This window comes from Prosopis cineraria, unplaced genomic scaffold (genome assembly GCF_029017545.1).
Source record: "Prosopis cineraria cultivar Desert tree isolate PC_DT_omini unplaced genomic scaffold, ASM2901754v1 PC8, whole genome shotgun sequence".
Classification (NCBI taxonomy): domain Eukaryota; kingdom Viridiplantae; phylum Streptophyta; class Magnoliopsida; order Fabales; family Fabaceae; genus Prosopis; species Prosopis cineraria.
In genome coordinates, this window is record NW_026555339.1 from 30143018 (window position 1) to 30215106 (window position 72089).

General features: G+C 32.2%; 2 long non-coding RNA genes across 2 annotated transcripts; both read right to left on the bottom strand.

Annotated features, from left to right (window-relative positions):
- Positions 1 to 32973: 32973 nt before the first annotated feature.
- Positions 32974 to 33522, bottom strand: LOC129317900 (uncharacterized). The gene is made up of 3 exons (XR_008595085.1): positions 33405 to 33522; positions 33148 to 33315; positions 32974 to 33079 (listed from the first exon to the last, which is right to left on the bottom strand). It is a non-coding gene; the product is annotated as an uncharacterized LOC129317900 (long non-coding RNA).
- Positions 33523 to 70406: 36884 nt separating this feature from the next.
- LOC129317664 (uncharacterized) lies at positions 70407 to 72035 on the bottom strand. The gene is made up of 3 exons (XR_008595014.1): positions 71596 to 72035; positions 70634 to 70729; positions 70407 to 70561 (listed from the first exon to the last, which is right to left on the bottom strand). It is a non-coding gene; the product is annotated as an uncharacterized LOC129317664 (long non-coding RNA).
- Positions 72036 to 72089: the final 54 nt, after the last annotated feature.

Genomic DNA, 72089 nt, shown 5'->3' on the forward strand with positions numbered 1-72089 from the left:
CAGTGGCTAGTGCAAGGCGTAAGTTTCTATCTTCAACCCCAAACTCAGGGTATATAAGATCAAACTTTTTCCATTGAGGAGAATCTGCAGGGTGCCGTAGCTTGCCATCCTTAATTCTCTCATCAGCATACCATGTTAAGTGTTTAGCATCTTCTGCAATGCTATATAGGCGTCTAAATCTTGGTATGATTGGAAAATACCACAATGCCCTCACTGGGCTACATCCATTTCTGTTGTACCATGATGCATCACATTTTGGACAATTATCTAAGGTTGAATACTCTTTCTGAAAGAGGACACAATCATTTGGACATGCATGTATCTTCTCATAGCTCATCCCAATAGAACAGAGCACTTTTTTAGCTTCATAAGTATTAGGTGGAAGCTCATTGTACTCAGGTAACATTTCATATAAGAGTTCAAGCAAATCCATGAAACTCTTATCGCTCCATCCATTCACTGCTTTTAGGTTGTATATTTTCAAAATAACTGATAGTTTTGTGAATTTTTTACAACCAGGGTATAATGGTTTATCAGCATCACTCTTCAATCTCTCAAACATCTCAGGATAGTCTCTAAGATCCTCTTCAATCACATCAATCATTTCATCAAGACGGTCAACATCATATATCTCACTATCACGATCAAATGTTGAGTAGCTCGCACTATCCCTCCAATCACTTGCATTATTCCTTCTCTCCCCATGCATGGTCCAACAAGTATAAGTTGGATCAATCCCATTACATATTAAATGATCTTTCAATTCTATTGGCTTTACTCTTTTTCTATAGCAACATTTCAAACAAGGACATATGACTCCACGGGGGTCTTGATCACGACAAAATGCAAATTCAATAAATTCATCTATACCATCCCAATATTCTCTAGATAGTCGATTAGCCAACATCCACTTACGATCCATGTCACTAATATGATTACCAAAATTCAATAAACAAAAGACTTAGATTTCTATAAAAAAAATTCAACAGCATCTTCCTTAAAAGAACAATCTCTCAAATGATCAAACAATCAAATTTCACAACACAATATATCTAAACTAAATAAATCAATTCATCCAAATAAAAATTTAGTACCATAATGTATCTAAATTCTGTCAATCAATTATAACTTAATTAATAACAATAATCTCCCATAAAAAGTATATTTCATAAATAAAATAAAAATGTTCAAGTAGTTTCCTCAACTTTAATCTAAATTATCAACTACAAATACTCCATAATTTTAATATAAATAACTTCAATTCATATATTTTCTATAATATTTATTATTAAAAAAATATTTAAAATTTATTCTCAAATATATATAAATTAATTATTAAAAAAATACCTTCAAAGTGTAGTCTTCACGGCAGCAGCGACATCGATTCCTCTGCTGTACAGCAGCGACGCACAGCGGCAACGGAGGTCTTCACGGCGTCCCTTCCTCCGGTGTACAGCAGCAGCACAAATCTGCAATAGCAATACAGATCTGAAACAGAGATGCAAATCTGGAACAGCAAATAGCAGACAGCAGAATAGATGGATGGTGATCTGCAACAGCAATATAGATCTGGAACAGAGATGCAGATCTGGAACAGCAGAACAGATGGAGGCGCAGCAACGGCGATACAGAGACCAGACAGCGACGGCACGGCAACGGTGATGCAGAGACTAGACAGCGATGCGACTCAGAGATCGGACAGCGACGGCGGTGGCGACTCGGATACGGATGGCGACGGCGACGGCGACGCAGGGGAGGACGGCGACAGCGACGGCAATGCGGCACAGAAACAAAGAGAGATGCACGACACAGAGAAGGAATGAGAGGCAACAAAAGAGAGAGAGGTATAAAAGAAACTAAATGGAGAAAAGAAAACTGACGGATGGATATAAGAGTGGGAAGACTCTTCCAGAGCGCTCATTATGGAGCGCTCCGGAAGAGCTTCTTCTGGAGCGCTCATCGTAGAGCGCTCCGGAAGAGCGATCAATCTTCCGGAGCGCTCGTCAAAGAGCGCTCCGGAAGGTTTTCTTGTGGAGCGCTCTTCAGCGAGCACTCCCGAAGAGCTATCTTCCAGAGCGCTTAAGTACGAGCACTCCCGAAGGTATTTTTAAATTTTTTGTCATATTTTATATATATTAATTAGGTGCGTTATCTTATTGTGAAGCCTGACATACAAGAGTGCTTATTTAGAAAAGCGCTCTGGTAAATTCCGCATTTACATTTTGGAGCACTTTTTAAATAAGCGCTCCTAAATACCCGCTCCTAAAGATATATTCTGTAGTAGTGGACCACTTCAACAATCTAAGGTAGTATAACACTCATAATTCATTCCTTAAGTGGTTCCTTAACCTATCTAAGGTAACAAATCTAGTTGCACTACCTAAGTGTAACTTCTTATTTTTATGACCACAATGCATGTTAATCTTATTTCTATAAATAGCATCATTATTAAATAGATAGTAAATATAGATGCATTATTATTAAAATAATGCCCCATAAACCCTTCTAAAATACACTTTATTTGCATTCAATTGTTTAAAACATGTAATGCATGCTAAATAATATTATCTACTCAAAAATAGTCAAACAAAGCAATATAAATTCCCTTATTACCTCAACCTTTTTATACCAAAAGGGTTCTCCTTGTACAAAAATAATACTTGGTTTGTCTTTTAACTTCCAAACAAATTTCACCAACAATCCCTACAACATATAAGTGATCCACATCACTTATCATGGCAAATAGTATAAAAGAAGACTATAACTCATACCACACAACTTGGATCAATGAGCTATATAATCCATACCAATGGTCCATATATTAAACAACCAATCACATAGTATCATTTAACTACTAAAACCATTTATTATCTACCACTATACCAATTTTCAAATCATACAATTTTTAATCAACCAAAAACTTTTATTTAGTGTTATCAATGTTCACAGTTGGCTCTTGTAATGAAAACTAAAGCTTAAATTAAATCTTATTGGATTTAAATAGTATGATTATAACCCAATCAATAGGTTTAAATCATTGAAGAGAAAAACCCAATCCCTTGGGGTTTAATTTTTGCTCAAAACTCCCTTCTTTTATCCAATTACCCACTTAAAATATTAGAGCATTATATAAAAACTCAAAACAACCTTCCAAGGACCTAAGGAAAACTAAAGTTTACAAGAATAAAGCCTTTGGGATCAAAATTTAAAATTTACCTCTTCCAAAAACTTAAGAAAACTAAGAGGGAAGGAAGAGAATTAAAATTGAGAGTTTACCTATCGTACAGCTAAGATCACAATGACCGCAAAACCTTACAAATTTGAGCCTAAGTCCCTCTCTTCCTCCTCTTCTTCCTGTGTCTCTCATTTCTTATTCTTCTTTGTGTGTTTTCTTCTTCATTTCGTTTCTTTGTATTCATTTTCTGTGTACGATGTCTTAAAAAAAACGAACTTAATACTTTGGGGAAAGTCACAACAAAGGGCCCAAATTTTTTTGTTATAACACAAAAGCCTAGGGCAATGTTGGTAATTTTTTCCATAATTAAAAATCAAATAAAATTAAACTTTTGTTAAGTAAAATTTGAAGTCTGGACCTTTATCAAATTAGTCTTAATTTTAGTTTAATTATAAATATTTTATTTTAAATTAAATTTCAGTCTTAAAATTTTTAGGTTGTTATAGTTAGGACCAGAGACTTGCAAAAATACTTTATTTTTAAAGTCGAATAAAATGAAAAATATATAATATGCCGCATTGCAAAAGTTTTAAGCAGGATCAACAATATATTTCACATTTTCTATTAGATTTTGTCACCACTCTATGCTAGCTACCATGATATAACTATAATATTTGGCTTTGCTTCTAGTTTTAACTTCCATTAATTGTTCAATCTAAATTCATCGATTAATGTTTTTCGAAATATTATTATTGTTAGAATTCTAGGTGTGAGGCAGTGTTTAAAATGTGTTCATATTTTATATCAAAGATGTCAAGTAAAATTTAAATGACACATTATATTTTTCTGTATCAAAATTTACCCATATATACTATATATTGTATAAAAAGCCAATATGATGTATTTGGCTTGTTAATTGTGTTATGATTCAATATATTTAATTTATATTGAACTGCATGTTTCGTTATTTTGTAATATAATATTTATTTGTTTCTGTTGAATTTATGAAAGGGGTTTTTAGTTTTCACAAATTTAATTTAAGCATATGTAAAATGATTTTGGATAAGCTTGTTAACTCCTTCACTTACGACACTAGCTTCTCACCAGATACATTCAACAAGTTAGTGGTCTTGTTTTAATTTTAATTTTTTTATATTCTCAATCATCTCATAAAGTTATATTGTATAATTTTAACACGTTTCATGGTAGTTCAAAATTACAAAAAAAAAAAATCATGTTACTCTATTTTTCTTTCCTCTCCATTTTCTCTCTCATCTATTTTCTTGTAACAACCAAGTATTGCGTTAACCCGCAAAACTCGTTTATCTTTCTAACTTTTATTTTTCTCATATTTTTTATTTAATTTTGTAACTCCTATATAGTTTAAAACATTAACATTTTAAAGTGCATATCAAATATTTTAAAGTTCAAAAAGATATGCGCATGTGCCAAATGATCAGAGTGAGAGGAAGTATTGAGTGCGGTGTACTGTGAGTGAGGAAGGCGCTACTGTGGGGCGAGAGCTCATGAGGATGCGACAAGAGGAGATGAAGTGAGTGGGTGAAAGCGCTTTTAGTGAAAAAAAAAATAAGAAATAAAAAGAGCAATAGTGTTTCAGTGCAAAGGATCACGTGAAGGATTGAGAAAAAGTGATAAACAGAAAAGTTTATATTAAATCCTTTTTTCCTTGTCAAAATTATTTAGGGGTTTCCATTCAACTTCCAACAATTTATATTCTTATTTTTTATTTAAAATTAAGATTTATTTTTGTCATTGAACTTTTTGCATAGAGTCTACAAGTATCCTAAACTCAATTTTGAATTAATTTTGTCTCTAAATAGTTAAAATTTAACTCCTTATTGCCCTACTATTCACATGCTACTTGTTGATTCTTATCTATTTAGGTAGACACATTTTGCTGACTTTTTTTTTTTAAGTAATTTGCATTCAAGTAGATATGTTTCAGGATATGTCTAGTTAGGTTTTTAAGAAGTAAGGAAGAAAATGACTCGAAAAATCAAGTTCAGGACACCAGATGTTAACTACAGAAGACTAAAAATAATAACAAAAATATAAACAAGCAACAATAAAATTTTAAAGAAAGTAACTGAATGAAAATAAGAAGGGGTAGTATAGTATTAATAAAGTTAATATTATTAATTACAAATTCAAGAACATAATATTAACAAGCATGTCATTTTCTTAAACAAATTTTTACTTTACATGGGGAAGGCAAAACATTTTTATTTGATTATTTTTGTGTGTGTGTGTAATTTTTTATTCTAGATATTTTTGTGAGTTTTGATATATATATTGTTAGAAACTTTTCATATTATATATGATTCAAAATCACAATAACTTAAAAAAATTGCATTCATAAAATTATGTTTGTTACTTATTTTTCTGTTATCATAATCTTCTTATACATGAGAACTCATAATAATGTGGCTTTTTTATTATCATGTTGCAGGAAATATTCCTCAAACAATTGGTTATCTCACAAACTTCGAAAGTATATATCTAGCTTCTAACAAGTTGTCTGGCCAGATACCAAAAAATATTGGAAACTTCACAAAACTTCAAGAGCTAGACCTTGGTGAAAATAACATTGAAGGTGCACTTTCAACTAATGATAATGTGTAACTTTTCATCATATTTGTATTATTTTTGGGAAGGTTCATTTAGGAGCTATGTCATATAAATATATATGTCAGCACACTGAAAGTAAGGGTTTGATCTCCAAGTTGTTCTTTAACGAGTTTATAGAAAAAAAACGATGATCCCAGAACATTTCTTCTAAAATTCAAAAGTTAGATTTGTTAAAAATGATTTACCATACATATACACTTGGAGCATTAAACAACTATTCTCATATCTTTTTTAATATAATTTCTGTGTGACAAATTTAAATTATATATTTTTAAGCGTTATTTTTTTCAAGCTATATATTAGTCAATTTTTCATCAAATTATGATCTAGCTATTATATTTTTTTCTCACTTTAGTTGCTTTCTCAGTGTGATTATTCATTTAAGTCAAATAAACTTGTCATTGATTTTCTTAATTCAATTGCACTACAACATAACTTTTTTCTTTTAATACATTGCATGGTTCAATCTATTTGTAAAACTAAAAATTGCAACAGGTATATCTTAAAAGATATGTTGACTTATTAAGTATTTTTAGTTTAGAAAGACATTAATAAAATGTCCTTTAAATCTTTTATAGATAGTCTTTTGGTTGTTATATATTCCTGAAAAATTGTTCGACGACATTGAATACAGTGATAAAGTTCAATATACGTTAAATTTAAATGACATATTATATTTTTTTATAAAAAATTTATCCATATATAATATATAGTGTATAAAAGCCAATATGATATATTTGGCTTGTTAATTGTGTTATGATTCAATATATTTAATTTATATTGAACTGCATATTTTGTTATTTTTTAATATAATATTTATTTTTTTCTGTTGAATTTATGAAAGGGGCTTTTAGTTTTCACAGATTTAATTGAAGCACATTTAAAATGATTTTGGATGTGCAAGTTAATTCCTTTACTTATAACACTATCTTCTCATGGGATACATTCCAAAAGTTAGTGGTCTTGTTTTTATTTTAAATTTTTATATATCTCAATCATCTCATAAAGTTTTATTTCATCATTTTAACATGTTTTATGAAACTTTAAAATTACTAAATCTGTTTCTTAGTATCAATAAAGATTTTTGTCTATCCCCCACACTTGCACTGTTGCATTCCCAGAGAAAAGCTATCAAAAAATTAATTTAGAAATTAAGGAAGATTAGGTTTCAAACCTGTATCTTTATGCCTTTTCAACAATTAATGTCATACCAAGTACATTTGCTACAAAAGAGTCTTCAAAAATAAAAATAATACACCCATCAACTAAGGTAAAAGAATAAATACAAGGATAAGTGTTTCTCTTTCTCATAAGTATATGGTTATAATTTCACTCATCACCACATGTAAAATGACCCCACCATAGACTTGCGATCTCCCTATCTCTCCACAACTCAAAAGAGTGTGCAAGTTAGAATCATTAAGACTTTTAAGGTATGTAGTGTATGGAATAATATGAATGATAAATGTAAGACTCAAATAGATGCATTTATCCTTTTCAAGTAGAAACAAATGGACAAGTAAATTTCTATTTGCAGATGCTCAAGTACTTATAGCATGAAAATAAAACCAAAATATAAAATGAATGAATACTTGGAACCATTTTATTCCTTCTTTCTTTTTGAAATTTTTTTCTTCAATTCTCTTCTTTTGTTTCTTGGTTCCCAAATACCAATAAGTAAATATGAGAAATATAAGACAAATATTTATCAAGAATGAACAAAAGTGCTCAAAATAATGAAGAGGCCAAGACACATCATGCATTTCTTTCATGTTTTCAATTCTTGCATTCACAATTAGAACCACAAATTGCATTTGAGTCACTTTAGGGATGATGAGGGATGCATCTTGAAACATGCAAATGAGATGAATTTTTTTAGAAAATAAAGGCTCAAATGGGTAGCAAAATAGGTCAATTTGTAATAGGTAAGCCTTTTAAGAAAAGAAGTGCAAGGAATGGGTTGCCAAGTAGAAGGCCTAAATTATGTTCCACTAGCACACTTGTGTAGCCTTGATTAAGAGGAAAGATAAGTTCTAGGGGAATAAATATAGATATGGGAACACACAATAAAAATGAAATAGGCATGGAGGCTCAAAGTGTTTTCCAACAAGGTTATGTTATCTCTCACACATAGAGATAGGTACAAAATCTAATCCAATCCTACTTATAGTCAAAAACTTTTGGGTTCACATGTCAAGTCAAAAAGGAAATATTTTCCAAGCTTTCCTCCCAATTACTTCCAAAACAAAACATTTTATTGATTTTAAAACCAAAGCTCAAGCATTTTTGAAAATTTTCACCAAAAAGCACCCTTTATGCAAATGCAATTGCAAATGAATGCAATCCTAATTCCTTCCCCCACACTTAAAACTTGCACTGTACTTAATGCCATCAGGAATAATGATATGGCAACATAGATCAATCATGAATGCAAGTGAAAGTGAAGAACAAGTAATGCAACTAAATATGCAATGCATCATGATATGGAACCTAGAAAGAAAAAGAAAAGTTTATTTCTATTTTTTCTAACCTAATGAAGTTGATCTCCTCCATACTTGAACCACAAAATAATAATCACAAAACACAATCACAAGAAAAGCAGTGAACCACATGTGTGCCCTAGTGAAGTGCTCCAATTGTGTGCAGAAGTGTTCAAGATTCAAGCATACGAAAGTGTTCCACATGTGTGCTTTGTGAACAATTCAACCAAGTAAAGTGTAAAAGAGGAGAGATACAACCTTGAGGATCTTATGGAAGGTCTTTGCAATAGAGGGCCTCAAGTTGAGAAGAAGAACTTCCCTTGTGATCCTTTTAGTGGTAGCCCTCAATTGTTGAATAAAATATTACAATCAAGTCATGGAAATGCGATAAGGAAGTGTCTAAGTACCTAGCACAACTAATGGAGTCTAGTAAACTCAAATCATCATATAATAAGTAAGGTACACTAGGTGGGCATAAAGGCACACTATCACATACAAACAAGTTAATTTGAAGATTTTCTAATTGAAATGAGAATGCTCTAACGAAGAAATCAAATTCTCCATCCAGAACATCATGTGTACAAGATAGACCATGGAGATGTATGTCACTATGTGAAACATCAAGTGGTACTCAACTCTATCATGTAGGGGAGGAGTAAAATCATGCAAGATATCTAATTCAATTGGTGTGTGAATGTGTCTTAATGACCATCAAGACTAGGTGATAGTGATTAAAACCTAGTAACTATTTAGAATCTAATGCACAAACCACTAAAGATAGATACACCAATATGTGATTCAATCCTTGAAACTAGTCCTAGCTCTTGCCTTGATCATGTTTAATACCTTAAACCAATCAACATTATGATATTAACTAGAGTTTAAGACCTAAATAATAGCTAATGCATGTCCAAATAGCAAGAGATTGAAATGAAAATATGTACTCATTCATCAAAACCTTGAGATATAAACACAAACACTTAGAGTGCACAACTAATTCAAGAATCAAATACGCATCCTCTCCACTTTGGAACATGAATTTTAGCCATAATGATTAATCTAAGAGTTAGAATAAATCATCAACAGCATGAATTATAGAATTAAAGAAGGAGAAGAGAAGAAATCATAGAAATTGAAAGCAAGAGAAAAGGTTTTGGAAAACTCAAGATGTGGCTTCATCTTCCTTGGAAAGCTTTGAGAACCTAGCCTCTCATGGTAAATTCTCCTTGAATCCTCCTTGAAATGACTTCCATGGCTCCAATACTTGCTTGAGATGAAGGAACATAGTTAGCAAAGCATGGCAAAATGGAGGAAAATGAGAGAAAATTTAGATGGAATTTTAGAAAAGTGAGATAGAACAATTGTGAATTATGATGTGAAAAATCAATGAATGAGTATGTGCGCGACCCAAAACCCCTATATTTAGCTTTTGATGGTGTAAAATGAGTAGAATAGGATGGGTTTTAGTAAAATATCAAAAACTACTTAACAAACTTAGATAGAAGGTTCAAGAGTGAATGTGGCCACCATTCAAGCTAGGTTAACTTGGATGCACATGTACCTCTTATAGGATGCTTTATACTTGATTAAAACTCACTAAACACTTATAAAAAGATGATAAAAGGGTGATTAAGAGTTGCTTGGTCAAAATCCTTAATGCTTGGAGTCATTAGAAGCTCTTTGAATGAACTCTTGCACATGTGTCACCCTTGGGTCTTCTTGCTTTGTAGTTTGTCTTGTAATTGCATCTCTTGGCCATTTATCTTCATTCAAATCCTTGTTTGCACCTGCAATTATACCCAAATGAGTGATCAAAGCATCTGTGGAAAATTTCAAATGAAAACTCAAAACCAATTACAAGATACAATGCCATTTAAAGCTCATAGGTTATAAAACATGACAACATATTAGTAATTGTCTTGGAACATCCTATAACTTATGTCTTTTGATATTTCTTTACAACTTAGAATGAGTTTGAATTTGAAACTTGTTCCATTGATCGTAGGAAGACAAAAGACATAAACTAAGCAAGTGTCCCAAAATTGCCCAAAAAATTGTCAAAATGACCAAAAGGCCCTTAGGCTATGAATTAACCCTAATTGATTCCAAAGGCCTATAAATGCCTAAATATGTAAGAAATGAGTTTCCAAGGATGCAATGATGCAAGAAAATCATCATAAAATGTATGTAAATAATGAAATATGTCAATCTAGTACCATTTGCTTAGTGTATTATGCTTTTTTCATTTTCACTTTTAATATGACTTCATTTTTGGGTATTAATTAATTGTTTGGCAACATAAAGACGCATTAGAAACTTGATATACCGTTAGTAAATGATAGTTTGGTATTATCGATCATTTTATTCCCTTTTGTTCTTCTTTTGTACCTATTGGAAAACATAATCACTTGTATGACAATGTTAATATATACATCAATATTAAAATATAAAATCTCCATATCAGTTGTTTCTCTTAAACTATAAACAAGAATTGAAAAATTGGAAGCTAGAAAACTTTAGTCCCTATAAACCAGAATTAACATCTCTGTTTTATGTACTAACAAACAGAGGTAAGCATATTCCACAATACACAGTGCCAAGATTTGTTTATATTTGACGTGTAGGGCAAAGGCATTGGAATGATAAAGAGACTTCAAAATTTGGCTATTGATTTTGCTTTTTTTTTTTCCTAGTAATGCATAATAATTAATCACATAACATAATACATTATGTAAGAATTCATTTGTAACATTACCAGGTATTGGAAACTTGACTAATTCAAATACAAATAAAAGTTATTTAGCACCTCCAAAATAAAAATTAGAGAATTTGGATAACTCTTTATGCTTCACAACTCATTTGTAATATGCATTGGAAACTTGACTATGCTTGAAGGCTTGGATCTTTCTTCTAATAAATTACAAGGTAGTCTTTCAGCAAATGATATAAGTACTACTCTTCATTTTTGTCTTTAATCAAATATTTTATGCATAAGGAAACATATAACAATGTTCGTACATTTTTTCTTATAAAAAAAGTGTTTGTACTTTTTGTTGTTGTTATTTGCAAGATGAATTCCTAAAGTTAACTTGCAGCTATTTTTTTTTTATACATAGGCAGTATTTGTCAAAATGCATGTTGAAGTGCAATATTGTAAACATATACAAAGAAATATTAAAAAAAAGTAAAATAATTGTGAGAAAACTGTGTGAACCATCACTTCACGTATAATATAAAATGTTTTTTTAAGTTATGCGAAGCTCAACTAAATATTTATGAAAAATTAATAAATAAAAGAGAATATATAAAAACAAAAAAGCCATACTTATTTTTTAGTTAGATTTAAATGTTTTAAGAATGAAGTATAATTTTTTTAATTTAGTGTCTAATAACTTGTACATGATATTTAAAACGTATATAATTTTTTTGCCATATATCTAGTTATATTTTTTTTTCGTCATGTGTCTATCTAGCTTGTTGGGAAAAAAATGACAAGACTATGTTCCAATTTTTATGTTCAAATTTATGGAACTTTAATCTATCTCATGATATTATGCATGCTTTGGGATATAATTCTTGCTAAGATAAAATGGGAAACCATTTTCTTATTTTCATTGAATCAAAGCTCTTCTTTAACAAAATATGTAAGTGCTACTCATTTTTGTTTTTACGTCTTATCATGCATCAGTACTAAAGTGAGCTCTCTCTCTGTCTCTCTGTCTCTCTCTCTTTTTTTTTTTTTTTTCAATTACTGCACACACTTGTCAAGAAATTATATTTGCAGGAAAAATCATGTGTAAGAATAATGCCTTGACAATCATTCCATTAACTCATACTAATTAGAACATGCCTCACGAAGGATTTTACATATTTGGAAAACCAATTTGTGAAAAACAAATATAAGAAAAATAGTGCAATGAAGCTGCGTTAGTAAAATTTCTCTCATTTTTTCAGTTTAAATCTATTTCAGTTTAAATCTCATTTTTTCAGTTTAAATCTCATTTTTTCCTTCAAACATAACTACGATTTTAATGCCTAGACATGCATGAGAATTTCTTTTTATTTTGCAATATGGTTTTTTAAATTGCTATATGTTGCCAGAGATATTGCAAGAAGTATTGGAAATTTGACTCTGGTTAGATTTACACTTAGACCAAAACAAATTTCCCGACTAATTCTTACATTTAAAGACTAGAGGAAGTATATAAAAAGGCAATTGCCATGTTTTGATTCAAGTGTTACTACATAAGCAATATGTTTCAAATAGCCAATGCAAATTTCCTATTAGATTATGTAACCACTTGTTGTCACAAGCACAACTATAATATGTTACTTTGCATACAGTTTTGAGTTCCGGATTTGTGTGTGTTTTGTGTGTATGCGTTTGTGTCTGTGTTTTTTCCCCCCTTGTGCTGAAAGTATTTTGGCTTCCATTGGTCAATATATGTCATTCTTCATAAGATATTGGCAATTTCAGATGATATTAAGGATTTTATCCTTTCCCCCATTTTTTGTTTACGTTCTTAATAGCTTTACACACACACAGACACAATGTTTGATAGCTTTTATGGTTATGAGCTTTTATTTTCACCATCACATTAAATGGTATTATTATAAATTAAATTGGTGCTGTGAGTAATTTTTTATATAATCATTTTGTATGGACATTTTACTAGTATTTGTTCTGGAAATCTGCTTCTAGGGAAAAATATAAGAAAGAATAATTTGCAATTTAAAATCTATTGAAAAGGTTCCGCAGAAAGGAAAATTTTCAATTACTTTCAATAATATGATTTATCATACATTGAGACTTTTAGAATTATGTGATTTTTCTATATATATAACCCAAAAAGCCATAATTTTTTTTTTAGTTAGATTATTATACGCATTGAAAAAATAAGTATCATATTTTAAAAAAAAATTAATTTAACATTCAAGTTATATTGAAAAAATATCTATATTGTTGGCAATCTTTATAGTTATATCATGATATTATATTAAGAGCGTGTAATGTTGAATGCATATACATAAAACCCAAAAAAACAAAAGAAAAGAAAAATTGCTTGGGTTATATTTTTATTTTTTTCAACAAATTAGACAGTCTAAAAATTATAAATAATATTACTATTTTTCCTTTTCACATTGTCTTTTGTGAAGAATTACAAACATGGTATTTATTCTTAGCACATTCCATGAAATATATTTTATAAGTGAAGCATTTTTGGAAAAAATTATAAAATATTTCCTTATAACTATAATGAAACAAAATGTTAACAGAGGATTCAAATGCGATATTTTAACATATCAACGCTCATAAAAATTTTCTGTGTCATGAGTTGCTTTTGACAACTCGTAATGCATCAGTTTTTTTAGATTTTGTTCCTATCATCTGGGATTTTTTTTTAACCATAACACCAATAAATATTCTGAAAGAAATTAGTGATATTTGAGATTTCAAAATTAGGAGCTTTTAAATGCCAGTATGCTCTCTCATTGCAGATAGAGACAATTAACTATAACAATTTATTGGAGTAGAAACGTACTACTTCAAATAACAATAATTTGTGATTTCAGTTTTAACTTACATAATTTGTTTAAAGGTAAAGTTATTACTATGTGTATGTTTAGAACTTTAGATACATGCTACACATTGTTCTTCTTCGACATTCATTTACCCCATTTTATTTATTATATACTAAACACAAGTATATCCTTAACATTTATTTAAATTATAAACAAGAATGCAAATGAAAATAATAATTGTGATATGGCTGACAGGTGTTTTTTAATTTATGAAAGTTAAATATATAAATTGTTTGAAAACAAATATACTATATTGATTGATTTGCCAAAAGTTATGATATTATTATTGGTGATTGCTCCATAATATCCCCTTAACTCTACATAAGCCTATTTTTATTATCATAATGGAAGAGATTCTGTAGGAGATATTCTAAAAAATCAATCATCTTACAAATATAAAAATTATATACTTAATTACATGTGTCATTAACTTGACTTACCACATCATCGAAGAAGCATTGAAAACTTAATTATACTTTCAACAAATCATAATGCTTTATTGTCATATTATTCAAATGGTTTTCATAGCAACACTTTATTAGACTAGTTATCTTATATGACAGAAAGGCAACTTAGTTAAACATTATGCATTCGTTGTACTTCAGTTAGAAGTCTGTTAGCACTGTTAGTGTTTACAAGTCACTATATATATTGTACCCTCTGCAACAGTAATGACTTCTTTCTCTCTCTAGTCTATACATTTACACATTGCTTAATAACTTCTCTAAATGACATGTTGTGATACTTTCTCTAAGCATATTTATAAGAAACAAATGATATTTTAATACTTTAAAGTTACGTGAACTTTCAAGTCATAGGAAGCATGACTATGTTTCAACAATTATATCTTGATACAAAAAATTTCCATATTTTAATACTTTAAGATATTTTAATTGCCCTTTAATGATTTGGAATTTGTCAAGACAATAGAGAAAGAAATTATGTTTATTTATTTTTATTTAAATTAAATTATTCTCACAAATTAACCATATTTTATAATTTGTGATACTTTGATGTTCATTGAATATAGAGGTGTTACTTTGTTTACCTCTATTTTTTTTTTTGGCTACAAAATAAATGTAAGCATATAATACTGTTCTTGATTCCATAAAGATTTGTTCCAACTCCATGTTTTTTTTCTGAGTCTCTCAATAGTTTCTTATTCTTATATTTATTTGTCCTCATTAAGTAACTCCCTTTTTGTTTTCCACATCATCACTTTTTTTAGCATCACTAGGAATTCTCTTTCTATAGTTGCTTGTCTAGCAAGCTAACTTTTGGGGAAAAAAATTTAAAAAAAAGAATTGTATCATAATGTTGAATGTATATTTAAAAAAAAAATTGTCAAAACTTAAAGTTTTTATTTGATTTATATAATCTTTTTTCTTTGCCACAAATATCATTACAATTTTAACTAGGACTCGTTAAAATGAGTCTATGCCTATGCCTTACAAATCATTCCTTCAACTTGTTTACTAAATTTATGATTTCGAATCTTTTTTTTCAGATATAAATTTAAATAGGCGAATTTGTTGAAAATTATGTTTTACATAATATTATTTAGACCCTCATTAGAATTTCATATTAGAGTATAATAGTCGAACGTAATATACGCACAAATGCATGTTGAAGTCTGTTAGTGTCGCTAATCATTACCATAGTTGTTTAATTGAGATGCAAAAAAAGAATTTTTCTTGGCCGGACATAAAAACATGTTTAAGTTTACCAGTTAACCCCACCGTTTGTCCAATGAATAATACCATCTTGATAGATTCCTTTCATTCAAAATTGAATGTGATTTCACAAAAAAATACTGAATATGCCATGGACTTCCAAATTTACAAATGTTACGTCATTAAAAGAATGAATTATACATCTAGAGTTCTCTCATCTAAATGGATACAATGCAAAGAGCTCAAAAGATTACACTTTGAATACAACTTCTTTACAGGAGTGTACTACCCTACTTTGTCAAATCTTCACTTAAATTATGACAATCTTTCTCTTTATGCAAGATAAGTTTTTGGTCCAATATAAAGCATTTGTTTCATAAAAATTTCACAGAATCATTTTTTTGTTTCAAGTAAAGTTATACCCATTTTTATATTAAAATGATGTTTTGAAACGACATCATGCAATCATGTTTGTTTTATTGTCTTGCCCAAGTATTATGTGTCTAAAAATCATATTCTGGGATGCTAATAATCTATTTGGCCACATACCCAAGTATTACTACACAAGCAATATATTTCAAATAGTGCCCATGCAAATTTCCAATTATATTATGTAACCACTCCTTACTGCCACTACACAAATATACAATGTCTTCCTTTATGCGTGCAATTTTGGGTTCTTTTATTTTTTATTTTTTGGCTGAAAGTGTTTTTTGGCTTCCATTGGCCAATATAAGTGATACTTCATAGAATATTGGCCATCTATGATTCGCAGCCTTTAATTTCTTAACTTATATGGACCAACTATATGGAGGCATTTATCTTTGCCACCACATTTATTCATTTACGCATATATATTATATGAGTTTCTATTTTTATTGTCACATTATAGGGTCCAAGAGCGTTATAATTTTTTCTACTCTTATTTGCAACTTTAAAAGCTATATTTTGATTCAAAGCTTTCTTTCACTTTAGTGCAATTAACTCCACTAATTCACTATGCAGCTGTAAATTGGCTTCAAAATTGTAAATTGGGTTGGAGTAAGTCTTTCATATATTGGTAGCGAAAACTTTGATTGGTCTTGTTGTTATCATGTTGCAGGAGATATTTCCAAAAAGATTGGTAATCTTAAAAGCCTAAGAATATTATATTTAGGCCTCAATCAATTTTCTGGCCAAATACCATCAACAATATTCAATATATCCGAGTTGCAAAATATTGATATGAGTTCAAATAATTTGTGAGGAGGCATTCCTTCTAATATATGTCACAGACTTTCAAAATTACAACTCTTGAATCTTGGATTCAACAAGTTATTTGGAGCTATACCATCTAATTGGACACAATGCAAGGAGCTCAAAATATTTGGACTAGAAGAAAACATTTTCACAGGTAAATATCACCCAATATGTCAAATATCTAAATTTAATCATAGCATATATATTTTGATTGCATTTTTGTGCATTGGTATTGATGAAGAAATAGAACATATTAGAATTTTGTATCTCTTATTTTCATTAAAATGAAAATCCTCCATAACAAAATAAATTATATTTATAAAAATAAAAAAATTTAGGAGTATGTACTAAAGATGCTTTGGAAAAAAAAAATGGCTATAATATTATTTTCGTTCTCTAATTTTATATAAAATTTTAATTTAGTCTTTTAATTTTATAAAGTATTTTTTTAATCCGCTAACCTTACTGCTGTTAGTTTCAAATGATTATTTTTTGGGCCAATCATTATTATTTTTAAAAAATAAACTTAATATCTTAATATTTGAGAATGTTTCTTCAATATTAAAAAAATTGATGTACCTCAATAATGTACTCGGTCTAGAATTATTTTTAGTATATTTAATTTATTGTTCTATTTTTTATTTTCATTTTACTTTCCAGTCTTATGGAAAATTAAACTCTTTGATACATATTATTTTGGGAAAATATCATCTAAAGACCTCTATAACTTCTTAATATCAAAGAGGGCTCCTAAAAACATGTAATAGCACTCCACCCCTTTGGACATATTTTAAAATAAGATTTTGGGAGAAAAGACCTAATTATCCATGTAGCATTTTACAAGTCTTGCTCTAGTATAAATTAAACAACAAAGTATTTCACTATTTACAAATTACCATACAAAATTAACAAGCGGACATTCATATAAGAACAAGTTACAAAAACTTATAGGCTTAGTTTATTATTTATAATTGAATGGTAACTTGTGAATAGATAAATGCTTTGTTGTTTATACTAGAGCAAGACTTGCAAAATTGAACCTGGCCCATCGGTTTTTTATAATTTGTTCATGAATGCATGTCCGCTTATTAATTACATAGATAACTTGTTAATAGTCTAATATTTTGTTGTTTATACTAGAGCAAGACTTGTAAAATTAAACTAAGCCTATTAGTTTTGGTAACCAGTTCATGAATGATTGTCCATTAGTTAATTATGTTTGATAACTTGTCAATAGGTGAATGCTTTGTTATTTATATTAGAGCAAGACTTGTAAAACTAAATCAGGCCTATCTATTTTTGCAAGTTGTTCATGAATGAATTATGTCTACATGTTAATTACATTTGCTAACTCATCAATAGCCATTTTCTTTTTTTGTTTATATCAAAGTAAGACATGTAAAATTAAACCAGGCGTATCAATTTTTGTAACTTGTTTATGAACAAATGTCTGCTTATTTAATTATGTATGATAACTTGTGAATAGCCAAATGCTTTGTTGTTTATACTAGAGTAATACTTGTAAAACACCACAAGGGTAATTAGGTCTCCCCAACAGAATCTTATTTTCATATAGATCTCGGGGGGTGCAGTGATATTTCAAATTTTTAGGGTCCTTCTTGGCTATTAAAACACTAACAGGGTCTTTAGATAATATTTTCCCTATTTTTTCTCTATTTTCTCCACATTATTAAGTAGCGTTAACTAGTAGGTGTACAAGAGAAGCCTTACTGAAGTCAAGCTAGATTTCTGGGCCGTATGGGCACCACGTGTCATGCATTTATCTTTTAGGAAATAAATATGATTCTCAAACACCCCTTTCTCTTCTAACTTAAACTGTTGAATTTTTGGATAGGAACTATCATATTATCAATGGTGATTGTACTCCTCTTAGAGGATACCCTAAAATAGCCATTGGTTATATTTTAATTTTGACAATTTTTGGATATATATATATATATAGTCAATCATCTCCACAAAGTTCCACATGCCATCACTTTTATCCATTTCATGAAATTCTAGGATCACAAATATATGTCGACTTGCAATGTTATCTACCCTCACTTTTATTATATCTTATTAACTTTTAAATTTACAAAATAACTTTCAAATAACATAAAAAGTATCCACAAACTTGCGATTCGTTTTTAATATAATATTTAATTTCATGTATTAACCCTCATAGCATTATGACTTTTTTTTAATTGTTGTTGCAGGAGATCTACCAGGAGACATTGGAAACTTAATTATGCTTCAAGAGCTAACTCTTGGTTACAATAACTTAAAAGGTAGTGTTTCATTAAATTATAAGTGCTAATCATTTTTCTTTTAATAAGATATTTTACGCATAAACTATCACATAGTGAATGTTAATTTTGGTTTCCCTAGTTGCCATATTTAAATTTTAATGAGCTTTCTAGCTGCATTGAGGCAATAGAAACTTCACTACACTTTAATTTTAATATTTAGCTTATAGTTACTTTCAATTTTATAGAATGATATACTAATAACTATATCAAATCTCCAAGTTTAATTTCTTAGAAAAGATAATTTAATTGCACTTTATGCTTGGGATTGATCAAAACCATAGGACAAGTAGAAATTCTCTATCTTTTATTTTCATTTAAACAAAATTCATTTTTCATTATACATGATGTGCCCATCCTCCACCATCAACATATATATGAACTGAAACTTATCAAGGCGGTTGCACAAACTTATATTTTTCATTATTTTTTGTGTTAACTTCAAATATCTTTACCAAAACTCTGGTTGCTTTTTTGCTTCTAGATTTAGTACACATGTGGAAATAACAAATCTTGGTAAGCTTGACGTGATATTCTTGTCACAGGACAAATTCAGTAAAGATCTATACTTGAAAACTTTTTTAGCATATCAACTTTGAAAAGTTAAGTTATGATCTTGTTAACAATTTTTTATCAGGTAGTTTTCTATCAAATTATGGGAATCTCACTAATTTGTATAAACTATCTTTAGAAGAAAACGTTTTGACCAGAACAATTCCAACAACAATTAGTAGCTTACAAGATCTTCAATATTTGAGTCTTGAAGGCAATAAGCTACATAGAGCAATCATTGAAGAGCTTTGTGGAATCCCAAGACTTGCTTATTTATATCTAAGTGGAAACAAGTTTTCTGGATCAATACCGTATTGCATAGGAAATGTTACCTCCTTACAAGAACTTCACTTGGATACTAATATGTTAACTTTAGAGATACCCTCTTCTTTTTGAAATTTGAAGGACATATTGATCATAAACTTGTCTACCAATAGTTTAGTTGGAAATCTTTCATTCAATATCGGCAACTTACAAGCTCTTATGTCATTTGACTTGTCAAGAAATCATATTTCAGGTATCATTCCTTCAACCATGGGTGGTTTGCCGACTTTGCAAAATCTCTCTTTAGCACATAACAGTTTGCAAGGAAATATTCTTGAATCATTTGGAAATATTAAAACTTTAACAAATTTGGACCTTTCCCAAAATAATTAGTTTGGTGAGATTCCTTTATCTTTGGAGTCACTTGTTGATCTAAAGTATATCAATCTCTCATTTAACAAACTACAAGGAGAGATTCCAAGTGGAGGTGTTTTCAAAAATTTGGCTGCTGAATCTTTTATGATGAATGAAGCTCTTTGTGGTAAACAAGAATTAGAAGTACCTCCTTGTAGAAGAGGAAAAACATCATTGGCAAAATCATTTTTATTGAAGTGCACATTACCCATATTTGTGTCAATAATTTTGATTGTTTTAGGCATGCTCCTTTTAAGACAAAGACAGCCAAATTCAAGGGATCCTTTAGAAAGGGATTCATCAATTTTAGGACTGCCAAGAAGGATTTCTTATTTTGATATTCTACAGGCAATGAATGGATTTGATGAGAGTAAACTTTCTTGGAAAGGGGAGTTATGGTGATGTGTTCAAAGGAAAGCTTTTGAATGGGATGATGGTTGCAATTAAAGCATTTAATTTTGATTCTGAAAAAATGTCAAGAAGCTTTGAAGTGGGTGCAACACAATGCATAATGTGCGCCCTTATAATTTGGTGAAGATCATAAGTAGCTATTCCAATGTTGATTTCAAATGTTTAATAATGGAGTTCATGCCTAAAGAGAGCTTTGAAAAATGGTTATATTCTCATAACTACTATTTAAATTTTCTACAAAGGCTGAATGTAATGATAAATGTAGCATCTACTTTGGAGTATCTCCATCATGGCTTATTAGCCCCAGTAGTCTATTGTGATTTAAAGCCAAGTAACATTTTGTTAGATGATGATATGGTTGGTCGTGTGAGTGACTTTGGAATTGCCAAACTTTTAGATAAAGGGCAATCTAAAACTCATACAGAGACAATACCTACAATTGGATATATTGCTCCTGATATTTATTCTAAACTCGGCTTCATCATGTTCTTTTTGCATTTGTATTTTGAGAATGCTTTCCTTTCTTAATTTATTTTTAGATTACATTGGAATTACCATAATAAATGAAAGATATGAAATCTTTCATACCCTATCACTTATTATTTAAATTAACAATATCATAGAAAATTAATATATAAAATATTCATTACTTTCTATAAGCAATACTACAATTATGTCCACAAAACATTAGATCTTCTTAATCTAGTTTCTATATATAAGAAGTTTAATTGATGATTCACGTGGCATTGTCACATGTCAAATAAATACTTGAAACCATTTCTCCCAAATTCTTCTATAGAGAAAAGTGCTGTCAATATATACATATTTTTTTATTTTTTTTTATTTGAGGAAGGTTCTTGTATACAATAGGCAACCAAAAGATATTTCTAATTTTTAATTATTTTTTTGTGTATGTATATGATATGTGAGAGGGGGATGCAAATCATGTACTATGGCATGTATTTTACTCTAACATGCACACATAAATTCATAAAAAAAAAACCCAATTTCATTTGTGGAAGTTTTTTATTTAATTTTTTGTTGGATCTAAAAACAAATCTTTCAAGTATTGCCTTATTGTAATGATTTATAAAAAATAATAGTGTAATGATTACGACAAGAAACACCAATATAAATTATTGGTTTTTGAACCATTTATCTTAATTGACAAATTAAAATGTGTATTTTTAATTTGTTCTAGTTTGTAAATTTTGATAGAGTGAAATAGATTTTTTGGTACTTGAATCCAATTCTATGCAGAATATGGATCTGCTAGAGTTGTTTCAATAAAAATAGATGTGTATAGCTTTGGAATTATATTAATAGAAGTGTTTACAAGAAAAAAAACCAATAGAAGACATGTTCACCTTATGATCGAATTTGAAGTGTTGGGTGAGTGATTCAATGCCACATGAAATAATTAATGTCATAGATTCCAATTTATTGTAGGGAGATGAACAATATATTGGTGATATATTGACTTTTAAATCCTACATTTTGGAATTGGCCTGAAATTGTTGCACTAATTTTCCTGAAATGTGAAGCAATATGACAGATGTTGTTGTATCATTAAACAAGATCAAGAACTTGATTATGCAAAGGCATCATTGTCAACATTGTTAATTAAGTATTACTCTATTTTCAATTTATGTTGTATGTTTCCCTTCAAAAACATGCTAGGCACATTACTTGTATGATGAGTGCAATTTGTAATAATTATTATTTGACATGGTTGATGAGCTTTTCTGAGCAATGAAGGAGTGCATACATTTGTTAAATTTTTTATTTACTAAATGCAATGTTATAATAGCAAGTGTTTATCAAAATATCATGCATTTTGAACCATTTACGTGCAAACCTCTTGTTCTCACACGTGGTTTGGCTTGCAGAAATCTAACACCAGTTCTGTGTGACAAATCATATGTGTAGACAACTTGTCATCATGCTTAATTTTGCTTGCATAAAGCTAAGCCCAAATCTGTGTGACAAAAATTATGTGAAACCTCTATGCTCTCATGTGTGAAATGGCTGGTAGAATGCCAAAGCCAATTCTTGTGAACAAAGCTCGTGTGGAAGCAAAAAGCCATCACAAGTAAAATTACCAGATCTAAACTTATTCCTTTCGGGAGAATGAATCATGCATGAATTACAACTTTATTCACAAGTGAAATTGTAGGCATTAAGACTTAAACTAGTCTAGGCACAAATCATGCATGGAAATGCAATGGATTCAAGCAGAATTTTGCATGATCAAGAAATATGGATGTGTGAATCATAGATCATACTAGTGAGTAGATTGAACTTGGCTTAAGATAACTTAAGACTCAATATGGAAATATGTGTTCAAGGAACAAGTGACAAATCATGTGTGACTACTATCAGTCCTCATGCGTGAAATGGCCTATTACACAATGTAATGAAACATAATTGCTAAAACTTGTGTGTAGACTAATGGCTTACTTGCGTGATTTTGAACACAGAAGTAAAGTTAAGGTATTACATAACACAAGTGATAAATCATGCGTGAATCACTCCCTAACTCTTGCGTGAAACATTAGTTAGTGTGTCCAATATGCTAGATCTGGTGAGTGACCGTGCAGAATCATGTGTGATTCTATAGCCCATACTGAATTCAGTTTCTATGATTCTCAACATGCTAGAATGACATATCTTACAAGCTTAGATATACTTAGATGAGTCTTAATGTATATAAATGAGACTTATGATGCATTCATTTTAATGATTATGAAAAGTGATTAAGCTCTCAAAGTTTTCACATTGAATCTAAAAGAATTTTAATGACTTATCCTAAAGTTCTTCATTTTCTCTTGATTCTTCATGCTCTTGAGGTATTGTCTTCATCCATGATTCTTTATATATCTACATATATAACAAATATTTCTTCTCTTGGTTTTGTAATCATCGAAACATATGATCTAATACATGCTAGTTATTAAATTTAATTTATTATATAAATCTAAATTTAAACTAACATAATAATATAATATAATATATATTAGATATGTATATACACATTATATATATACATATTTCAAAGAAAAACACACACCTACATATATGTGTATATATATTATATTTTGAATTATATATTTTCTACACACACACACACATATACAAATATTTATCAAATAAATATTCAAATAACGAGATTAATGAGAATGACTTTCTATATATGCATATGATATTGCTTTTATTGATACACATGCTACTTTATCACTTGTTTATGATTTTGCTTACTAACCGGTAATTAGAGTTATCTCCAAGTTACTGGGACATATATTTCACTCCGTTACTTTTGAACATAGGTGAAAAGAGAACGAGAAGGCCAGGAAAAGAAGCAAGGAAAGAGCAGTTTCAATTGGTAGTAGTATGACTACTATTGAATGAAATGAATGTATAAATTTATTTATAGAGTTTGAGTTACCAACTAGGATGCATAAGTGATTGTATATTGAATTATAATGTGAATCTTGCTTGTATATATATATATATATATGGTGTTGCATTATGCCAAGGGTGTCTAGTGGAGAGTATGTCGGTAGGCCTAAATGCGAAACAAGCAAGCATATGTCGTGTTGTAACTTGTTTCACTTGTGTTTATATGTGATGATTATGTGTTGATTGTGAATTGTGTTGTTATGTGAGAACTTAACAAAAATGGTGAGAACTTGACATAAATGGTGAGGCGAAGCCTAATTTAGAAGAGTGAGTACATTTGTGATTTTTGACCATATGGTGAGGCGGAGCCTTATATGTAAGAGTCAGAGGGTTGAAAGTGGAACAAGTTTAGTTGTATATTTGAATATGTGTTGCATATGTGTATTCCTCATATAAGTCCACAATTGTGTGATGTGGCTTTGAGAGGCCAAAATGTGCAAATGATGTGATATTTGTGATTTGTAGTGTCAATTAGGTATATGTAGTCCTTTTGGACTTAGTTCAAGGCTCAAAGTGGTCTAATGAGATAAGAAATGAGAATTAAGCATTTAGGGTATAAGTTTTTGAAAGAAAAAGTGATTTTTTACACCCAAATGTCTAATTTTATATCATACTGTCAAATCAAGTCCAAACTTATTCTATTAGCTATAAGCTTTGTGTAAGCACTTGAATCACTCTAATCGAAAGTCGGATGTAGAAATGGCGCATGCAGGAAGTTTGTCATTTTTACTGATAAATGATAGTAAAAATTTTAGACTAGCACACTACGGTGCATGATGTCTCATGTTGCGACACATGACACAGAAAAGTCAGGCGTGTGGCTTTGTGCCATATGCCACAGCATATGGCCCTTTTTTAGTGTTGAAATTTTATGCCTCTTTTAGTCATATGAATGTGTTTGCACTTCCGCTAGTCCTCTTATTTAAATATATATTTTAAGAAGTCGGGATCTCGTAATTTGAAAACAAATAAGGGCTATTAGTCTGATATTTTATTGTCCTTATGTTAGTTGATTGTGTGATGGGAATGGTAAAGCCCAGATTGAGTCGGGACTTTACATTATTTCTCTGTTCGATATCTATTCGAAGTGATTCTAAAGCCAACATGAAGCTTATAAAAATTTTTACTTGTAATCCGAATTTTAAAGAAATTTAATGGTTGGATTGAGGTTTGGGCATCTAAATGCAAAAGTGCAGCTTTTTATTAAAAAACTATTTTTAAAATTGTCTAAATCTCATCCTATTGGTCACAAACTTATGGGAATACTTTGAACACGCCAAATAGAACTAGGAGTACTTGATATAATATTTAATTGATAAAAAAACCCTCATATATCAAATTTAACCACCTGAGTGCCATTTCTCAAAATGGACCCTAACCCCTCAAAATGTACAAATCACACAAGAGTGATAAAAAACCATTTTAAACACCATATACTCATATTAAGTATTTACACTTGGCTCAAAGATCCTTGTGGAGCCCACATACTAACTCTCTCTATTCAAGGTGTATGTTTGCCCATAGCACACAATTCACAATGCAACTACTTCATATTAGCTTATAGAATCACATATATTCATATATACACACACACACACACACCAAATTAAATATTTTCTTGTAGTACAAACTTGGTTTACCAAATGAATCCATCGAAACCACATGCCATAACTGAGTTTCCTAGTTACAAGTTTACAAGCAAATAAAAATTCATACAAAGGCATACAATCCACACATATCCCATTAGCACCCTAATCCTAAATACATTACAATGTACTTGCTCAAAAGATAGGGGTTGTAATTCTTTACAATTTACAAGCAAATCCCTAGCTCGGCTCTTTTCCCCGTCCACCACTAGATCCTTCGCCTGAACCTGTAAATATTGTAAAAAAAGGGGTGAAATAACCACAATTTTAATCATAGAGAAATATATAATCCCTATTACAAAGAAAGTCATAGTCAAGTAAATAAATAATAAATTCAAAATAACATATAATTAAAATAATTAAAATGTTTGAATGCATGACATAGGCTAATATGGCCTTTTTTGACCAATAGAATGCCCCCTAGCACTCATTAGCTTGCAAGTAAACCACGTACCCACTTATAGCTTCATAAGCACAAAGTATAATTTAGGGCATGATTTGATCTATTGAATTGCTTGTGCCCCTTGAACATGGATCTTAAGAATTCGAAACTAACTCCCTCCTAAAGTCAACTCGACTTACCCTTCATGTGAGGGATACCTTGGCCTAGACGCTCAACCTCACACTTCTTATGTCAAATCCCCTCCCCTACTGAAAGGTGTCAAATACTCAATCCACTAATCCCTTTAGTGAACTAAGCCCACAAATAGGTAAGGCAACACTAAGTACTGACAGTGAGTTATAAAATATCACAAAACCACATCTCCCTATTGATGAATTCCTACTAAGATCATGCTCCCAACTTTTTTCTACCTTCCCCAAGTATTGACCACTTTAACACTCTAAAGTAGTATAACACTTATAATTCCTCCTTTAAGCGGTTCCTTAGCCTATCTAAGGTACCTAACCTAGTTGTAGTTCCTTAAGTACAACTCCTCGTCTCTATGATCATAATGCATGATAATAATCTCATTTTCATAAATAATATCATTATTAAATAGATAATAAATATTGATGCATTATTATTAAAGTAATACCCTATAAACCCTTCTAAAACATATTTATTTGCATTTAATTGTTTAAAACATGTATGCATGCTAGATAATATTATCCACTCAAAAATAGCTAAATAAAGCAATAGAACTATAAGTTCCCTTATTACCTCAACCCTTTTATACCAAAAGTGTTTCTCCTTATACAAAAATATGACTTGGCTTGTTCCTTATCCTTCAATTGCTTCCCACCAACAATTTTCTGCAACATATAAGTGACCCACATTACTTATCATAGCGAATAGCATAAAAGAAGACTATAACTTATATCACATAACTAAGGTCAATAGGCCATAATCCATTCTAATGGTCTATATATTAAACCAACCATTCACATAGTACTACTTAACCACCAAAATCATTTATCAGCTATCATTAGGCCAATTTCTAAACCATACAACATTTAATCAACCAAAAACCTTTGCTTGGCATTACCAACTTTCACAATGAGCCATTATAATGAAAACCAAAGATTAATTTAAATATTATTGGATTAAAATAGCACAATTATAACTAAATAAATAAGCTCAACCATTAAAGCACAAAACTCAATCTCTTAGGGTTTAATTTGTGCCCAAAACACCCTTTTTTCATCCAATTGCCCACTCAAAACATTAGAGTACCATATAAAATGTAACACTTGCCCTGAGTGTTATTCAAAAATCACATAATTCAAATAAATTAAGTGTGATTAAGGAGTTGATCCTCTAACCAACTTAAGAAATAAATCATTTAAAAACCTTAAAAAATTTATAGGTTCTACCTATAGCACACGGAAGCAAGCTAGATGAAAGTGGAATAAAAAGATGCTGTCATGACAGCATTAAATTATTGTCATGACAGCCCTCCTGGGCTAACTTTTAGGAGGCACCATTCTATCATTCGACCTCCAATCAAAGTAATTTTAAAACTCACACGTCAAATTTAAAAGGTACTATAAGTGTACCAAATTTCAAAAAAATCCAATGATTGGATTAAAAATTAGACACGTTAAAAGATTGGCTATTTTTGTTGTCATGACAGCTATTTTAGCTGTCATGACAGTACCTCCGAACTAACTTCTGGGGTGCACCATTTCATCATCCGACGTCCGATCGGAGAGATTCTAAAGCCCACATGTCACTTTTAAATGGTGCTATTAACATACCAAATTTTGGAAAGATCCAACGGACGGATTGAATTTCGTGCATGTTGAAACATTATTAATTATTGCTGTCATGACAGCTCCTCTGGACCAACTTCTAGAGCGTGCCATTTCTCCGTCCGATATCCGATTGATGTGATTCCAAAGCCCACATGAAGCTTATGAAAGTTTTTATTTGTGATCTAAATTTTAGAGAAATCTAACGGTCGGATTAAGATTTGGACACCCAGATGTAAAAGTGTAAGTTTTTGGTAAAAACCATTTTCAAAATTGTCCAAATCTCATCCTAATGGTCACAAACTTTTGGGAACACTTTGGACACATCAAATAGGGCTAAAAACACCTGATAGAACATTTAAATGGTAGAAAAACCTTTTATACTAAAATTTGGCCACTCAAGTACCATTTCCCAAAATGGACCCTAAACCCTCAAAATGCACAAATCGCACAAGAGTGGCCAAAAAGTATTCCAAATATCATATACACATATGAATACACACGCTAAACATTTTCACTTGGGTCAGAGATCTCTGTGAGGCCCACGCACCCACTCTCTCTATCCAAAGTATATGTTTGCCCATAACACACCATTTGCAATGCAACTACTTTGCATTTGCTCGTGGAATGACATATATATCAAAATAAATATTTGCTTGTAGTGGAAACTTGGTCTACTAAATAAATCCATCAAAATTACATACCATAGCCAAGTTTCCTAGCCACAAGTTTACAAGCAAACAAAAATTCATACACAAGCCATACAATCCACACATACTCATACACATATACATAATCATATCCTACTGGCACTCTAATCCTAAATACATTACAATAGATTTGCTCAAAAGAAAGGGGTTGTAGTTCTTTACAATTCACAAATAACCCCTAGCTCTGCTCCTTTCCCCGTCCTCCACTGGTTCCTTCGCTTGGACCTAAAATATTAAAAAGAAAGGGGTGAGACAACCACAATCTCAATAGGAGAAATCTACATTGATTATTATAAAGTAAGCTATAATCGAATAAACGAATAATAAATTCAACATAGTATAAAATTTAGCCATTTAAAATGCATGAATGCATGACGTAGGCCGGTATGGCCTTTCATGACCAACAGAATGCCCCCTGGCACTCTTTAACTCGCAGGTAAACCTTAGACCTACTTATACCTCCACAGGCACAAAACATAATCTAAGGCATGATCTAATCCATCGAACCGCCTATGCCCCTTCGACGTGAATCCTGAGCAGTCAAAGCTAACTCCCTGCCAGAACTAGCCCGACTTACTCTCCATGTGAGGGCTGCCTTGGCCTAGGCACTCAACCTCACACTTTATATGTCAGATTCCCTCTCCCACTGAGAGGTGTCGAACACTCAATACACTAACCACTTTAGTGCACTAAGCCCACAATACATAAGGCAACACTGAGTACTGGCAGTGTGCCATAGAATATCAAAAGTCCACTCCTTCTCATTGGTGAACTTCCACTAAGATCATGCCTTTTATAAATTTCCCTTAAATGGTTCCTTAGCCTATCTAAGGTACCTTACTTAGTTACCCTTCCTTAAGTGCAACTTCTATTCTTTATGATTACAATACATGCAAACAAATCTCGTTTCCATAAAAACATTGTCGTTAAACAATTAGAAAACATATTTGCACGATAATCAAAGTAGTACCCCATAACCCCTTATAAAGCACAATTAATCTTTTAAAACACGTAATGTATGATAGCTAGTAATATTTATTCAAAAATAGCTAAAATAAAGTAATAAGAAATATAAATTCCCTTGTTACCTCAACCCTTTGGTACTAAAAGGGTTCTTTTTGTACAAAATAGGACTCAACTTGTTCCTTAACTTTTAAACAAATTCTACCAACAATTCCTACAACATATAAGTGATCCACATCACTTATCATGTCAAATAGCATTAATGAAGACTATAACTCATACTACACAACTTGGGTCAATGAGTCATAATCCATCCTAATGGTCTATATATTAAACCAACCATTCACATAGTATCACTTAACCACCAAAACCATTTATTAGCCATCACTAGGCTAATTTCCAATTTATATAATTTTTAATTAATTAAAAACCTTCACTTAGTGTCACCAACTTTCACTATTAGCCCTTATAATGAAAACCAAACCTTAATTTAAATCTTATAGGGTTCAAATAGCAAAATTATAACTAAATCAATAAGTTTAAACCATTGAGGAGAAAAACCCAATCTCTCAGGGTTTAATTTGCGCCCAAAACACCTTTTTTCATCTAATTATCCACTCAAAACATTAGATCACTATATAGAAACTCAAAACATCCTCCCTAGGATTCAAAGAAACAAAAGCTTACAAGAATGAAGCCTTTGGGATCAAAACCTACAAATTTCCTCTTCCAAAAATTGAAGAAATTATGAGGAAGGGAAAAGGATTAAAGTAGGGAGTTTATCTATCATATAGCCGAGCTCGCAACGGTTGCAAAGCTTCCTAGATCCAAGCCTAACTCCCTCTCTTTCTCTTCTTTTCTTCCTCTCTCCCTCTTGTGCGTTTCCTTTCTTTCCTTGTTCTGCATTTTCTGCGTCCATATGGCTCTTTAAAATGCTGATCTAATGCCTTCGGGAAAATTACAAGAAAGGGCCCAACATTTTTTATTATAGCACAAAAGCCCGAGTCAACTTTGGTAATTTTTCCCATAGTTAAAAATCAAATAAAACCAAACTTTTGCTAAGAAAAATTCAAACTCTGGACCTCTATCAAATTATTCTAAATTTTAATTTAATTATAGATATTTTATTTTATTTTTTTAAAATAAATTCGAGTCTTAAAATTTTTGGGATGTTACATAAAAACTCAAAACAGCCTCATTAGGACCTAAGGAAACCAAAGTTTACAAGAACAAGGCCTATGGGATTAAATCAAGAATTTTTGTCCTCCAAAATTTTAAGAAAACCAAGAGGGAAAGGAAAGGATTGAAATAGGGAGCTTACTTGATGCGTAGCTGAGCTCACAACCACCGCAAAGTCTAACCTCTCCCAATATCTATCCAACATTTAGAATGTTTAACTCAATCACCACACACTCAGAAAAACCAAACTGTATTAAAACTTTTGTTTGAAAAGCTTGGGATCCGAGACTTGTATTTGAAAATCATCAAAAGCATTTGAATTCTAAATCATAATAATTATTGCACAGCGAAAGACAAACGATTGCATTCACCACATCCAATGCATGCATTTAAATCAAAGAAACAAAGTCTGAACAAGAGGGTGCACCGCGGCATGCACCACATGCATTACAGCCTGTGGCATAGAGCCACGAGCTCCCATCCTTATGTCATGTGCCACAACATAACACACCATGTGCTGCGACGCACATGACAGCAATTTTTGCTATCACGTGATAGTTCATAGGGTAAACTTCTGGCGTGCGTCGTTTCCACATACAATGTTCGATCGAAGTGATTCAAGCACCTATACGAAGCTTATTTTATAAGCTAACTAATGAGATAGGTTTGAACATGATCCAATAGTTTTATCAAATTTTAGACACTTGGGTGCAAAATGCTACTTTTATTAAAATTTTCACACACCCAGTGCTCAAATCACACCTTTTGTCCCATTAAAATGTTCTAGGCCTTGAACTAAATCCAAAAGAACCTAACACACCTGATTGACCACAATTTATATCATACACTAGTACAAAAATGACTTTTTACAGTGGTTAAAAATGACTTTTTACAGCGGTTAAAGAGACGTGTTGTTCCAGGGGATGTAGAAAGTCCCTCTTTTTACATCGGTTATAAACCCGATGTAAAAATTAAGTTTTTTATATCGGTTATAGAGCCGATGTTGAAAATTATATACAAGAAAATTAAAAAAAATTTACTTAACTTTTTACACCGGTTCAGATTCCAACCGGTGTAAAAAGTGTACTTTTTACACCGGTTATTATACAACCGTTGTAGAATATAATATTTTTTACACCGGTTATTGTAATAACCGGTGTAAATAACCGGTGTAAAAAATATTATATTCTACAATGGTTGTGGTAATAACCGATGTAAAAAGTATTTTATTTTTTTATACTGTATTTATTTTATTGATTTTACCCATTCCTGTGCATAGAAATTGCCAAATCAGACAGCCCAATTAATTTACAATTGTTTATCGAGTATCTATCAACTATACAAAGCTATTTAACTATTAAAAAAACTAACAATTGTCTAAATTGTCAAAATTGCCATTCATGTGCATAAAAATTGCCAAATCAGACAGCTCAATTCATTTACAATTGTTTATCAAGTATTTATCAACTATACAAAACTATTTAACTATTAGGAAAACTAATAATTATCTAAATTGTGTCAACTATCAAAATTAAAACATGTCTAAAAGTAACAAAAAACCTCACAAGTTCTCCACAAAATAGGTTGCCCAACGTATGCGGATATCTTCAATTTCAGCTTCAGAAAATGCATCCGAATTATCGAACATCTAAAATTTGATTCATAAAGTAGGCATATTAATCAATCTCAAATAACATAATAAAATAAAATTTTTTTTTTAAAAATATATATATATATATATATATATTTACCTCTTTTGTAAATTCGGTCATGCCTAATGTGATAATATTGAGCATGTGCCTCATGACATATAGACCGCACAAGTTCGTCCTTACCAGTTGTCTATGACTCTATATAAGAACAAATCATAAAAAATTAGTAAGAAATCTTAATAATTGAACATATTAATAAAGTATAGCATCACCTTTGGCTCAATCCATGTGGGTCCTTTAGCTCATGTCCATGCTTTTGTAAGACTACAATTTGATATGCTCTCATTGCCCTATGATCAAGATCACCAAGTTAGTAAAAATATTCAAAAAAAATTAAATTAAATAGTTTAGTAAAAGTATTCTTACAAGTCTATCGTCTTCTTCATTTCTTTCCCAAGTTTGTAATGGAGGGAGCATAAAAAGACGACAGTGTTGCTCTTCATTGAAAGAACAAATAACTGCCAATGGTCCCTGCTAAATATGATACAAGTTAAAGTAAATCCATATTAAAAAACTATTAATTATAAATTGATCCTTACGAGTGCACATATGGAGCCATAAAAACGTCCTTTTTGACTTCACATATTCTCTATTGGAGGTACGCGGCCCTTAACTCTGGAGTATTACCTTTCTCTGTCATGTGATGAGGGCAAAGGAATCCAAACTTATCACCTTTGCCCGATGTAATGCACAAATGATGAAGATACCTAAAACAATGCAATTATATTAGTTTACTAAACTTGATGATTAAGTTTACTTACAATAATGCAATTATATTAAAGAAAAATATACTTACATCATAAATAGTTCAATGTGTGGTGTGGTAAGCTGATTATTCGACAGAAGTCGAACCAAATCTTCCCGTTCAATTGTCACTATCATGTCTTTCTTGCCCACAACCTCCGGATCCATTTCTAAACCTTGAATTCGAATGATAAATCATACGCCATTAAGATCATTCGCTGATGCGGAGTCAACGAGGGTTGTGGAAGCTTTAGGAGATTCGGCAAGGAAAGCTTATACATAATAAAAAGACAAGAAATAGTTAATAAAAAACATATATTAGGAAGTTGCTACATAATAAAAATTCATGAAATTTCGTACCACAGCTTGAACCAGATTCACAAGTCTCTTGGGCCACAGGATAAAATTGCCAACAGCTTCAACCACAGTCTTCACCTCATTAGTTTTAAACCAAATAAATGATCACATACAACAACCTGAGGCTTTATGAAGCCACTAACAGTACTTCCAACAACAATCAATATCATTAAAAACTAAATTTAAGAAAATTAGAGGAAAGAATAAATTCAAAAAAAAAATTGACAGAGTCTTCCCTAAATATTGGACTTCCTAAAAGTTTTAGAAAATTTTACACGAGAAAATTAACAATTTTAAACCAAATAAATGATCACATGCAACAACCTGAGGCCTTATGAAGCCACTAACAGTACTCCCAGCAACAATCAATATCATTAAAAACTAAATTTAAACATTATAAAATTTAAAAATTTATATTCAACACATACCTGGGTGGCAGCAGCTGCAGCAACGACTCAACACTGAGAGGGAGGGAGAAGGAGTAATGGAGGGGGGCAAGAGGGAGGGAGAAGGGGAGGGGGACGGCCGAGGAAGGGGGAGGGGGCGGCGAGACGAGGGGGAGGGGGAGGGGGGCGGCGGGACGAGGGGGAGAGGGAGGGGGTTGGGTGGACCTAGTGGGAGGGGGTTGGGCAGCGAGGGAAGGAAGGGGAGGGGGCGGCGGGACGAGGGGGAGGGGGCTGGACGAACTGAGGGGGAGGGGGAGTAGGCGGCGAGGGGAGGAGCTGGAGGGGGAGGCGGGACGAGGGGAAGGGGCTCCGGCGAGGGAGAAGACGAGGGGGAGGGGGAGTGGGCGGACAAAGGGGAGACGAGAGGGAGGGCGCGAGAAGGAGGAGAGGGAACTGATGAATGGAGGAAGGAAGAGAGGATTTTAAAAAATACCTTTTACACCGGGTGCCTAGACACTCGGTGTAAAAAGATAACTATTTACACCGGGTGTCCCAGAACCCGATGTAAAAAGTTCTCTTTTTACAACAGGTGGGTGTAAAAAGTTATCTTTTTACACCGGGTGTCGAGGCATCCGATGTAAAAAGTATCACATAATTCAACATAATTACAAAAATGCCACCGCCTTTATTTTTTACATTGTTTGCCTTCCAACCAATGTAAAAAGTACCCCATAAATTTTATATTTTGTACTAGTGATATATACATATAAATCAAGACATGGCTACTCAACAGACCAAATTCACATTAGATAACTTTTCACAACTTTTCTCAATACACTAATTTGACCACATTCTCCATAAATTTCACCACTAATCTACTTGTTACCACATTTACAATTCATTCACAAAACCACATATTCATAAATATGGACTAAGATTTACAAAACCACCATCATTCAACAATTCACAACTATACACATGCATGCAAATCCTATAGCAACTTCTTATACACATGATACAAAAGAAAAGTTCATTACACAAACTTCACGTTTACATGGCTTTCGCAACTTTAAGCTAGCCTAGTATCTTTCTCTTTACTCAGCTCACTATTGTGTCTTGCAAAAATGTAACCATGGGGGCTGAGGTAAATATCTCAGTAACAGAATAACTCACTACTACTGATTATCACATACAACCATAAGCAAGTATTGCATAATATATAGGTAAACATAGTCTATAATATAGTTTTCACTTCAAATCACATCATCATAGTATTTCACCACTTTCACAAACTATATTCACCATAATTCACCACTTATAGTGATAGTATGATCACTATTAACTAAACCTTCAAATCACCCTAACTCAAAACTATATGCTCACCTTAGACTAAGATACATACTCATTAGCCTTGAGCTCACCTTTAATAATAGAATCACTTGGCCAAAGGATTTCTAATTCACTTCAACATCGCATCATAAATGTTAAGGGGCCTAAATCTCCAATACCGTAACTCAATAAGCACTAAAGAGATAATCTCGAACATCGTATCTTGAAAGGCACTAAGGAGATACAATTCTCCAATACTACACCTCGTCAAGTACTAGGGATAATAATGCCATATGGTCTTTCACTACTCCTCTCCCACACCTATGATCATGTTTTCGTATAGTCACATTTCCATACGTATATAAAACTATATATATATATAATACATATATTTATAAAACATGTAATTCATAAAAATCAATTCTTTAGAAATCAATTTCATGCAGTAATGCTTATTTAGCAAACATTCTTATTCTAAAACATTTTCATGCATTAATACTCATACTTTCAAATAGTTATAACAGATAATTGAATAAAGAAAGTTATTCAGTTACTTTAACCATTCTGTCATAACAAAGGTTACCCTTGGATTTTTCACATGCCTATAGTCACCATACTAGCTCTCTACCTTAAGTCACATGTATAATATGCCAATCTCCATACAATTGGCATAATTTTTCAATTAACTATTTTGACCAAAGTACTAAACTATTGCTTAAAGCCATTTTTAGCCCTTCATTCACTTCCACTAAATCACACTAGGCCCATCACCACTCATTTCCACTTTGTATCACTTCTACAAGTTCCAATTCATTTCCTTCTTCATTCCACCTATGTTTCCTCTAGGTTTAGGGAAAAATTAAGCTTACAGTTTTAAAGATTTACCGTTTAAACCCAAATCAGTCATAAAACCCTATTTGGAACTTTGAGAATCTTTTTATTATAGAGGGATAAAAAACAAACCCCTTTAACTTTCCTAATTTTATTTCTCCATAAACTATTTTAAGAGAAATTACAAGAGAATAGAAGCTTACGATGGTATAAAGCTTACCCAATAAGACACCGATTAAAATTCCTTCCTTGGCTTTAGAAATTCAAGCCCTATGCATAACCTCTTTTCCTTCTCCTTTTCATGTTTTCCTTAGTTTCCCTTCTATTTTCTTAAGTTCTCTTTAAACTTATTAACCAAGTTTTTAATCCATGTGCCATGTCATGTAATGCCCTCACTGACATTACCGTGCACTCTACTACAATCTTACCAATCAAATTAAAATCATTTACTTTGAAAATATTGAAAGCCATGGGATCCCAATAAAAACTTTCAGAAATCATTTTATAACTTACTCAAGAAAAAATCTATGTACACACAGCGGAAGCAATAAACCTATGCGCATCAAGGATTTAGAAAACACATGCATCACTGAAAAACAAAGTGAAATTTAGCACCGTGTGCCACGACTCGTACCATATGTGCGACGGCATATGGTATCGAGGCCACAGTCGCTCACTCTATGTCGCTCTACGGCATGCGAGTACATACGCCATGGCGCAAACACCTGAATTTGCTATCAAATGGCAGTTTCTAATATGAAATTTAGATGCCTGCCATTTCCATATATGATATTTGATTGGGATAGTTCAAGTGCCTACATGAAGCTTGTTTTGAAATCTAACTAATGACACCAGTTTCATCTCAATCAGATATCTCTATCAAAAATTGGACACCCAAGTGCATTTTGATCAGTTTCTGCTAAAAATTTGCCACTCAAGTATCTCAATTCAAAACCAAGTGTCATTAGCCACTTTTTGGGCCTTGCCCAAGTCCAAATGAATAATACACACCTAATTGACAATACACACACACAGTATAACACACATACACAAATTTGGCCTATAAATTACCCATTTCACCATTTAGGCCAAATTCACATTTCCATTTCTTTGATCTCATATATGGCTAAATTACTACATATAATCTCCACCCATCTCCTATTCACACATAATTACATCCATCTGCTAGCCCATCCAAACATTTCATCAATCACATATATATACAAGGGCAAGGGAGCTCAAAATCACAAAACATACCACAATTATATCTGTATGCACACGTATAAATCCTATGACAACTTATACATATACAAGAATAATAACAACCAAATTCATTACACCAAAACCTTACAAAGGCTTAGTGAAAGATCTCAACTCAGCCAATGTCTTTCCCCTTCAAGTCACTAGCACCCGAGCCTAAAAAATGTAAATAACCATGGGTGAGATAAAAATCTCAATAATCAATATAGTTCATTAAATGCTTATTTACACAAATAAATATATCAAAGTAATAAAATAAAGTAATATCACACACACACACACACATCAAAATATGAAACAATTCCTCCTTTTCAAAACAGTTCCACACCAATATACACTAGCATGATCATTTAGCCACTGAACCTCCAATGCCTTCTAACATGAAACCATAAGCTGTCTTGGATTAACTACTTATTAACCCGAGCACACTTTCGATAGAAGAAACACCCGGCCAAAGATAATCTAACCCACCTATGGACTATGGTTTTTTCTTATTCACACACTTATGATAAAGGCTTCGTTAACTCCTAACTGCACCCTATCAGGCATTAGGGAGTTGCCAAATTTCTCGAATGTCTCATAGTGACAGTCCCATAATATGCTGTACCGGATTATCTATGGTAACAACCAGTATAATGCTGCACCGGATGTCCCATAGTGTCAGCCGACCATATGGATTTTTCACTCACATATCTCCACACACACACATCCCCACATATCTGGGGGAACTCCTAACCTCTATGATCATGCTCTTTCATAATTTTTACTATTTTCTTTCATATTACCACAACGTGTAATGTCATAACACACACACACACATATCATTTGAAATCAATTAACCTTACAAATCTCATTTCACAAACCATTGTTCATGTTAAAAACATTTCAATAACAAATCATGCACAAAACTCTTAAAACAACAAATTCATCAATTTGTATTTACTTTTACATAGTTATAATAGTTAATAAGCACAATAAACTATATAATTACTTCAACCTTTCTGTTCGATAGAAAGAGTTACCCATACAATTTTAACCCCGTTTAAGCTTTTTTCTCGCAATTCATGCGTCACACACTAGAATCTATATAGAATTGGCATTAAGAGTAAATTCCTTTATTGACCAAAAGTGCCAATTATCACATTTAAACACTTAATAGTTATCAAATCTATGTTTCACACTTGATTACACACATTACTACTGATTATCTGTCATTCCAAGCTTTAACACTTTTAGCAATTTTTTCTCACTACTCTCTTTCTAGATTGAGGAAATTTCTTGCTTACATCTCCAAAGCTTTATAGTTTCAACTCCAACTAGTCACAAAGCACTAGTTTAGTTTTAAAGAACCTTTTTTATTACTATAGGGTAAGAAATCACCCCTTAAAACTCTCGAATTCACTTTCTCACTGGTTAAAACTAAGAGAAAATAGGGTAGATTCAAAGGTTAAGGTAGTGCATGACTTACTCAATAAGTAACAAGTCAGAGATACCATCCTTGCTCTTGATTTAGCTTGCCCTAACATAGCCTTAGCTCTTCTCCACCCTAGACCTCTCCTCCCACTTTTCTCCCTTCTGTTTTTCAAGCTGGACACATTCCTATTAATCTAAGTTTTGCTCCACGTGCTATAATGCATCTATCACTCGCCATGGCGTATGGTATAGTAAGGGAAATCCTCACTATGCTCACACGCTTTGCTTTGGGACTCCGATCTTCTACTCATATCTATTTATATAACATTCCAATGAGTCAAAATAACACTTCACTACTCAGAATCCTATTCTCACATTAAATCATTAATCCATTCTTAATCAATCATTAATATAGGATTTAGAAATTCAAGATGTTACACAGCACATGCATCATTAGCTATAGCACGTGGCACAGTGAAGGAAATCCTTACCACGAGCACACATTTCAATTCAAAACGTGGTTCTTTCTCCCATATTTGATCATTTAACATTCTAATGAGCTAAAATATCAAATTACCATTCAAAATCCTAGTCACTTCTTAATTACTAATTTGCCCTCAATTAATAAGTAATTCTAGGATTAATAAATTCAGATGTTATACAAAGCCTCTCAAATTCAAGCTCTAGCTTCCCTCTTTTCCTCCTCTTACTCTCTTATTTCTTGCTCTTCTTTGTGCATTGCTTCTTTGTTTCATTTCTTTCCTTTTATTTTATTTCATTTTTACTTTCTTTTCCTCTTAGAAAAACTGAACCAAACACATTAAGGAAATTACAAGGAAGGGCCCAAAACTTTTTGTTATAACACAAAAGCCTAAGGCAACTTTGATAATTTTTCCCATAATTAAAAATAAAATAAAATAAAACTTTTACTTAGTAAAATTTGACTCTTGACCTTTATCAAATTATTCTAAATTTTAATTTAATTATATATATATATATATATAATCTTAAATTTGGGTCTTACAAAATTTTCAGGATGTTATATTAAGCTATTCTTTCCTTGCTTCCTTTCCCAGCTTTCTTGTACTCTCTTCACCTGTATACAAAGGTAACGAAGTGAGACATACTTCCCAGTAACTTAGATAAACCCCAATTATTGATTAGTAAGCAAAATCAAATATAATAGATGAAGTAGCATCGATTTCAATAAAGAGCAATATAAATAGATATACACAATGGCACGCTTATTCGTCCATTATGCTCATGTACTCTTGGTTCCTACTAGTGGAGCAAGCTCAATACTTGGACTAGAACTTCTAGCCTTACATAAAACAAGGCCTACCAAACCACTATCTCAGACTAGGTATCACAAATATAGGTAGTCTCCTGAGTCCTTACTAGCAAAGCATGCTCAATGCTTGGACTAACAAGACTTCCTAGCCTTACACAGAGTAGCACCACGACCCCCTATCCTAGTCTAGGGTATACTCGTGGGTGCATATATACGATTGGGTTCTCCTTAATGGATCATCATCAATGCTTAGGATACTCTAGGACTTCCTAACCTTACATAGAGTAGGGTCGTAACCCCCTGCCTTAGTCTAAGGTAAACTCATAAATGCAAATGCACATGCCTCTTCACAGATATTGTAAGCATTACCTATACACACGCATGCATTACTCTTTCACAATACTGCTACTCTATCATTTCATAAAACACAATGCATATAATCTACATAAAATACTTGTAAATAATTTTACAAACTAGTAGACAAAAGGATTACTCCAATTACCTTTTACCCTTATTACTAAGGGTTACCATTTCTATAAAAGGTGTCCTAAATTAGGACTTAGATCATCACACTATGGTGAATCAAGAACTAACCCAAAGCAATTATCCTATAAGAGATTAACCTAAACAAATCTTTAACATGTATTTTCACAAACTATATAAAATAAAGGGATCCCAAGTATTTAAAATATTTAAAGAATTCATATCATTCAATTAAATATATGTAAAAGCATGATTAAGAAACACATCTCAAGATGGGAGGAAAACTTTCCCTTTATTTTCTCTCTATGCCCTACTCCACATGATATATATCTTCACTAACATAACACTTGACCATCCAAATCCTTCCATAGCTAGCAGCGGGTGGCCAAGATTTCAATCACATTTATCGCAATGATTATCAACAAGTCATCATATTATATGTATATATATATATATATATCATCTATTCATCAAATACCTCATCACATGCATGAATTTCCCTTTTCATTCATATATAATTAATATCAACCACTCACCTTTGGATATCAAAATATAAGGGGAGACCATAACAACATTCCAATTCTTAAATCATGCATATAATAACTATTTCCACTTGTATAAATATTTTGGCCTACTAATATAAGCATAAGCGCCAAATCACATTTGCAAGGGCCCAAAATACATTTTCACCCAATACAAAACCCATAATGCAAGTGAATTAAGAATATATTATCCTAGTTGGCATCATCATAAAGTAATGACACATATCAAAATAAAAAGAGAAAGGCCTACATAAGTGATTATTGTCACTTGGCCTAATACTCCTTTCCTTTATTCTTTCCAGATGAGCTAGCTCTTATAATATGTTAAAGAGATAGGTAAGTACAACCACTCAGTAACTAAGATATATCTAAGTTATACAAATGCATGATAATTAACTATGAATGCAAGTAGCTAATAAATTCATAAAGATAACCATGTAAATAATCATACCAAAAACATGTTAATCATATTAACATCTAACTCATGTGCATAATCTCAAGAATAAAGTCAAGTACAAAATTGGCATGATTGCCTACAAGTACTGAATATTAGTACAAAATTGGCACAAGTAGCCACATATACATTGTTCACATATTTACCACATGTTCTTATTTCCACAATTACAATTATAGTCTCAAACATAGCCATCAATCACTTAAATGGAATGATAATAATAATATGCATGATCAATCTCTTCCTTATATCCACCTTTATGTTCTCTGACATGAAATCTATGGGCCAATAATCAAAAGGGATCGTCCATGTGGTGAGACTACTTAAGGCCTTAATCATATCATGAGGGGCTACCAGGCCAGAGTTGCTTTACTCACTTATGAATATGGTTTTCCCTAAATCACACACTATGAGGTATCATACCTAAGATTAGCTCTACCCAAAACTCTAGGTAGGCTAGTAGGGCTAAGTCCCTTAATAGGAACAATGCTATAGTACCCTACAAGGTAAGTAGCAGCTATAACTCCTAGAATTATTGATCAATAGCCAAGTACCATATGAATTTTGCACAACCACTAACTCCTTCACTAAGGAGAACTCCCACCATATGATCATGATCATAAGAAAATGCATTTCAATAATTGTTATATATGTATTTCACAATTATCTCACATGCTCATCAACTTTCTTCCTTATCAAACATCAAGAATCATCATATTTCAATCATGTCTCATGCATCAATTTTCATGTTACTACATAAATCACATTGGCATCATATGAAAAACTCAACATGATCATATACAATTCATCACCATACATAATCCACAATTTGCAATCAAGAATATGCACATCATCATCAACCCTCAATCTCATCAATCAAATCATGTCAAAATTAAATTGGTCATAAATAATAGGATATCAACAAAGCCACATATGCATTACCAACAACCATTTCAAGATTTGGATATATATATATATATACATACATATTCATTTATTTTACAACATAAATAATTAATTTACACATAAATGCATAAAATAGATTTTCTCTGATTACCTTAACCTTTGAGAGGTCAAAGTTTACCCCTCAAATTACAACACTTCCAAAGCTTTTTAAAGCTTGAATGGTGCCAAAAGAAAATTAATCTACAATTAATCATATCCAAATGTGTTAATAATATTATTAACACAATTTTCACTCATATTCCAATACTTAGGCATTTATTTGATATTATTTTATTTTTTTAAGACCCTAGTCTTAGCCTCTTGAGTCCTAAAATTTAATTTCATTGATGTTTGGTTAAAATCATCATTCAAATAATTTTTTAATACCAAAATTTCCCTTTTTATTCCAAAAATTCGCACCTATAAATACCCAAAAATTGCAAACTTACTCTCAAACCTAGAATCATTATTCTATAGTCATAATAATTTATTTCTCATCCCAAATAATCATCTAAACATCAACAAATCAATTTATATTTTCAAATTTAACCAAAAATCTACCCATAAAAGTCTAGGGTTTAACCCAAAAGCCTCAAATTCAAATTTCATCAACAAAATAATACTCTAGAATATTTATTATACTACTAACAACCTTAATAATTATATTTATTCATCAAATATTCATCCCTCTTTGAAATCCTAGATTTTTCATAATCCCAAAATATAAAACTAAAGATGAAATGTGACTAAGAAAAATATTTAGAACACTTATCTAGTCTTAGAATACTTAAAAAATCTCATCCAAAATATCCTATTATAGAGCTCTACCTTCTAAATTAGTCAGCCTCTCCATCGAGTAGGGTTGTTCTTGCTCTCTCTATTCGTACTCGAGGCAATGAAGAAAGAAAGAAGAGAAATGAAAATGAAAAATGAGCATGAATGGTTTAAAAAAAAAATGTGGGTCCCGTGTGTTTTTTCCTCCTTCATCCTTATTTATTTATCTTCATTTTATACCTTACACATACATGGATTGTACAATCCATTTTCCCCACCTTTCTTATTTTTTTATTCCTTTTCCTTCTTTTTTCCCTGTTCTTTTATATAATAATAATGTTATTATTATTATTATTATTTCTATTTCCAAAAAAATCATAATTTAGGATTCAGATTTCATTCTAAATTAAATTCAATAATAATCCCCTAACTAAAATTATTTATCTTTAAATATTCTTCCAAAATCACTCATTTGTCCTTGATTAACTTAATTAATCTTAGGTTAGTTTTTTGGCATGTTACAACTCTCCCCTCCTAATAAGAGTTTTGTCCCCAAAATTCAAGTGTTCATAAGGAACATACCTTATTGAAACAAATGGGGATAGGAACGTTTCATCTTCTCTTTGGTTTTTCATGTTGCATTACCAAGAGCCATTACTTTCCAAAACACCTTCACAAGGAAAATTGTCTTATTTTTCAATTGCTTCTCCTTTACATCCATAATTCTTTCCAGTTCCTGTTGATAGGTCATATTTTTCCTTAGCTCAACCTCTTTAGGTTCTATAATATGAGACAGATTGGGATGGCATTTGTAACATCCTAAAGTTTTTATGACTCAAATTTATTTTAAAATAAAATATCTATAATTAAATTAAAATTAAGAATAATTTGATAGAGGTCCAAATTTGAAATTTTACTAACCAAAAGTTTGGTTTTATTTTATTTTTAACTATAGAAAAAATTACCAAAGTTAACTTGGGCTTTTGTGCAATAATAAAGAAATGTTAGGCCCTTTCTTGTAATTTTTCCCAAAATATTTTAAGATCAGTTTTAAAAGGGAAAGTCACGCAGAATTAAAACTGAAACAAGAAACTAAAGGAAAGAAACATGAGACAAAAGAGAGGAAGAAGAGAGGAGGAAGAGAAGGAGTTAAGCTTGGATCTATGAAGCTTTACGGCCATTGTGAGCTCGACTATATGATAGGTAAACTTCCTACTTTAATTTCTCTCTTGGTTTTCTTCAATTTTTGGAAGAGAAAATTTCTAAAATTTGATCCCAAAGGCTCTATTCTTGTAAGCTTTAGTTTCCTTGGTCCTCAGGAGGTTGTTTTGAGTTTCTATATGATGCCCTAATGTTTTGAGTGAGTAATTGGATGAAAAATGGAGTTTTAGGGCAAAAGTCAAACACTAAGAGGTTAGGTTTTGCTCCTCAATGGTTTAAGCCTATTGATTTAGTTATAATTATGCTATTTGAATCCAATAAGATTTAAATTAAAGTTTGGTTTTTATTATAAGGGCTAATGGTGAAAATTAGTGACACTAAGTGAAGGTTTTTAATTAATTAAAAATTATATGAATTGAAAAATTAGCCTAATGGTGGCTAATAAATGATTTTGATGGTTAAGTAATACTATGTGGATGGTTGGTTTAATATATAAACCATTAGGATGGATTATAACTCATTGACCCCAGTTGTGTGATATAAGTTATAGTCTTCATTAATGCTATTTGTAATAAAAAGTGATATGGATCACTTATATGTTGTAGGGAATTATTAGTGGAACTTAATTAGAGGATAAAGAACAAGCCAAGTTTCATTTTGTATAAAAGGGAAATCCTTTTGGAATAAAGGGTTAAGGTAACAAGGGAATTTATATTTCTTATTGCTTTATTTAGCTATTTTTGAATAAATACTACTAGCTATTATGCATTACATGTTTTAAATGATTAAATGCAATTAATTGTGTTTTATAAAGACTTATAGGGTATTACTTGGATAATAGTGTATATACGTTTTCTATTCATTTAACAATAATGTTTTTATAGAAATGAGGTTGTTTGCATGCATTGTAATTATAGAGAATGAAAGTTGCATTTAAGGAAGTGTAATTAGGTTAGGTACCTTAGAGAGACTAAGGAACTGCTTAAAGGAGGAGTGATATTTGTTATAATATCTTAGAGTGTTGAAGTGGTCAATACTCGAGAAAGGTAGGCAAGATTGAAAGGCATGATCTCGGAGGAAGTTTACCCACGGGGAGATGTAAACTTGTGATATTCTATGGTGCACTGCCAGTACTCAGTGTTGCCTTTTGTATTGTGGGCTCAGTGCACTAAAGTGATTAGTGGATTGAGTGTTCAACACCTCTTAGTAGGGGAGCGAATCTGACATATGAAGTGTGAGGTTGAGTGCCTAAGCCAAGGTAGTCCTTACAAAGAGAGCAAGTCAGGTTGGCTCTGAAAAGGGGTTAGCTTTGACTATTCAGGGTTCACGTTAAAGGAGTACAGGCAGTTAGGTGGATTTGATCATGCCTTAAATTATGTTTTATGCTTGTGGAGTTACAAGTGAGTATAAAGTTTACTTGTGAGCTAAAGAGTGCCAAGTGGCATTATGTCAGTTAGGAAAGGTTATACTGGCCTATGTTATGCATTCATGCATTTTAAATGATTAAATTATATGTTATGTTTAATCTATTATTATTTATTCAACTATAGCTTACTTTGTAATAATAAATGTAGATTTCTTTGTTACTAAGATTATGGTTATCCCATCCCCTTTTTTTCAATATTTTCAAGTCTAAGAGAAGGATCCAGTGGTGGATGAGGAAAGGAACAAAGCTAGGGGTTACTTGTTGAATGTAAAGAACTGGAACCCCTTTATTTTGAGCAAATCTATTGTAATGTATTTAAGATTATGGTACCAATAGGATGTGATTATATATATATGTGATTCTACAAGTAAATACAAAGTGGTTGCATTGCAAATGGTGTGCTATTGCCAAACATACACCTTGAATAAAGAGAGTGGGTGCATGGGCCCCACGGAGACCTCATATATGTATATGGTATTTGGAATGGTTTTTGGCCACTTTTGTGTGATTTGTAAATTTTAGGGGCATAGGGTCCATTTTGAGAAATGGCACCTAGGTAGTCAAAATTTAATATAAGGGGTTTTTCCATCATTTAAATATTCTATCAAGTACTCCTACTCCTATTTAATGTGTCCAAAGTGTTCCATAGGTTTGTAACCATTAGGATGAGATTTGGACAATTTGGAAAATGGTTTTTACCAAAAAACTACACTTTTGCATCTGAGTGTCCAAATTTCAATTTGACCGTTGGATTTTCCTAAAATTTAGGTCACAAGTAAAAAAAATTATAATATTTGTGTGGGCTTTGGAATCACCTCGATCGGACATCATACAAAAAAATGATGTACTCCAAAAATTGGTCTGGAAGTGCTGTCATGACAGCTATTTAATGTTGTCATGACAATAAAGTGGCTGAATTTGCAACATGCGCAAATTTCAATCTATTTGTTGGATCTTTTCAAAATTTGGTGTGATAATAGTACTATTTAAAAGTGACATGTGGGCTTTGAAATCTCTCTAATCGGAGGTCAGATGATGAAATTGTGTACTTTGAAAGTTGGTCTAAAAGTGTTGTCATGACAACAACTTTATCTAATCTTGTAGAGTGTCCAAATTCTAATCCAACCATTAGATTGTTTTGTAATTTGATACACTACTAGTAATCATTAAAAATGATGTGTGAGCTTTAAAATCACTTCAATCAGAGGTCAAATGGTGAAACGCTGCCTCCCAAAATTTGGCCTGGGAGGGCTATCATGGCAGTAATTTAATGCTATCATAACAGCATCTTTTTATCTTGCTTTTATCTAGCTTGATTCCATGCGCTATAGGTAGAACCTATAAAATTTTCTAAAGGTTTTAAATATTTATCTTGCAATGGTGTATTATTTAGTGATTTAAATAATTTGTTTCCTAAGTTGATTTTAGGATCAATTCCTTAACCATACTTAGTTTGTTTAAATTGTGTGATTTTTGGATAACACTTAGGGCAAGTGTTACATTTGGTATTAATTTTAGTTGACAAAAAATTATAATTTTTTAATATTTCTAAATTTCTCTTCAATTAGATAATATAATAAATTAACCAATAAAAATATAAGAAAAAATTAAATGACAGTATAGTCATTTTAGTTGAATCATTATACCCCAAAAAAATAGTTATTGGCATTGCTATTATAGTCTTCTTTCTAGTTATGCTAGTGAGGATTTGCGAGAAAAATGTTTGCATAGACTTGGTGCACTATATCATTAATATATTTTTCAAATAACACATGTTATATCAGATGACTATAAATATAGATTGATTTAACCATTAATGATGATAGAGAGAGAAAATGAGAGAAATTAAGGAAACACTCTATTACAAAAATAAAATTATCAAAAATAATGACACATAGTATTTTATTTGATTGAAATAATGCAATTTTATTAGATAGAGCATGGATGACAAGGTGCAGTTTTAGCAGCTGCTTTGATTGTATATGTTTTAGGAAAATAATAGTCAGATCTCAAAAACTTAATTTAATGAAAATTACAATTTTTAAAAAAAATGAATTAAAAATAGGGAGAATAATAGAAAGGTCCCAAAAGGATCAATTAATTCAAGTTAGTTCCTAAGTGTCAATCTTTAGGAATTTGCAACTTAATCTCTTAATTTTGCAACTTTGTTGTGATAAATTTGTAACTTGTATTCAAATTTTTAATAGGGAAAGTTAATTTTTTTATTTTTCAACCATGTTAAAATTTGAAAAATAAGTTGCAAATTTATTACAACGTAATTGCAAAATTAAAAGAATGAGTTATAAATTTATGGAGTTCAGCACTTGGGACTTAGACCATATCCATTGGACTCAAGACTACTAATACAACATGTCACACACATTGTAACCACAATATAATAGAAATTCACTCCTCAACCCCTTTTTATCAAAAATAGAGGGGGAGGTAAATTGTCATTGCATTTTGCTGAAATCGTTTATAACATGTTCAAATTTTCATTTATACATTTGCACTAGTATTTTGGCCCTATAAATATATATATCTCTCAACATACACAAATACTCAGGGCCTAAAATACAAATTAGACATTTGCAACAACAAAATAGTGCAAGTGAGATGACATGCAATCTAGAATTGACAAACATATACTATTACACAAAATAAACTAAGCTAGAGGCATACAAAAAAGAATATGTTAATTCTTAGCCTCTTAAGCCTTTTCCCTCTTTTCACCAGAGCTAGAGCCTGAAAAGTGTTAAATGGAAGGGGTGAGTATAGCTACTCCGTAACCAAGGTGAAACCTACCCTATGCAGATATATATCAATCATAAATCAAGTACATGCGTAAGAAACCAGGTATGTAAAACATGTTCACACATATCATAACTCATCATTTTATTTTTTTAGTAACTTATTTATCTCACATGTACTAGGTGCATTGTCACCATATTCTTAGATATGTGACCTTGACCCATTATTCACGTGACTTGCCACAATGTAACACGTGTGACACGTCATATATTTGCTTAGGCAATGATCAACCAACCTTATATCCCCCTTATTTCCTTAGACTGAAACCATATGCTATAACATTGATTAGGGTTTCGTCTGTGTGATTGGATTACCCAAGCTCACCAATCGTGAGGTGTGATCGAGCCAAAGATCACAGGACTCACTCTTAGAGTACGGCTTCCCCCATTCTCTAATCCCTGGGGTGTCTTATATCTTAGGGTATTCTCCTCATTAAATTGGTTAAAATAGCTAGGTTCTAATCCTTCGACAAACTATGGGATAGACCCTTGACAAACTTAGGATGAGGCTATACCCTCATGCACCAGATGGCAGTCTAAGTACTATATGAATTTTTCTCTACTCCTAAACCCTAGGCGAACTCCCGCCACTAATTATGCCATAATCAATACTCACTCATTTTAACACTTTCATTTTCACTTACTCATTATTACAACAATCACATTAAGCTCACGACCATGCGTTATCCAAGTATGTATTCTCATCATTTTCTTAAAATTCATTTCTCATTAACATACATCTATCTAACATAATCATCACATTCATTTTTCTAAAGACATATGCATGTTCATTTTCAAAAACATCATAATTAGGCATTTGTATTTCTAGCCACAATAACCTTATGCATATTCAATTTTTTTTCATATACTCATTAAAACTAACACATGCTTTTCATATTGAAAATCATCCCATGCATGCCACATTTACAATAGAAATTAATTTACAATCCATTAACATATAACTACCTAAAGTAGAGTTTTTTCCAGTTACCTCAAACCTTTGAGAGATCAAAGGTTTAACCCTCAATCTCCAATAGGTGACCAAGAGCCAAACACTACAATCAACCAAGTTGAATTTCATCAATATTACCATCTCAAGCATTAAACCCTCAATTTCCACTTCTAAATTGCCCAACATTCACTCCACAATAATTTAAGCCTATCCCTTAGGTTTAATTATTACCTTTTGTCCCCAATAACATTAATGAACTATTAAATTCCCATTAATGGCATCACAATCTTCTAACCACCCATAATGAATGAGATTTTCAGATATTAATGGTGCCCAAAAACCCAAGACACGAAAAATTCATTATATTAGGTTTAAATATCTACTCCTATTAACTCCATTTGAGTCAATAAATTCAGACCCATAACTCATATGGACTAAAAATTCACTTTTATTATCAAACCCTAACTATAAACTCATAAATGTGGAACAAGTGGGGAGATTAATGAGCGTGATACTTACTTTGGGTGTTTGTAGCCTTCAAAATACTCCCCATGTCATCCACAAGCAAACCCTAGCAGAGCATTGGCGTGTCTCTCCATTTTCTCTTTTCTCTTCTTTCTTTTTCTGTCTCACTTTCACAACTGATATCTGTAGAAAATGGCCATACGCCGCAGCGGACGCACAATGCACTGCCATGCATAGCACAGAGAGGTCCTCCCTGACATCAGAAGTGTCTGTGCACCACAGCAGATGATCTTTACACTACGGTGTATGGCACAACAACATCACTCTTCATTTTTCTTCTCTTTTTGATCCCCGAGTGGCTCGCCTTGATACCGGACCCATAATTAGGGCTAAAATACAATCAAATATGCTTATTAGACCTCCCTAGCCACACACCACCTCAACTTACTTAATTACCTTAATTAGGTTTAATTAATCATGGGATTAAAATTGGGATATTACAATTCTTCCCTCCTTTTAGGAATTTTTTCTCCAAAATTCACTTAATCTAGCAAAGCTAGTAAAACCTTACCTCATTGAAACAAGAGAGGATACTAGCTTTTCATCTTCTCTTTAGTTTCCCACGTAGTATCACTAGAAGTCATCCCTTTCCATATGACTTTCACGAGCCAAATTGTCTTGTTTCTCAGCTGTTTCTCCTTAACATCTACAATTTTCTTCGGCTCTGCCCAATATGTCAAATTCTCACGTAACTCCACATCCTCAGGCTTAATCACATGTGAAGGGTCAGGTTGATATTTCTTCAATTGAGACATATGGAATACATCATGAATACTTGATAATTAAAGACGTAGGGTAATCCGGTATGCCAAAGGCTCAATTCTCTCAAGAATTTTGAACGGCCCAATAAACTTGAGAGTCAACATCTTTGCATGAATAGACCTCCCAATTCTAGTCATAGGTGTGACCTTCAAAAATACGTGGTCTCCCATTATAAACTCTAACGAACTCCTCCTCTTATTTGTATAGCTCTTTTGTTGACTCTGAACAGTCAACAACTTCTGACAGATAGTCTCAATTTTCTCAGTGATTTGATTTACCAAATCAGGACTCATTCTGCTTCACTCACTCAACTTGGTCTAATAAAGTGGTGATCTACACTTCGTGCCATATAAGGCTTCATATGGAGCCATTTGAATGCTTATATGGAAACTATTGTTATGAGAGAATTTTGCCAAAGGTAAGTGCTTATCTTAACTGCCACTCTACTTGATGGTACAAGCACGTAGCATATCCTCAAGAGTCTAGATGGTCTTTTCGGTTTGACTATCTGTCTGAGGGTAGTAAGCCATGCTGAACTTCAATTTCATACCTATGGCCTCGTGCAACACTTTCCAAAAGTTCGATGTGAACCTCAAATGGTGATCTGACATAGTCTCTTTTGGGACCCCATTTAATCTCACAATCTCTTGAATATAGACCTCTACAAGCTTCTCTAGAGCATAATCTGCTCTAATAGCTAAGAAATGAGCAGACTTGGTCAATCTATCCATAATTACCTAAATAGCATCATGATTCACTTGGGTGGCAATCATATAATGAAATCCATAAAAACACAATCCCATTTCCATATGGGAATCTCTAATAGTTGTAGCAATCCTGGGGGTATTTATGTTCAATCTTCACCTTCTAACAAGTCAGATATCAAGATATGTACTCTGTCACATCCCTCTTCATGTTAGGCCACCGCCATCGACTCTTCATGTCTTGATACATCTTGGTGGTTCCTGGATGAATGGTGAACTTACTCCAAGGAGCTTCAGCTAGAATGGTCTCTTGAACCCTTTTATTATCAGGTACACATACCCAATCTCTATACACTACTAATCCATCATTATTGAACTAAAAGTCTTTGGTCTTGTTTGCCTCAATATCATCTCTAATCCCCAACAAATACTTGTTTTCAAGCTGAGCTTTTCTCGAGTCTTTCCAGAATTCATTAGTAATTACTGTTGTATTCAAGTTATACATGGCAAAATCTAAATTGTTCTGGTGTTCACTAGAGAAACCCTCTAATAGCTTGTACTCATAGATCATGAACCATGCAATATGTATGGCCTTGCAACTCAAAGCATCAGCCATTACATTGGCTTTTCCCACATGGTACTTCAACTCAAAGTTGTATTCTTTTAGGAATTCCATCCACCTTCGTTGTTGCATATTCAACTCCTTCTGGTCAATTAAGTACTTTAGGCTCTTGTGATTACTAAACACCTCGAACTGTGAACCATAGAGATAGTGCCTCTATATTTTTAATGCAAATACAACCGCTGCTAACTTAAGGTCATGAGTTGGATAACTCTCCTCATGCGATCTCAACTGTCTTGATGTATAAGCCAAAACTCTATCATCTTGCATTAGCACACAATCTAATCCCTTAAGTGATGCATCTGTATAAACCATATATGGCCATTCGGGATCTGGAATAGTCAGCACTGGTACTGTAGTCAACTTCTCCTTCAGAGTCTGAAACGCCTCTTCACACTTCTCTGTCCAGACAAACGACTGATCCTTCTTTGTTAGCTTTGTTAAAGTAGAAGTAATTTGAGAGAACCCTTGGATGAACCTTCGATAATAGTGTGCTAAACCCAAGAAACTTCTTATCTCAATTACTGACATTGATCTCTCCTACTGTAGTACTGCATCAACTTTATGTGGATCTACTATTATGCCGTCAGTAGAAACAACATGTCCCTTAAATTTCACTTCTCGTAGCCAAAACTCACATTTGCTCAGTTTGGCATACAACTTATGCTCTTTTAACACTTGCAGCACTATCCTTAAATTCCTTACATGTTCTTCCTCATCTCTGAAGTATATCAGGATGTCATCAATAAAAACCACTACAAATTTGTCTAAGTAGGGTCTAAAAATCTTGTTCATTTTGTCCATAAAGATTGTAAGAGCATTTGTCAAACTAAAGGGCATTACTAGGAACTCATAATGCCTGTATCGTGTATTGAATGTAGTCATAGGCACATCATCTGCCTTAACCCTCAACTAGTGGTATCCGGATCTTAGATCAATTTTAGAGAAAACTATAAATCTAACAAGTTGGTCAAGTAAGTCATCAATCCGTGGCAATAAATACTTGTTCTTAATGGTCACTTATTGAGTTTCCTGTAGTCAATGCTCACCATCATACTTTTATCTTTCTTCTTTACAAACAACACAAGCGATCCCCACGGCAATACACTCAGTCGGATAAATCCCTTCTCAAGTGATGAGACCCTAAGTTGCTTTATGTTATTAAATAAAAATAGAATGTAGTTAGGAGCATTCTAGGTCATCTCCCAAGAGAGCAATGCACACAAATTATAGTTCACTTACCTACAAATTAAAAGAATGGTGATATGATTCAGCTATGTCTAGAATGCAAGAATTAAATGTTTGTAATTTCTGATTAAAATATGTTGATGTAAATGACTGAGATGATAAGATCAAGTTAGAATCCCTTGTGATAATATTTGAAGTCCAGATTTGCAACCACACATGTAATAATAATTAGCTTAATGAAGAACACTCTAAAACCTTCAAAGTGCTGTGAATCATTGAATCCAATGATCACTAGAGAATTTAAGCTAAGTGAATTGAAATTAACAATATGATTCAACCTTATTCATAGCCACTAAATTCAGACCAAATTAAGTGGTAGAAAAACCTCTCAAACCAAATTTATACAAACACATATGGATCTAGCTTAAAATATGAAGAAATCTGAACGAGAACATCAAGAACATATGAATACATTCAAGAACATTCAAATGAATTTATAAATTTCATAACTAAAACACAATATTAATTCTCAATTCAACATCCACAACTTCAATCTAATAAGGAAATGGAATAAAAAAAATCACTAACATAACAGCCACTAAAATTTGAATTCGTAAGAAGAGTAGAAGAAATTGTAGAATTGAAAATACAAGTGAGGGAAACAAATATGAAAATCTCAAATCACAAGTTCATCTTCCTTGAAGCTCACTGAAGAATTAGCCACTCATACTCCTCTCTATCACTTGGTTGAGTTCTTGAGCTTGAGAAGCTTTCATGGATGAATAAAGATGAAGAAGTTGCAATATAGAAATCTAGACAAGAGATGGACGAAAATGCAAGCTGGAATGGAAAAGAAAGTGGACAAAAATCTAAATAGAGAAGGAATGATGATTTGGACAAAGTGTTGATGATAGAAGATGAAGAAATAAAATTTAAAAAATGGATGAACAGTGCTGGACGAAAATGAATGAAGAAGAAGAGAGAGAAATCTAGAAAAATTTGACAAGTGAAGGTGAATAATCCAGATGAAATGAAAAATGAAGGATTAAGTATGTGTGAAAAATATGAGTGGTAATAAAACCAAAGTGGATGGTGATAAAAACAAGGAAGGTCCAAATTTGAAATGAGCTAGAAAAATGGATGAAAATAAGCTAAAATGGGAATAAAAATGAGGTGAAAAATGTGGTAAGGGATATGTGAACATGTGTGGGAAATGTGACTCCTCCTTAGGCTCCCAATCAGCTGCCATATGTCCTCCCATTAGATCTGATCATGTTACACCTCTCATGCCACTTCTTCACTTAATGATCTGTCCCTTAATGCTTCCCATGCTCCTTTGATTTTTTATTTAATTAATTCTCCCTAATTAAATTTGAACAATGCTGCCACATCATCCCTCAAATAATTCTGGAATTTATACCCAACAGACCCTAAATTATTCACCTTTATTTATTTGCTATCTCTTGAATTTCTCCAAGCATGTTAACTAGCCTTTGATAAGGATTCCAAAATTGCCCTCACAAAATTTGAAAATAAAAACACAAGACTAAATAAATTCTATAAAAAATAAAAAATGAAGAGAAAAGAATTAATGCCTAAGATCTCAAATTAGGGTATGAAAGTCAAAACAATCATCAAATAGCACTATTAGGGTTCATAAAGTTAATATAGAAATGACAACTCAAAACCAGGAATTAAACCCTATTATACACAATTTGATGCCAAAAACCAAGTGTTTTAACATGTAAAATATGAGATAGATCATCAAGCAACTCTTCTAATTGCATTTTCAATTCTTCCAGTTCTGCAGGAGCCATGCGATATGGAGCCTTAGAGATTGGCTCAGTACCGAGTACTAAATCAATTGAGAATTCGATCTCTCTTTCTGGTGGCAATCCTGACATTCAGTCATCAAACACCTCTAGGAACTCATTCACCACACCAATTTTGTCAATTTCCCTGTCGTACACTTCATGTGTAGAACAGTAGATTATGAAAGCCTGACAACCCTCTTTCACTAACTTCTCTACTTGTAGGGCTGACAAGAACTTGGGAGTCTCATAATCTACTACTGACAATGACTTGACAAGTTCTGGGTTAACAGCTATCACTGTGTAAACTAGTAGGGAAACTGTCTTTATAGTTTATTACAGTCGAGTATCACACTATTAGCAGAAACCAATCCATCCCTACTATCACATCTAAGTAGATTAAGTCAATAACAGTGACTCTATCACCAAAGTTCAACTCAAGTTTCAAACAACCCTTATTGGTCCTCACAGATGCACCGGCCGGCATAGACACATTCATGAAAAATGGCATTCCAAGCACATGCAATTTTAGTCTCTTAGCACAATCAAATATAAAAGACTATGTGGTGCTAGAATCAAATAAAGCATCTACCTGGTGACCACAGAGTAAGATTGTACCTCTAATCAGCTTCAATGAAGCTTAGGCCTCTTCTCTGGTTAGGAGCAGGTATATTCTCCAGGAAAAACTTAGCTTTGTGTCCCACTTGGTTGCATTTAAAGCAAACCCAACACTACCCTTGGTGATGTTTCCTACATTTATAACACTGTGCAACTCTAGTTGGTATCATATAAGATGGAGCTATAGATCCCTGTTAGGATATCTAATTTCTAACCTTGCCTATACTCCTTGGGGCATTGTCCCTCTGGTTGGATCCCCCAAATTGGGACCCCTTCTGGAAGCTCTTCTTTTTGCTTCGTCCAACACTATACCTCTTACACATACTCGGGTTAAAACTCAACTTCTTACTTACTCCGCCCATAGGGCTTATGTAGGAAGAAAATCTCCCTTGACCATCTCTCTCTTTCTCTTCTACTACTCTACTTGTTCTGGCTATAGCTCTGAACTTGTTACATATAACCTCAAAAGAAGTAATATCAAAGGTAGCTAATTGCTGGCTAAACTCAGGCCTCATCTTATCAAGAAATTGCTTGGCCTTTTAATACTCATCATCGTGATGACTCAAGTAGGTAAAGTATTTTGATAATTCATTGAACTTTGCTATGAATTCCTCCTCATTCATATTCCCCTATTGGACTTTGTGAAATTTTGCCTCTTTCTCTACTCGAAATGAGGTTGGGAAATAATGGGCAAAGAATCATCTCTTAAACTCTATCCAAGTAAACTGTGAACCATCCACCGGCCTCAAATTTTCCCACCATTGCTTTGCTACGTCCTCAAGCATGAAAGTGGCTAAGAGAACCCTTTTCTCTGTCATACAAGTCATGACTAAGAAGATGGTCTCAAGCCTGTCGATCTACTTCTCAATTGCTCGATCCTTTATAAAACCCTTAAAAGAAGGAGGATTCAACCTTGTGAATCGCTTCAAAGCCATGTCTATGGAGCCTTCTAACTCACTTGTCCTAGGCTGCACCAATCATACCAGCCTTTCAAGGATGCTTTCCTCATAGTACTCTTCATCTCTGTGTCTATGCACCTCAGTGTGCATATCATTCTAGGTTTCCTCTTAGTCAACCCTAATTCTCTCTACATTCTACTATTCTCCCAGGTCTTCTTTTAAGGATCTTGTCATAACTATCCATTTTGCTTTGGATTTCTTCCATCATACACCTCAGTTCATCTAGGTCATTATCTTTATTACCCTGTTAAGGTCCTGGTTGTTGCTCTTAGTTCACCGATTCTTATTCTGATCTTTACACATTTTTTGGTACATTTCTTATGTTTGTAGCTCTTATTTGTACCATATTCTCCCCTCCTAAGGATGGAAGGAATCCAAAAAAGGAAGAAAGGAGTTAGCACTAGCTCGGTGAGGGAAATAACAAGCGTAATAGGATATTGCCAATTCTCTACATGTAATGCACAACCAATCTAAACCACAAAGTTATACAAACCACAGACTAGTTCTTAAAACTAGAGAAACTGATATGAAGTTGTAATATTCTTACTTCACTAAACATAATTAACTAATATAGCTTCTAGTAATCAGAGACTTAACTCAAAAAGATAATTTACCAAGCTTTAGTGTAAATTCAAGGGATCCTAATTTTTCTAAATAAAAATGAGTTTAAATCAATTAAAATCCTTTATATCAAAGTAAAAATAAGTTATGGAAGTATGGGATACCTTAAAGGAGTGAAAGAAGTCAAAAACAAGTGAAAAATAACTTACTTAATGTGTGACAGAGTAGTGCGTTACAGCTTGTGCACACTGCACTATAGCGTGTTGCTCTCTGTGCCATACGTTGCGGCTCAAGCACCATGCGCTATGGCGTGTTGCATGAAAATTTAACTGATTCTATTATCATTTGATAGCAGAATCGAGGAACTTCTGACGTGCCCCGATTCTCCATCTGATGTCTAAATGACATGTTCTAGGTGTCTATGGAAAGCTCTTTACATGAACTAACTAATGGCATGGGTTTTTCCTCCAAAACAAGTCACACCAAGAAGTTAGACACCCAAACACATTTTAACTAATGACTATGTCTATTAGACTCAAGACTACCAATACAACATGTCACACATATTGTAACCACAGTATAACAGAAATTCACTCCTCAACCCCTTTTTGCCAAAAACAAAGGGGGAGGTAAATTGTCATTGCATTTTGTTGAAATCATTCAAAGCATGTTCAAATCTTCATTTCTATACTTGCACTAGTATTTTGACTCTATAAACATATATATCTCAACATACACAAATACTCAAGGCCCAAAATATAAATCAGACATTTGCAATAATAAAATAGTGTAAGTGAGATGACATGCAATCTAGTATTGGCAAACATATACTGTTACACAAAATAAACTAAGCTAGAGGCATACAAAAAGGAATATGCTAATTCTTAGCCTTTTAAGCCTTTTCCCTCTTCTCACCAGAGCTAGAGTCTGAAAAGTGTTAAATGGAAGGGGTGAATCTAGCTACTCAGTAACTAAGGTGAAACCTATCCTATGCAGATATATATCAATCATAAACCAAGTACATGCGTAAGAAACCAGGTATGTAAAACATGTTCACACATATCATAACTCATCATTTCATTTTTTTTAGTAACTTCTTTATCTCACATGTACTAGGTGCATTGTCACCATATTCTTAGATATATGACCTTGACCCATTATTAATGTGACTTGCTACAACTTAATACGTGTGACACGTCATGTATTTACTTAGGTAATGATCAACCAACCTTATATCTTCCTTATTTCCTCTGACTGAAACCATAGGCTATAACACTGGTTAAGGTTTTGTCTGTGTGACTGGACTACCCAAGCTCACCAATCGTGAGGTGTGACCCAGCCAAAGATCATAGGACTCACTCTCAGACCCCAGCTTCCCCTATTCTCGAATCCCTGGGGTATCTCATACCCTAGGTTGTTCTCCTCATTGAACTGATGGAGATAGTTAGGTTCTAGTCTTTTAACAAACTATGTGACAGTGCCTTGACAAACTATAGGATGAGGCTATACCCCTGTGCACCAGAGGGCAACCTAAATACTATATGAATTTTTTTCTACTCCCAATCCCTAGGCAAACTCCTGCCACTCATTTTATCATTTTCAATTTCATTTATGCATTATCACAACAATCACATTAGGCTCACAATCAAGCACTACCCAAATATGTATTCTTATCAATTTTTCTAAGGAATACATTTTTCTAAAGCACTACCCAATCACATTAAAATCCATTTTTCATTAACATACATATATCTCACATAATCATCACATTCATTTTTCTAAAGACATATGCATGTTCATTTTCAAAAACATCTTAATTAGGCATTTGCATTTCAAGCCACAATAACCTTATGCATATTCAATTTTTTTTATATACTCATCAAAACTAACACATGCTTTTCACATTAAAAATCAACCCATACATGCCACATTTACAATAAAAATCAATTTACAATCCATTAACATATAACTATCCAAAGTAGAGTTTCTCCTGGTTACCTCAAACGTTTGAGAGGTCAAAAGTTTACCCCTTAATCTACTAGCTTCCAAGCTTGAATTTTCTAATCCAATAGGTGACCAAGAGCCAAACACTACAATCAACCAAGTTGAATTTCATCAACATTACCATCTCAAGCATTAAACCCTCAATTTCCACTTCTAAATTGCCCAACATTCACTCCACAAGAATTTGAGCCTATCCCTTAGGTTTAATTATTACCTTTAGTCCCCAATAACATTAATGAATTATTAAATTCCCATTAATGGCATCACAATCTTCCAACCACCCATAATAAATGATATTTTTGGATATTAATGGTGCCCAACAATCCAAGACATCAAAAATTTATTATACTAGGTTTAGGTACTCTAATTTATTCCATTGACTCTATTTGAGTTAATAAATTCAGATCCATAACTCATATGGACTGAAAATCTACTTTCAATATCAAACCCTGACTATAAACTCATAAATATGGAAGAAGTGGGGAGATTAATGAGTGTGATACTTACCTTAGGTGTTTGTAGCCTTCAAAACATTCTCAATATTGTCCACAAGCAAACCCTGGTAAAGTATTAGTGCATCTCTCCATTTTCTCTTTTCTCTTCTTTCTTTTTCTGTCTCATTTTTGCAACTGATATTTGCAAAAAAATGGCTATGTGCCGCGGTGGACACATAATGTGCCATGGCATATGGCACAGAGAGGTCCTCCCTAGTATCAAAAGTATTTGTGCGCCATAGTGGATGATCTCCATGCCAAGGCGTGTGGCGCTGCAACATCACTCTTCATTTTTCTTCTCCTTTTAATGCCCAGGTGGTCTGCCTTGATACCAAACCCATAATTGGGGCTTAAATACAATCAAATATGCTTATTAGACCTCCTTAGCCACATAGCACCTTAACTTACTTAATTACCTTAATTAGGTTTAATTAATTAGGGGATTAAAACTGGGATGTTACAGTGTCCACGCTTGTTATTCGTTCTGATAAAGTCTTCCTAATTTTAAATTAAAAATTATCATTTGTATAAATTCTCTAAAAGCATTCTACCTAATTGTGCCATTACCTAAAATTGTTATATTGTATGAGCAATACAAATGTTGATAAATTTATATGGTTCACTTAGCATTGTTTAATTTCACAATTGTATTATTGAAAAAGAATTGTTCATTATTGTTACTTCAAGTATATGTTTCATTATTTCATAAAATTATTCCAGACTAAATTTATTAGTTATATCTTCATAATTATTTAAATTATAATTCTAATTGGAACACTAATCACCAAAATAGTTAATTTTTAAATAGAAGTTTAGTTATGTATGTATATGATTGTTTGTGTTTATAGGTAATGTGGTGCTAAGCTTGAGATGTTTAAGTAAGGAACTTGGCAAAATGCAAGTCATTCAATTTTCATATTATTAGTTTTAAAGGAAGATGTGTAAGCAGTGATTTAAAACAATAAATTGAGGTCCTAAAGTACCTAGAGTAATTATGTTAAATTGAATGGCAATTGTGGCATTTCATTAAGCTTTAGAAGGTACAAAAGGGGCGGAAATGTCTTCTCTTGCTTTAGTCGGGTTGTTAATAAATTATTAAATTGATAATGAACTTATAATTGTATATTTTAGGTTATGATGTTATTTTGGATTGAATTTAAATGTCACCAAGTACTTAAAAATTTCTTGATAAGTGATTTTAAAATTATAATTTATTTATTAGGAAATTTATAGAATCATTTAAGATATAAGTGAGAAGTTGAAGAGGAGTAATTTTTAGAATTATTGAAAAACTACTAGGTGAGTGAGTTGTGTCCCAAATAAATTTTTTGCAAAGTGGTTATAAGATTTATTTAGTTAAACTTGTACATTATTCCTTTATAAGTTGTATAAATATTCTCATCAATTGTAATTTTATAATTCATACAATTCTTTTTACTTACGTCATTTTTATATTAATTGATTTATTATGGAACCTGCTTTAGAATCATTAAGAATTATGATATCATTAAGGAATATTTGGATCTGGTACATTATTAATAGAATATTTATTCTAATCATTTTTGTTGTTTAAATTTTATTATTTATGTTACAATTATTAATACGGTGATTTGCGCATGGAGAAAATTGAAAAGAAAATTCGATAGTTGAATATTATACTTTGAAAAGAATGGTTTTCAATAAATGTTTCAACTCTGTGCAAGCTCGATTTAATTAAAGAAACTGAATTCAAAATGCTGGATGCTAATAGCAATTCTGTTAGCCCTTGACACACTTTGGTATACCAAGCCAGTAGGGTGCTTAGGAGGTGCTAGCCCCATGTGACAGTTAATGCACATGGAATGAAGGGATGATTATTTGTGAGCATGGTACTCATACTTGTTTTTGTGGGCTTTATGCTCACACTTGTTTTCGTAGCTTTGAGTCGCGCTTATCAGTTACTTACTCTCATGGATTATATGTTCACGCTTGTTGGTTACTTACTCTCGTGAACTTTGTATCCACGCTTGTTAATCGTTCTGATAAGGTCTTACTAAAAAGTAAATTTTTGGAAACTTGTTATTTTAAATTTATTCTATTAAACAAATTGTTGTTTGATTGTATATGATTTTATATGATAAATTCTCTCCTAGATTGAATTTAAAAGTTTATTTTTTTATATTATTTACAAACATTTTTTCTTAGTTATATCATAATTTGAATTCCTTTTATATAATTTTATGAGTTGTATGGTTCTTGATAACCTAATAAATTTAAAATTTTTTGGTTTATTTTATAGTTATATTGTTGAACAACTTTTTCATTTATTGCTAGTTAAAATATGTGTTTTAATTTTTCATTGATTTGTTTTACATTAAATTTTATTAATGATTACTTTTACATGTTTTATCTATAATTTTGATTGAGACGCTACTCACCAAAAAATTTTCTTTAGTCTTAGATATTGAATTTGACCCTACGTCTCTTATTGATCATTGAGGGGTTTTAATGCTTTTTGGAACAATAGAAGCACATGTTAGTCATTTTGTTGATGTAAATATAAATTGTAACTTAGTACTCCACATATATCATAGTTAGGTCCTAGCCTTATTTTATTATTGTGAAATCTGCTAATATGGAGCAAAGCTCCTTTTTGGTTTGGCTGATAAGTTTTTCTAATGTAAAAATTTTGAGAGATCCTAATTATAGGGGAGATTCTACCAAAATTTCTACAAAATGTTCAAAATTTTATCAACTTTATAATTATATATATATTATTGATTTTTTTTACTAGTAAGGATTATTTATCAATATTTTATCTTAATATCTAGTTGATTAAGGCTTATGGAATGTGAGTTTATCTTATATTCTGTGCCAGTCATACCCTTAGTATTGGGGTATGACACCTAGAGTATATATACTCCCTCTAAACTGTAGCATAAGATATTGTAACTACTTCACTGCTCTCAAAAAAAGTTAGGTTAAATATCAATCTCTTAAAATAGTTTATATTTTTTCAATTATACTCTCATTACATAATGATCCTAAATTTTAAATTAGTTTTATAGCAAGTAGAGAGTGGTTAATTATTAGAACTCCTGCTAGTAATATTTTTTTTGAAAGTCCATAGTTCGAATTCTACTAAGCAAAAGTTCAATTTTGTTTTGTTTTAAATTAAAAAAAATTGTGCCATTTCTTGTAATTTTCATTGTGTCGTTTATTGTAATATTCCTTTTGCTTTTTATTGTAATTTTTACAATTCTCCTTTATTAGCTTTTTATTCCCATTCCTATTTCACTTTCAAAAAACACCAGACACGAGGAAGACAAAGAGAAATCTAGAAAAAAAAACAGAGAGAGATCACTGCCTCTACTCTCTGATCCCAGTTGGTCACCGGTGTTCTCCATCCTTTCTCCTCCATCGGTCAGCTCGCCATTGATAGGTGCATGAGTTCTGTCTGTGTTGCTGTGTGTGGGTGCTTTAAGATCTTCTTTCTATTTCATTCTTTGTTCTGCCTCCTTTATTGTCGATGGTTAACTGCCGATAGGTGCGTGAGGAGCTTGATCTGCCAGAGTTGAAGGATTGTCCTACAAGTTCTTCTTCTTCACTCTTCGGTGCAGTCAATTTCATCTTCCTCGATTTTTGAGTGGCCAGAATTTTTTCCCTGTTCAGCCATACGATTTGTCTTCTTGTTCCTTGCTTGTGTTTTGTTGGCTACTTGAGGTCAGGAGCTTCGATCTTTCTTCTCTTTGCTATGTGCGTGTGATTTTGGGTTGAGGTCATGAAATATTATGAATTTTCATTCTTCATCTGCTGTACATGTTTGTGGAAAAAGGTGTTGTGGAACTAAGTTGAATTTAGTCCAATGAAAGTGATTTAGTATGGACTTGAGCTATGTTAAAATTTATATTGATTTTGTTAAAGGAATAGAACTTGGGAAGTTGATGTATATATATATTTATGTTGGAGAATTTTTAGGAAGTAGAACCGTATAGGAAGAAGCTTGGCAATGATTTGAAGTTTAATGGCCACAAGGTATTTGACAAGATGACTGAGAGGGATTTTTGTTATATAATAGCATGATATATATATATATATATATGATGAGGATATTGTTGATTAAATAAACTATCATGAGAAGATAATTATTCTCTTTGATGGGTGTTGGGAGGTGAATAGATTAATTATATATATAAGGAAAACCTTTGGAAATGGAGTTAATGAGAAAAAGAACTTGATTGAGCATTGAGCGGAAGATTTTGAGACAAAGTGGCAAATATATATGACAAATATGCCATCATTGATTAAACAATCATGTTAAGCACTTGTTCTTTGCGAAGAAAGTTAAAGAAGAAATTAGAGGTTGTTGGGAGAGATATTTGAGTTCGCAATTTAAGAGCTAATTTGATATTCATTTTGGGATATCATTAGGATATTTGATGCAATGTTGAAAAAGATAAAAGTGAAAGTTTTCTTTCTTTTATTTCTTTAAATTGTTTTGGGTAGTAAAGCATGATTGGGGAAGTAACAATGATACTATTTGAATATTAGGAATTTTAGAACAAAGCATTGACCTTCAGTACTAGTTTGGAAGTAAGTTATGCACTTGAAAACTTTACAGGTAAGTGGATAGCGTCTCAACTAATTATTAATTATTTTTCTTGCTGAAATTTTCTATTTTTATATAGATTATTTTAATAATAAGTATGTTGATTAGTGGATATTTTGTTATTTAAATTTCTTCACTTTTAAGTTATAAGACAGTGGTGAAGAATATTTACATCATGGCACATGAATGTTTTATCCCTTAATACTTTCAAGATTGATAAAAATCATTTTCACTAGCATTGATAATTTTTGATTATTCAAGAAATGCAAGTATGAATATTAGATATGAAATTTTATTTGGCAAGTTTTGATGCCTGAACACTATTCATGCAAGTTTGATTTCAAGAATATAAATTATATTTTAATAGTGTGATTTTCTCACATGTTTGGAAATGGATTTGAAGGGAATTTTATACAGAACACTAATTGCTAATGGCAGTTTTGTTAGCCCTTAGCGTGCCATGGTACACTTAGCTAGCAAGGTGTTTATAGGAGATGCTAGTCCCGTGCGATGGCCAACGCACGTAGGACGATGGATGATTATTTGTGAGCATCGTACTCACGTTTATTTCGTGGCTTCGATTGCGTTTGGTTACTTACCCTCGTAGACTGTGTGTCCATATTTGTTTCAAAGTTTTAACTGCATTTGGTTACTTGCCCTCGTGGACTATGTGTCCACGTTTGTCTTCGTGGCATAAGCCGCATTTGGATATTTACCTTTGTGGACTGTGTATCCACGTTTGTGAATTGTTCTGATAAATTCCTAAAAATATGAATTTTCAATTAATTGGTGATTTTATATTCAATGGTTTTCAATTGGTAAATATTGTTGTTCTTATTTATTTATTTCATCATATTGACTTGTCAAGATCCATTGTTAAGGTTGCTTTGTCATTATAAATTTAAAGTTTATTGATGTTGAAGTTATATAGAATTTTTATTCCAAGTTTACAAAATTTGCTTACATGGAATTGTCTTTCTTTAATTTATATAAATGTTGTAGCTATTAATTTTGATTTTGAAAAATATTATGGTAGGGACGTTATTCATTGAAAAGTTATTTTTGATCTCAGATAGCATAGCTAAGGCTGTACATCCTGCTGACTATTGAAGGACTTCTTTTGCTGAATTATGTGTAGATTTGTTTTGTAAATATCTTTTATTGATACAAATATGAAATTTATGTATCATAATACGAAAAAATATAATTAGGTGCTCTACATAAACTATAGGTAGGGTCCTTATTTTGTTATATACTTTGTCCATTGGCTGAAAGGAGCAAAGCTCCTGATTATTGTGATTTTTTTATTGAACATTTTGTTATAAAATTTTTGAGATGGTCCTATTTACAAGGGAAGTTTTGCTAAAATTTCTACAAGAATAGGGAAGCTTCTATGAAAATGATCATGCATGTTATAATTTAATATAAACCTAATTATGTTTTAGTAATAGGAAGAATTCTTTTTAGGGCTTAAGGGATGTGTGATATGGTTCACATTTTGTGCCGGTCACTCTCATTTTTCGGGACGTGACACATTAAATATATATAATTGTCTTAATAATGATAATTAAAATTTTAATATATCATCTTAAAAAAAAAAGGAGTATATAAGGGATGCATGATATGGTTCACATTTTGTGCCGGTCACTCTCATTTTTTTGGGATGTGACACATTAAATATATATAATTGTCTTAATAATGATAATTGAAATTTCAATATATCATCTTTAAAAAAAAGGAGTATAAATGAAGTACGAGTATGATTAAAAAAATAATTATAAAAGATTATCTAATGTCCTATATTATGAACCAAACAAAGCTCCTAGAAAATATAATATAATGTGGTCTGGTGGGAGAACACACACACACACACACACAGATATATATATATATATATATATATAAAGCAAGCCAATAGTCTTATAGCCTTGTGACATGGAAGCTCCCTTATAAACAGGAAGTTGCAAGTGGATCCCATTTATAACATTAAGGATTAAGGTTCATTTTTTATCCATTAACTGCATATTCTTTAAATTTTATATTATTTTAATTAAAATGGGTCCAACCATGCAAGGTTCAATACCCGACCTGTTGAATACTTGCTTAGTTCTTCAACCTATTGAAAACTTTTTCAATCACATTAGTCACAACATGGGAATTTGCAAGTTGCAAGATTATATACAGGTCAGAGAACTCCCAGCCGTGCTTTCTACATTCTACTTTATATAAAGGCTAAGAGTTCTTTGGCCTTTTATAATGTTGCAATTCCCATGATCGTCAATATCAGTAATGTCATTGATTGAATGTAGTTAGCATCTTTTTTTTTTTTTACCTCACGTTTGAAAAAGTTTTCAAGGGTCAGATCATAACAATTATTATCAATGTTGTAAGAAGAAACAATTAAGGAGGTATTCAACCAGTCAAGTCAGGTCAAGTATTAATCCTGATTAGACCGATTTTAATTAAAATAGTATAAAATTTAAAGAATATTAATTATTCTCACCAACATTATAACAAAACTATTTGTTGTTATGTTCATCACATATCACCAAAATTCACAGACATTTAATCTAAATTTTTTAATTTCATATATAATTATTAAGATTAATGAACTTTATTGAGCCATGTGTCTTGACAAACTTTGTCCTAGTTCACTTTTCCTCCAGTTCTTAAGGTTGATTGGACAAGACTATAGGCTATTTACTAGTTAGGCTAGCCAATCCAATTTGATTCTAACAATCATTGTTATTATTTCTAAGCTATTTGATGACCTATTTGAGATTGAGATTGAAATTGAAGTTTGGCGAGGGAGAAATCTTGATTCCACTTTTGTTATTGAAGAGTTGAACATATTGAAATTCAAAATACTTCTTTTCTCTTTTTTATAAGAAGCCCTTGTCTACTATTTTCAAGAGATTAAGAAAACACTTACAATTAGTTGAATGTATTTTTTTTTATGGTTAATATTTGATTATCAGTGTTTACTTTTTTAAAATTTTAATTCCAACTAAAACCGAACCCAAAATCCAAAATACTTTAACAGAATTACTAAAATATATTAACCATTACTTTCTCAAATTTGCTAATATTAAAGAGTGAAATGCATATGCTAGTGTTATTTGAAAATTGAAGTCCTCCGACTTATATATAACTAAATTTAATGATAGTTATATAAGTGAAGCTGGTGTAGTGGAAGTGTGTAAACCACTCATTTATTAAGTCCAAGGTTCAAGCCCCTCGAAGTACAAATGGAGGGGGGTTTATTTTATTACCATTATACACTCTCCATCATCAGATAAATTTTCTCTTTTCTTCTTTATTCAGACACGACACGCAGAGAGAGAGAGAGAGAGAGAGAGAGAGAGAGAATTCTGGAGTCTTTAATCTTGCTCTCTACCATCACCAACCTTTTTCTCTCCCTTCTTCATTCCTTGTTGTCGTTGGCGTTTGAGCATGTAGGACTAGAACGGCAGAACCCTGCAGTATATTAGCATCTTCCTCTTCTCTGTTCCTCAATCTTGCACTCGATCTCTTCGACCGTGATTGATGAAGCAGTAGAGTGAAGAAAACGGATCCTAAAGTCCTCCGACTCCTCGTGAATCTCTTGGCCTATTCATGCTTGACAGTCGACTGCTCGTGAATGTCTGCATCCTCTTTATGCTTGACAGCTCTTGACTTCACATTTGACTGCTGCTCTCCTTGTGTCGGTCACATTCGAGTTACTGCTGGGGTAAATGGCCAAGTCGCCGGAGGTGTTGATGGTGTTTTTGAGAGCCTAGTTTGTAGCTGCTGATTCAGTTTCTTTCTTTTCTTGCGAGTAGTGTTCAATTTACCTCTTCCTTATTCATCTGTCTGGTTTATCTTCTTTCTCCTTGCTTTCTGTTGTGGTGAGTTAAGGTGAGGAAGCTTCACGTTTTGTCTTCTCTTGCTCTGTGTATATGTGAACTGATGAGTAAAGTGGCAAAATCGGGCTCCCCTGTTGCTGACCGTGATTGTATATGGATGATTGGAGTTGAAAAAAAAAAAAAAAAATTATGCATGCCCTCTGTTGTAGCTATTGTCGTGCTGTTATAGGAGGTAGAAGGCTCAAATTTGAATTGGAAATCCATTTTAAAGCCTTGATAATAATATACATATAAGTCATAATTTTGGAGTTAAATAAATCTTGTTTGGATTGACGCTGATCCAGTGATAAAGCATTGATAAAAAATTCCATTTGTCTCCATCACTGATCTGGTGATTAACGCTGGAGCTCCAGCGGGCGGTCCAATCACCAATGCTAGAGCTCCAAGATTCAGTTTGCTGGGGTGGTTTGGCCACCAATGTCAGAACTCAGGTGGCCAGTGACAATGTGAGGATATTTTTTTTTTTTTTTGAAAATGAGGGTTAGTTTTATCTTTTTATACTAAAATTTAGTTACATTTTGGTCCCTTGGTCTTGTAGAGTGAATTTAGAATTATCTGATTCTTTTCTATAAGTAAAATGATCTAGAATCCTCTGTGATTTTCCCTTTTTTTTTTTGGGGGGGGGGGGAGGGTGGGGACCGGGAACTTCTGCCATAACTTACCATTTTATATCATGTGTTACATACAAGTGTGTGTGTGTGTGTGTGCGGGAGGGAGGGAATTATACATGCATTATATGATTTGAATTTTAGTATCCATGCATCCGATCTAAGTATGCATTATATATTTGAAGTGTTGAAGAAAGGAAATCAAGGACTGGAAAATGGAAGATCTCAGAAGAAGGTGCTCTCACACATGGAGAGTAGTTGAACACAAGGGCAAAAGTAGAACAACGGATATAGAGCTAGGTAGAGCAGGAAATGAAAGATCGTTGAATTGAAAAGATTAATTAATTTACAATCACAAAGCTGAGACTAAATTTTTATAATGTGAAGACTGTGAGTTTTATTTGTCCTTTAGCCCATAAATATTTGAGCTATGATTTCATGCAAAGCACGTTTTTTTTTGGGCCAATTCATGCAAAGCACTTGAAAGTTTTTTGGACCAAACAATCACTAAAGTTGAAAGTTGAAATTTTAATGAATGTTTTTGGTTTTTGCATTTTTGGAAGGGACAGATTAATTTTTGAACAGGGAAAAATACCCATAACCTCTTAGTTTAGCTCTATTGCATATAAAATTCCTCATTTTTAAATGTTTAAAAACCACACCCTCAACTTGCAGATTTTGACATATATTCCAATACTGTTAAAATGGTGGTTAGATTTAATGGAATCTAATCTACGTTAGATTATCTTAAAAACATATTTACAAATTACAAATTCCATCACTTCTACAAAATAAGTTACAGGAGCGCTTTTTTTTTTTTTTACTTTAGGGAGCGTTTTTGAAGCGCTCTCGTATCGAGCGCTCCGAAATGTATAGGAGCGCTTAAAAAAAGCGCTCCTGTATATACGCTGTACGGGAGTGCTTTTCGAAAAGCGCTCCCGTATGTGAGCTCACACACGGGAGTGCTCTCTACAAGAGCGCTCCTGTATGCAACCATACCGAAGCGCTTTTATAAAGAGCGCTCCCGTATGAGCCATATAGGAGCTCTCTCTGGAAGAGCGCTCCTGTATGTTACTTTACAGGAGCGCTCTTCAAATGAACGCTCCCGTATATTACTTTAATTTTTTTTAAATCAGATTTTTTGAAATTTCTCCTTTTACGTCTCTTTAACAATGGCAAATCATAATATTAAAAACTAATTTAAAAATAATATCAACATAAAAATTTATATACAAGAAAAGAATTTGAAACTGATACAACAATTTCAATTTCCTAACTAACCTAGTTTAATTTCTAACAAGCCTAACAAATGAAACTATTGTTATTTTTCTAACATTGAAATCTATCTTCCTATCACAAACAGCCAATAATATATTCTGACAACTTTTCAACTAAATCTTCTATTTGCTCCATAGTAAAATGCGAACATCTTACTCCAATAAAATACTACACAAGATATGAAAGCAATATATAAGTAATTAACATTATATCAACTTAATTTCAAAGCTTTTGACTTACATTTTCAGGAATGATCAACTCTTATTGTGTGATTACTTCTCTCATAAACTTCATAACATAGTATCCACACTCCCAACCTTGTAATTGTGTAGGTACCTATAAAACAATAAAAGATGTTATTATCAAAATATGGTAGAAATAAATTCTAACTCAATTTAAAATACTTCAGCGATGAAGTTATATATATGAATCATTTCATCAAGACGGTCAACATCATATGTCCCACTATCACGATCAAATGTTGAGTAGCTCGCACTATCCCTCCAATCATTTGCATTATTCCTTGTCTCCCCATGCATGGTCCAACAAATATAAGTTGGATCAATCCCATTACAGATTAAATGATCTTTCAATTCTATTGGCTTTACTCATTTTCCATAGCAACATTTCAAACAAGGACATATGAATCCAGGGAGGTCTTGATCACAACAAAATGCAAATTCAATGAATTAATCCACACCATCCCAATATTCTCTAGATAGTCGATTAGTCGACATCCACTTATGATCCATATCACTAATATGATTATCAAAATTCAATAAACAAAAGACTTAGATTTCTATAAAAAAAAATTCAACAACATCTTCCTTAAAAGAAGAACCTCCCAAATGATCAAACAATCAAATTCCACAATACAATACATTTAAACTAAAAAAATCAATTCATCCAAATAAAAATTTAGTAGCATAATGCATCTAAATTATGTCAATCAATTGTAATTTAATTAATAACAATAATCTCGCTTAAAAGTATATTTCATAAATAAAATAAAAATGTTCAAGTAGTTTCCTCAACTTTAATCTAATTATCAACTACAAATACTCCATAATTCTAATATAAATAACTCCAATTCATATATTATCTATAAAATTGATTATTAAAAAAATATATATGAAATTTATTCTTAAATATATATAAATATATCAATATATTACATTATAAATTAATTATTAAAAAAATACCTTCACAGTGTAGTCTTCATGGCAGTAGCGGAGGTCTTTGCGGCGTTGCTTCCTCGGCTGTACAGCAATGACACACGGCTGCAAAGGAGGTCTTCATGGCGTCTCTTCCTCCGGTGTATAGCAGCGTCGTAGATCTGGAACAGCAATGCAGATCTGGAATAGTGATGCGGGAGATGGCGATGACGGCGACGGCAGCGCAAAAACAGAGACAGATGGCGCGACATGACACAGAAATGAACGAATAGCGACGAACACTGATCTGGAACAACGAACAGCAGCGGACGATGATTTGGAACAGCGAACAGTGGCGAACGACGATCTGGAATAGTGAACAATGACGGAAGATAGACTGATACAGTGACGATCTAGAACTCGTTGAGAACGCACAACCTCAGCAAATGAGAGAGAGGTTTGAAAGAAACTCATGAATACGGAAAAGAAAACTGACGGGAGGCAGAGATATAAAAGACCACCTCTTTCGGAGCGCTCATTAA